Source organism: Vulpes lagopus, chromosome X (genome assembly GCF_018345385.1).
Source record: "Vulpes lagopus strain Blue_001 chromosome X, ASM1834538v1, whole genome shotgun sequence".
NCBI lineage: Eukaryota > Metazoa > Chordata > Mammalia > Carnivora > Canidae > Vulpes > Vulpes lagopus.
In genome coordinates, this window is record NC_054848.1 from 92,813,327 (window position 1) to 92,885,415 (window position 72,089).

A 72,089-nucleotide genomic window follows, 5' to 3' on the forward strand; every position below is an offset into this window, starting at 1 on the left:
TTCAACATATTTCTGTCTTTAGTTCTAAAGTGAGTCTGTTGTAGATAAGATATAGATGAATCATTTTTAAAATACATACTGCCAATCTGTCTTTTAAGAGGTGAGTTTAACTCATTTACATTTAATCTGTGTATTGATAAGGAAAAACTTAATTCTAAAAAAATAAATAAAAATTGGGCACCAGGGGTGCTCAGTGGTTGAGCCTATGCTTTTGGCTCAGGTTGTGATCTCAGGGTCCTGGGATCGAGTCCCACATTGTGCGCCCTGCAGGGAGCCTGCTTCTCCCTCTGCCTATGTCTCTGTCTCTCTCTCTGTGTCTCTCATGAATAATTAAATAAAATCTTAAAAAAATAATAAGAAAGAAAGGAAAAACTACATAAATAAATGTGTATTTTAAGATTTTTTTAAAGGAAAGACTTAATTTTGCCATTTTGCTATTTTCTATATTGCTTATATTATTTTTGTTCCTCATTTTCTTCAGTATTGCCTTTTGTGGGTTTTTTGGGTACCATTTTGATTTCCTTCTCATTTTATTTTCTCTATATATTTTAGTTATTTTTTATTGGTTACCCTGAGAATTGCAATGAAGTAGACAGTTGAGTATATAAATCTGGAGGGGGATCCCTGGGTGGCGCAGCGGTTTGGCGCCTGCCTTTGGCCCAGGGCGCGATCCTGGAGACCCGGGATCGAATCCCACGTCAGGCTCCCGGTGCATGGAGCCTGCTTCTCCCTCCGCCTGTGTCTCTGCCTCTCTCTCTCTCTCTGTGACTATCATAAATAAATAAAAAATTAAAAAAAAAATTTAAAAAAAAAATAAAATAAATCTGGAGGAAGTCAGGGCTGGAGAAATAAATTTGAGAATAATTGGTGTATAGATGGTGTTTAAAGCCTGGGACTAGATAAGGTCTTTTAGGAAGGAAATATAGCCAGAGTAGAACAGAAAATGCAGGACCAACCCTTGAAAAGTTGAAAGCCTATTTTCCCTATTGGTGGATATATTTGTTTTCATCCTTTAAGTCCCATGAATAGGTGGCATAACTGTTGTTTGTATATCTCAGTGGGTCTCATTTCTGAAGACATTAAGATAAGAGGTGCTTTCCTGTGTTGGCTGAATATTATAACAAGATGAATCCTATTTTTGCAGTTCTAAGGTTCTCTTTCAATTTCTCCTTTTTCTGTCACATTTCAATGTATTCTTTATGAATTAATTTCAGAATCATTTTGAAAGTCATGCAAAATCACTCAAGCTAATTTTCTTTTCAGAGCTACCATTGACCTTAATGTTCTCTTTGGATATCATCCCCACCTAGAACTACATATGTTTTGTTCTTCAGCCACAGCTTGCACTCCTGACTTGACCTGACCATCACTCTCTCAAAAGCATTTTTTTTTAAGATTTTATTTTTTTAAAGTAATCTCCATACTCAACGCGGGGGCTTGAACGTACAACCCCAAGATCAAGAGTCACATATTTTACTGACTGAGCCAGCCAGGCATACCTCAAAAGCATATCTTTAATCACAAGGGTTGAAGGACTAGGAATGATTCTTAAGGAGGAGAAACTCTGCATTCACATTTTCTTGGGGAAGGCCAGGATTGTTATCTTTATATCTGAATGATACTGTGTTCCGACCCTTAAAACATAGCTCTCTGTAGGAGGGAGATGGGTTAAGAATAACCATGCCATGCCTACACTGAAAGTTTAAAAAATATGTAATAATAGAAGTTAATTGAACGTAGTTTACCACTTTCTTTTTGTCTGATGTCTGATTCTTGTTATTTGCTGTATGCAGCCTATTTTATCTTTGCCTCCCCCAGCGTTTGTCACCTGGAAAACAGATCTCTCACTGTTTGACTCTTGATATCTGAGAATCAGAGCGTGGACAGGTTGCTATTCTGAAATCCCCATTAGCAAAAAGCAGAACTAGGAAGGTGGGGAGCAGTTCTTGACAATGGAGTAGAAGCATTTTCCAGTATACTTGTCATATTGCAAGCAATGTGGAGAAAATGACCCCTAAACTTTGAATGAGACCCTTCAAGAAAACTTCATTTTCTTTGAACTCTTCTCCCCAACCTGTGTTCCATTTGGCCTGATTTACAGAAGCTGGAAAACATATTGGCTAAACTACAAAACTGAGTTCCTAATCACCTCACCATGGCAACCCCATCATTGCCTAGACATATGCTGCATGTAGTCATTGTGAGAACCTAAGTGTCTGTTAAAGGAGCCCACACAAGTCTTCTATGGGGTTTTAACAGCCTTCCAGGTTGCTCTTAGGGTTAGGAAGGGCTTAGGCTCCTACTTTACTAGGGAAAGTATGGTAAGTGAGTGATGGTGCACATACTAGGGCTTCTTAGCCTGGGTTTTATCGATGGTCTGTGGGGATTCTGTAAACCTCCATCATCTGAATGAATAATTTAGTGTGTATGTGTATTTTTCTCCAGAGATGAAAGGATTTGAGCATTTATTAGGTTTTTAAAAAAATATTTATTTATTTATTTATTTATTTATTTATTTATTTATGATAGTCACAGAGAGGGGGGGGGGCAGAGACACAGGCAGAGGGAGAAGCAGGCTCCATGCACCGGGAGCCCGAAGTGGGATTCGATCCCGGGTCTCCAGGATCGCACCCTGGGCCAAAGGCAGGCGCCAAACTGCTGCACCACCCAGGGATCCCCATTTATTAGGTTTTCAGAAAAACTGCATGGCCTCTCTTGTACCACTGAGAGCCTTTGCTTTAATTGATCTGTTAAGTAAATCCAAGTTTTGTTTTATCTAATTTTTGAACATGATTTAAAACATGTGAAAATAGGTGGGTTAAAATTTTTAAGAAAAAGAAAAGTATCCTCAGCATTAAAACCCATAACTTGCTTGCTACTCTGGCACTCTATACTGGTAACTGATGATTACAATGCAACTCTTCCTAACTGCCAGCCCATAAAGTCGGCCTTATTAAATGGCATACAGTGTCCATTGGAAAGGGTGTTGCTCTGAGCTAAACAGTGGCTATAGAAGCTCACTGCCCTTGAGAGATTGGTATAGCAATGACTTCAAACCAAATTATGAGGAAGGAATCAAAAATGAATGTTGCAGCAGTTTACTGCCAAGTACTCTGCTATATATTATCATAAATGAAACTTAATTTTCACAACCATCCTGTGAGGTAAATATTGTCATCATAATTATATAAGCTTAGACCAGTAAAATGATTTGCTCAAGGTCTTATAGTCAATAAAGTGTCAGAGCTGCAACTGAATTCTCATATTTCTTTCATTACCTTGGATCTTATAAGAGCCTAAGACCAGGGGTAGGGAGAGCATCCCAAGAAGTGTTTGTGCCAGATTCTGGTCTTTGAACCCACAAAGTAATTCACTTACCACCCTTTTAAGAGAGATGAACATGACTCAATGGCTCTATTGCTTGGGAGGCCACTGTTCTGTCCCCTTGAGCAGCGCTAAGTCTTGATTCTGTTTGCATGTTCTCTAAATAACACTGGCATTAGCCCACACTGCAACCACCTCCTCAGGATTTTGAAGTGCTGTACAAACAGTTAAGAGAGAGCATTGTCTAAAGCCATATGAAAGGACTGGAATTTGTCTGGTGAACAAAAATTTTGCAATCATAACACCTTTTACTCCCACGGCAAGCAGAACTTTTTCTTTGTGAAGGAAGGAAGCAAACATTTCATTTTCAGAATAATGATGATCTTTAAAGGGACAGTACCAGCAGTTTAGCTCTTGATTTCCTTCTTTTTTGCATTTAATGCGATCAGAGGAGAAAAACAGACTTCTAGATGCATATTCTTCAAAGCACTGAAAGTAGAATTTGCGTTCCTATTATGTGAGTGGATCCATGTGGGCTTTATTGAAAACTAGTAAGTATAGTATTTCAAAGTGTGGACCACAGCACCTCTGACATCAGAATGACCTGTGTGCTTATATATACTACAGATTTCTGGACTCCATCCTAGACCCACTGACTTAAAATCTTTTGGGAAGGGGATTAGACCTGGGAAAATGCAGTTTAGCGACCCCTCCAGAGATTCTTATACATACTCAAGTCTGAAAACCACTGCAATGGAAGTACAAACACCATAATAATCCAAGTTAGAATATTTTTGCTATAATGACACTTGGCTAAACTGAATCCAGTAACTATATTCCTTGAAAGAAAGCCAAGTTAAATGTAGCTTTTCTGTAGTGAATTCATGTATAAAAAAGAGCCGAAAAAAAATCTGTGGATAGGAGCTGTTGGGGAAGAAGATTTTTTCCTCTATCCTTCTTGGATTTTTCACTAATATAAAAATCAAATTAACATAGGGCAATTTTGGGGCAAGGCACCTCAGTGTCTCAGTTGGTTAAGCATCCAACTCTTGGTTTTGGCTCAGGTCATAATTTTGGGGTCATGAGACTGGACCCTGTGCCGGGCTCTGTGCTCAACAAGGAGTCTGCTTGAGATTCTCTCTCTCCCTCTCCCTTTGCCCCTCCCCCTGATCATGCTCACTCTCTCTCATAAATAAATAAATCTTTGAAAAAATTAACATAGAGCAGTTTAACAAGAGAAAAACAAATTTATTTATGTATGAGGACCCCAGGAAGACAGTGAGGCCCAAGGACAAGCTGCGTAATTGAGGCTTATGTACCATCTTGAGCTAAGGAATGGGACAGGGGCCTGGGGCTTCAAAGAGGAGGAGGATGATTCACAGGTTGATAAGAAGAGCAGATATTTGGTAATTAGATGTTTGTCCTGTCCGACCGATAGGTCATTCAGATACAAAAGTTATCTCTTAAAAATAAGCTCTCTTCCTGAGCCAGTCCCCTTATATAAATTCATTTAGGTAGTTTGAGGAGAAGCAAAAATTTTTCTTGGGTCTTCTGGGTCTTGATTACCTTCAGCTCAAATAGTGCCATAAAGTAGCACATTTTGGAGAGTCTTGTTCTGAACCCCATTCAGAGCTTTACTGTGTTTAAGAGCTTGAAAAGCTGGTGGCCAGACTCAGTGATGCCCCAGAGCTCAGAACTAGTGTCACATCTTAAAACAAGAAGGGGTTGACTTGGGACGCCTGGGAGGCTTAGTGGTGGAGCGTTTGCCTTTGGCGAAGGTCGTGATCCTGGATTCCTGGGATCGAGTCCTGCATCAGGTTCCCCGCAGGAAGCCTGCTTCTCCCTCTACCTATGTCTCTGCCTCTCTCTCTCTGTGTCTCTCATGAATAAATAAATAAAATCTTAAAAAAAAAAAAAAGAAGGGATTGACTTGGAAAGACTGACGTGTGCAAGTAGACTCTGGTGTAACTGGGGTGAGGCAGGCACACACTCACATGCAGAGTCAACACAGTGCAACAGGCAGGCTAGGTTACCCCCAAATATGGAAACAGACAGCATGTGAGAGTCTAGGCCTGTAATTTACTGTGAGTGAAACCCAGAACTAAGCCTGCAGCTCCAAGGCCAATTAATCTTTGACGAAGCAGGAAAAAATATCCAATTGGTAAAGGACAGTCTCTTCAACAAGTGGTGTTTGGGAAATAGGATGACAACATGCAAGAGAAAGAAACTGGACCACTTTCTTACTCTATATACAAAAATAAATTCAAAATGGATTAAAGACCTAAGTGTGAGACCTGAAACCATAGAAATCCTGGAAGAAAACATAGGCAGTAACCTCTTTGACATCAGCCATAGCAACTTTTTTCTAGATATGTCTCCTGAGGCAAGGCAAACAGAAGCAAAAATAAATTATTGGAACTACGTCCGATAAATAACTTCTGCACAGTGAAGGAAACAATCAACAAAATGAAAAGGCAGCCTATGGAATGGGAGAAGATATTTGCAAATGACACATCTGATAAAGGGTTTGTATCCAAAATATATAAAGAACTGATACAACTCAACACCCAAAAAACAAATAATCCAATTAACAAATGGGCAGAAGACATGAACAGACATTTCTCTAAATAAAACATCCAGATGACCAACAGACAAATGAAAAGATGTTCATCATCCCTTATCATCATGGCAATGCAAATCAAAACTACAATGAGATATGACCTCATACCTTTCCGAATGGCTAAAATCAACAATACAAGAAACAACAGGTGTTAGCACGGATATGGAGAAAAAGGAATGTTTGTGTGCTGTTGGTGAATGCAATCTGGTGCAGCCTCTGTGGAAAACAGTATGGAGGTTCCTCAAAAAGTTAAAACTACTCTATGTTTAAGCAATTGCACTATTGGGTATTTACCCAAAGGACACAGAAACATTAATTCAAAGGGATACATGCACCCTTATGTTTATAGCTGCATTATTTATAATAGTCAAGATGATATTGGAGCAGCCCAAGTGTCCACTGACTGATGAATGGATAAAGAAGAAGTGGTATATATATAATGGAATATTATTCAGCCATAAAAAAGAATGGAATCTTACCATTTGCAATGATATGGATGGAGCTAGATAGTATTATGCTAAGCAAAATAAGTCAGAGAGAGACAAATACTGTATGATTTCACTCATATGTGGAATTTAAGAAACCAAAGAGAAAAAAACAGAGAGAGAGAAATCAAGAAACAGACAATTATAGAGAGCAGATGGATGGCCACCATAGGGGAGGGAGGTGTGGGGATGGGTAATTAGGTGATGGGGATTAAGGAGTACACTTGTGATGAGTACCAGGTGTTGTATAGAAGTACTGAATCACTATATTGTATACCTGAAACTAATATAACGCTGTATGTTAACCAACTGGAATTGAATTAAAAACCTTGAGACACCTGGGTGGCTCAGTGGTTGAGCATCTGCCTTTGACCCAGGATCAAGTCCCACATCAGGCTTCCTGCATGGAGCCTGCTTCTCCCTCTGCCTATGTCTCTGTCTGTGTCTCTCATGAATAAATAAAATCTTTAAAATTAAAATAAAAACCTTAAAAAAATAAAATTAAGGGAATTTAATTAGGAAACCACCAAATGTTACTCATTTTCCCTTAACAAAGATATGTAAGTCTATGAGCAGAGCTCAGTGACCTTGGCCTACCTTGTCAAAAACAATAGTTATAATTTATTAGTAGCCTCTCTTTTTGGGAAAAGAACATTTGGATTTTTCATAATACAGGATTTGAACTCATATCTTTGTTGATGTCAGAACCCAGTGAGTCTGGATTGAAGATCTAGCATTGGAAGGAATTAAAAAGGCATGAATGTTGTGAGTAGATAACTGAGTAATAATTCAGTCTAGGTATATTAAATCTCATCTCTTTCCTTCTTTTTTTTTCTTTCCTTCTTCTTTTTTTTTTAATTTTTATTTATTTATGATAGTCACAGATTGAGAGAGAGAGGCAGAGACACAGGCAGAGGGAGAAGCAGGCTCCATGCACCGGGAGCCCGATGTGGGATTCGATCCCGGGTTTCCAGGATCGCGCCCTGGGCCAAAGGCAGGCGCCAAACCGCTGCGCCACCCAGGGATCCCTTCTTTCCTTCTTCTAATCATGCTTTGACCTTTCTATTTTTGAGGTATTGCATTTAAGGCAAAATTAGAAATAGTGCCAGGAAGATATTATTTTTCTAATTTACATTTTTTTCAAAGTATTGTGTACTCACAGTTTATTTTATTTTTTTAAAGATTTTATTTATTTATTCATGAGAGGTACAGAGAAAGAGGAAGAGACATAGGCAGAGGGAGAAGCAGGCTCCACATAGGGAACAAGATGTGGGACTCAATCCGGGGACTGGGATCATGCCCTGAGCCAAAGGCAGATGCTCAACCACTAGGCACCCAGGCGTCCCGTGTACTCACAGTTTAAAAGGTCACCTTATGCTATTAGGCACATATATAAAAGCGGTAGTCTTCCTACCTGCCCTCATTACTTTTGATTCCTGTTCCACTGAGTTGTTTCTTCTGTTATTATCTTTATGTTTTAAAAATAACATGTTTTATTGTGTTTAAACTTTATAACTTTTAGCATTATCTGTTGATTTTATACTATTGAGTATGAAGACTTAGTTACAAAAATCTCCCTCTCCTCACTGACACATTTTTTCCTTCTATTCTCCCAATATATGGATAAATCATTATTTACTATTTACAGCTATATAAAAATGGTGGACAGCCAACTGAACTATGTAGTAAGATTTTCTTTCTGTCATGGTCTGAATGTCTGTGTCCCCCTAAAATTCGTATGTTGAAATCTTAATCCCCCCAAAATGATGATATTTGGAGGTGGAACCTTTGGGAGGTGATAAGAGCATGAGAGTGGACCCTTCATGAATGGGCTAGTGTTCTCATATCTCACAAGGTTTCCTCATCCCTTTTGTCATATGAGGTTATAATGAGAATCTGCAATACAGAAGACTCTCACCTGACCTTGCTGGCAGTCTGATCTTAGACTTCTAGCCTCCAGAAATGTGTTAAATAAATTTCTATGGTTTAAAAGCTATCCAGGGGCAGCCCAGGTAGCTCAGCGGTTTAGCCCCGCCTTCGGCCCAGGGCATGATCCTGGAGACCCAGGATCGAGTCCCACATCGGGCTCCCTGCATGGGGCCTGCTTCTCCCTCTGCCTGTGTCTCTGCCTCTCTTTCTCTCTGTGTCTCTCATGAATAAATAAATAAAATTTAAAAAAAAAAAAGTTAAAAGCTATCCAGGGATCCCTGGGTGGCGCAGCGGTTTGGCGCCTGCCTTTGGCCCAGGGCGCGATCCTGGAGACCCAGGATCGAATCCCACATCGGGCTCCCAGTGCATGGAGCCTGCTTCTCCCTCTGCCTGTGTCTCTGCCTCTCTCTCTCTCTCTCTCTCTGTGACTATCATAAATAAATAAAAAGTTTTAAAAAATTTATAAAAAAAAATAAAATAAAAGCTATCCAGTCTGTGGTATTTTCTTATAGCATCTTGAATGGACTAAGACAGTTTCTTACAAATTCTATTTTTCTTTGGAATTGAAAATGGACTCATGTTTTCTAAATAACTATCATAATCTAAGTAGAATTTTAAACTCAAGAAGGCACAGGAGTTAATTTGTCAATTCTATTTTTTTTTCCTTGGGGACCACTCTCCTAAAGTTCCCCATCATGCCGTTTCAGTCTGGACTGGTTGCTTGCTTTTTAGTTTAGCTGTACAGCTGTCATCCTAGAGTTTCCCTCACGATTATAAAAAAACAACAACTTGATTTCTGTACTGGGTCTGTTTTCTGGATTATACAGTGCCATCTTTCTTGGTTTACTCCTTTCTGCTGGAGCTCATCCTTTATTTTTTTTTTTTAGATGTTACATGTCTCAAATACCTTTGGTCTTTCTTTATATTTGATTGATATGAGCTATGGCATTTGAGGTAAAAAAAATCACTTTCCCTAGAATTTTGAAGGTGTTTGTCTTCTTTTACATCTAGTGTTGCTGTTGAGAAGCTCCATGTTATTCTCTTTTGTAATCCATTGTATAGTTCATGATCTCTCTGACAGGGTTTATTTTTTATTTTATTTTTTTAAAGATTTTATTTATTTATTCATGAGAGACACACAGAGAAAGAGGCAGAGGCAGATAAATAGGCAGAGGGAGAAGCAGGGAGCCTGATGCAGGACTCCATCCGATGACCCCAGGATCACAACCTGAGCCAAAGGCAGACACGCTCAATTACTGAGCCACCCAGGCATCCCATCTGACAGGTTTTAGAATCTTCTCTTCATTCTAGGTATTCCAAAGTTTCATGATGATGTGCTTTGTTGTATTAATCTGTGTCTCTCCCATGAATAAATAAACTCTTTAAAAAAAAAAATCTATGAAGACCCTTACATGTAGAAATTTTCTTGATTTAATATCCTTTTTATTTCCTATCTTCCCTGAAAGTACTATTACTTTAATGTCTTTTTAAAAAATATTTTATTTATTTATTCATGAGAGACAGAGGGAGAGAGGCAGAGACACAGGCAGAGGGAGAAGCAGGCTCCATGCAGGGAACCCGCTGTAGGACTCGATCCCGGGACTCCAGGATCACACCCTGAGCTAAAGGCAGGTGCCAAACTGCTGAGCCACCCAGGGATCCTCTAATTTAATGTCTTGTACTGGTCCATATTTTATTATTTCTCTCCTACTGTATCTTTGTCCATTTGTTCTACTTTTTAGGAAAAATTTCCAACTTTCTATCAGCCTATACTTCTTATGTCATATATATGTATACATACACACATGTACATATTTACATACACATATTTATATATTTACTTCTAAAACTTCTTATTGTCTGAATTTTCCTTTTATTACACCATCCTTTTTCTTGTTTTATAGATGCAATATCTTAAGTCTCTAAAAATATTATAGTTCTAAAATATCTGTATTATCTGCTTCTTACAAAGTTCTTCTTTACAAAAGATGTATTTATTTATTTATTTATTTATTTATTTATTTATTTAGGGAGTGAGCACGAGCAGGAGGAGCAGAGGGAGAAGGGAAGAGACTCTCAAGCAGACTCCCCACTGAGGGTGGAGCCCGATATGGGGCTTGATCTCATTACCCTGAGATCACAACCTGAGCCAAAACCAAGATGTGACACCCAGGTGTCCCCTTACAAGGTGCCTCCTTTTGTTTATTTTGATCTGTGTTTCATTAGAGGCTGTCCTCAAATATATGGTGGTTCATGACTATTCATATTTAAGAATGAAGCATTTAAAGCTGATTGGGAAGTACTTCTGACCATGATGGAATAACTGATACAGACTCCTTCCTATAGACAACTAGAAAATTGTACAAAATATATGAAATGACTGTTCTTCAGACTTTGGACTAGAAGCAATACAGGTCTGTGATCTTTGACAGAAGGGAAACAAAGTAATCTTGATGATCATCTCAGCTTTCTGTCTAGAGGGACTTTCCTAACCTCAGCACACGGAGAGGGTACCCAAGCAAAACATGGAAGTCTCACTGAGTTGAGGAGCTAAAGACTATAGTTTGAGGAGTCTGAGGCAGCTGGAATTTACAGTGCAGGGTACTTTGAAATTGACCATGGTTGGAAAATGTATGTGCTGGCCATCAGCATATGCTACAAATCAACGTGGTTTTTGTTGTTTATACCCATGCCTCCAAAGTGCCTAGTGGTGAATGTCACCAGCATGCCACTGGCAATATCCCTTGTCCATAAATATACTTTGACTTAGTGAAATGGGACAGAATAGAGTCCAGAAATAGACCTACATATATTTTTTCAATATTTTTTTTTCTCTTTTTTAAGTAAGCTCTGCACTCAGTGTGGGGCTTGAACTCACAACCCTAGGATCCAGAGTCATATGCTCTACCAATTGAGCCAGCCATGTGCCCCATGTTCAATCAATTTTTGATAAGGTAATTATCAAAATTACCTTTGCCAAGGTAATTAACTGAAGAAAGGATAGTTATTGCAGTAAATGGTATCAGAACAACTGGATAACCATATGGAAAAAAAAGAAAGAATGTTGGCCATTACCTCATATCACACACAAAACCTACTTTAAATTGATTATGGAACTAAACATAAAATAACTAAAACTGTAACATTTCTAAAAGAATCTGTGGGAGGAAATTTTTGCAGCTTCGCACTAAATATAAAAGAAAAAAACTTTTCCTCAAGAAGAAAATTGGAAGGCAAGTCACAGGCAGAGAGAAAATATGTGCAATACGTACATCTGATAAAGGACTTTTATCCATAACATACGAAAGACTCTTACATCTCTCTTTTTTTTTTAAAGATTTTATTTATTTATTCATGAGAGACATAGAAAGAGGCAGAGACATAGGCAGAGGGAGAAGAAGCAGGCTCCATGCAGGAGCCCAATGTGGGACTTGATCCCAGAACTCCGGGATCACAGCTTGAGCCGAAGGCAGACGCTCAACAGCTGAGCCACCCAGGCGTCCCAACTCTTACATCTCAATAATTAAGACAAGTGATACAATATAAATGGGAAAAAAGGATTTAAACATACACTTTACAAAGGCATATATGAGTAGCTGGTAAGTACATTAAAAGATGTTTAACATCATTAGTCAACAGAAAGATATAAACAAAAAATATAATGAGATACCACTCTACACATACTAGAATGGCTGAAATTCAAAAAGCTGACAATCCCAAGTTTTAGGGGAGGATGTGGAACCACTGCTATTTTACACATTGCTGAGGGTTCTATAAAATGGTAAAGCTACCTTCAAAACTAGTTGGGCACTTTTTTATAAAAGTCAACATACTCTATGGTACCTGGCTGGTTCAGTTGGTGGCGTGTATGACTCTTGATCTCAGGGTTTTAAGTTTGAGCCCCACATTGGGCATAGAGTTTACTTGAAAAAAATTAATAAAACCCAGAATTTAAAAAAGTCAACATACTTTTACCATGTTAACCAGCATTTTGGACCTGTACATACTTGTATATTCTAAATAAAACCAAACCTATGTCCACCAAATAACTTACACATGAATGTTTGTAGTAGTTTTATTTATTAAAGTCCCATACTAATTCATTCTATTCTGTTGTGTTTTTTTTGTAAAGGCAATTAACTAGTCCCAGGAAGGATCCTTCAGTTATATAAAAGTTTGTTTTATGAAAAGTCATGGCTCCATTCATAATTCTGTCTTGTTCTTCCAAATGGTATATACAACTTTCAGAGCTCTCGTATTTGGAAGGCTGGAAGGGCCCAGACTTTGAAATAGTGTCTTGTTTTCACTGTTTTTGTCTTTTTGGGTTTTTTTGTTTGTTAGTTTGTTTTTAAACTAAAGTTATATAAAGCTTGTGGATTAAACAGAATAAATTTCTAAATTAAAAAAAATAAAATAAAATAAAGTCCCATACTGGAAATCAACCAAAATGTATATCAACATTTAAATGGAAAAAAATTGTGGTATATTAATAAAATGGAACTCTCATAATAAAAGGAACAAACTGATACATGCAACAGCATGAGTTAAGTTCAAAACATTACATTGAACAAAGGAAACCAGACACCAAAGAATACATATGATAAGTACAAGTGGTATACAACAGATTCAGGAACTAAAGTAGTTGACTCTTCAGCATATGATTCAACTAGTAGAAACTCAATGTATGAGTGAATACTGCAGCAAATCTAGGCAGCCATGGAGCAGTCTACAATAGAGGAGTCCTAGAGATCAGTTTTGCAAGGTGTTTGCCCCTGGGCTAGAGATTCAAGGAAGGACTTTGGTCCCAAGATAGGTGACTCATGTTGAGGAAATATAATTAAACATAAAATCTCCTGCCAATGCAGTGAAATCTCTCCACAAAATGTAGAAATAATGAAACAGTGTTATTATTAAATAAGGATTAAAAAGACTGTGATGCATCACAGGTAATCTCCTAAAGAGATTACAGAGACAAAAAAGAAATCTTACCTTGTTTACATAACCAAGGCAGATACAATCCCTTATATACATGTTAATTGTCTTTAACCAAAATAAAAATAAAATTTCTCATATCTTTTGACATGCAGGAAGTTACATCTTGGAGTTGAATTGCCACAGAGAAACAGGGCACTGCCCTTCTTGAAGTTCATTTTTCAAAAAGATGGCTCCTTGGCCCCCAAGAATCGTATTTCTGGGATACATAACTGGCAGGAAGCTTATTTACTATTTAAATTGATTTACATATATCTCAAAGAGGCAGAGATGGCATTTATAATTTCGAGTTTTTTGAAGGAAATGCTTAAAGAAGAGGGAGAAAAGTTCTTTTTTTACATTAGGAAAAATTTTAAATTTTTTACATGTGTATTTAATCTTATAATTTCCTCTTTCTGTTACTATTTTTTAGTAAATCTACAGTTTTGTAATTATTTACATAGCTATTTCTACCTTTCTCTAACAACAGTCTAAATATCTAGCCAGTCCATAGTAAAATGCAGAACAAAGCAGTTATCAGAATTACAGTAGGATGAGTTTTAAAAATTAGTATAGTATTTGCCTTGGGAAAAACGTTTCAGTATATTATACCATTGGTGAATGATTAAAGCAGATTCTTGGTTAATACAAAAGTGCACAAATGTTCTCCTTTGTCATTAATTTTTACAAACTGTTGTGACGTCTTGTTTGTACTTTCAAATAATTAACTACTTGAAAAAAACTAACTAAAGTCTTAATTTGTGATTTTTTACGATATCACATCCAATCCAAGCCTAATGAGTAGTTTAACTCTGGAGCTTGATAATCTAAGTTTTTAACTAAATTTTTTGTTAAAATAAATTTCTCCTGCCTTTTCATCAGTCATAGAAGTAACATTACAATTAAAGGATAAACTAGACCCTTCAGTAACAATTCCTTCTGCCCAAATAATTCTCCCAGATGTAAAACAAAGACATTCATGGCCGTTATCTAGTATCAGAGTCCTACTATAAGGCACTCATTGCAGGGGTACAGATTGAAGTGTGTATAGAAGGAAAAAATACTTTTTCCTTTACCTTTATAGGTTCTTGGCTAAGACCTTCCTGTAATAAAAGACAGATTAACAAGAGAAAAACAAACAGAAGTTTAATAATACATATACCTCCTATACACATGAGAGATACCCAGAACTGAGTAACTCTGAAATGGCCCACGCCATCATCTTATATACTATCTCCAGCTAAAGGCAAAAGAAAATGCTGTGGGGTGAGGGGGGAGGAACCAGTTGCGAGAGGTTATCACGGAAAAGCACAGTAAATGAGAGTATGGTTGTTATGCAGATTTCAGTCACTACCTTCTCCCCTGATACAAGGTTTTTAGAGATTTAGTCATCATCTTCCTCCTGGTACGAAGAGGCAGACAGCCTTACAAATGGAGATTTCCCTTATATATTTAAGCGTTTTGTACAAAACAGTAACTTCTGGTTTTTAGAGCTTCTCCTATGTCTGTTATTTCTTAAAACTAACTAGTTAAAGACAATCCTTCTATGAAAGAGGCATATTTTGGGTTAGCAGATTCTGCTCCCCTTCAGCTTCCAGAATTTAGTGTACATGGCTCTCATCATTTTAAGTCTGAGGACAAATCCAATCTATGGGCCATTTTTCTTTTTCTTTTCTTTTTTTTTTTTTATGGGCCATTTTTCACCTCCATCCAAATCTGTAGTCATCTCTGAATATTTAAGTAATTATTGTAATCCAACAGGCAAGTTTATCTTTCTAGGACTGGAAAAAACTTGTATCCCAAAGTGGTTAACAGTGACATTAGACCTATCTTCTGTGTGGGACCCAGGAAATCTAACAAAAATCCTCTACCCCTGGACAAGCAGAGCAGGACTAACTCCATTTTGTGCTACACCCGCCATCTCATGTAAAACCCCCCACACGACCTGCCTATTGTTTAAGGCACTCCCTCACCCTAGTTTAGCTATTAAGCACACCCTTATCAGAAACTAGCGCACACAGGAATGCAGGACCTCTGACCTTTAACCGCCAAGGAATGAAAACCCCTCTTTTGCCCACCAAACCTGCGCGCCAATTCTAACCAGAATAATAGGCTAGTTTAAATGGTCACTATAGGGTGAATCGTAATTCAATTGGCCACCTGTGTGTGGACCGACATGACTGTGCAACTTTCTATGTATGTTACAGTCTCATTGGCCATGGACCCCTATAACACTACTATGCTTCTTAGTCTCGGGGTCCAAGTCTCTGCTCCGCTGTGTCGGGTATACTTGGACCCAAGCTCGAGCTTGTGATTAAACCCTCGTGTGATTACATCGGTGTCGGCTCCTTGGTGGTTTCTTGGATTTGCAATCTTGGGCACAACATTCTGTAGTTTCTATCCATGAATGCCAGATTTCTGTTTTTCTATTAATCAGATCCTTTTCTATACCACCCTTCTAATCAAACAAGTCAACAAAACATTTTGTTGTGTCAAATTTGGGGCCCGAGTATGATGCATATTAGTTTAATTTAATATTATAAAAACAACTTAGTAATAAAGATGGTCTTTTTTTTATTCTGCCAACAATCGGATTGTTGGATTTACAAGCCCAGGTTGTATCCATACTGGGAGTAAAATTTAGAGCTTTAGGAACCATCATTGGGAGTACAGAAAGAAAAAGTAATGTAACAAATAACATGTTTGTTTTCTAGTAAAATGTATTTCTTATAGTAACTGAAATACCTACTACTGTGAATAAAACAACAAGGCAGTCTGAGAATTGTATTAAGTTCACTAGAATTCCTCCTTTCAGCTGAGTTCAGTACCAATATCAGTCACTCAGGAAAATTTAAGTTTCAAAGCTTTTGTGGCAGCCAGTCTAGTCCTCCTGAGGAGCTGGCTTCACATGGGAAGCATGAATCTATCTGGGTTATCTTTTACTTTGACAGCCATATGGGTGATCAACAGTGCTTCAAGTTGTCCCTCTATGTGGGGACTCCTTATCCTCTCTCTAGAACACTTCTGTATAAGATAAATTGCTTAGTTTGATGGGGGTGGAGGGGAGACTTCTTCCAGCAGGTCCCTCTAGGCACTTCTGACTTTATGTCTCAGGGTTTCTAAGGAAAGAGAGAAACACCATTTTTAAGTATTGAACATGGGGCAGCCCAGGTTGTTCAGCGGTTTAGCACCACCTCCAGCCCAGGGCGTGATCCTGGAGACCCTGGATCGAGTCCCATGTCAGGCTCCCTGCATGGAGCCTGCTTCTCCCTCTGCCTGTGCCTCTGCCTCTCTCTCTGTCTCTCATGAATGAATAAACAAAATCTTAAAAAAAAAAAAAAGTATTGAACATGATGATCAGAGGATTCAGTTAAACGGGCAGAGGAAGTAATTTCAGACACGAATTCACAGTTCCAATGTAGCAGAGGAAAATTTACTTCTACCTTCGATATTCTTCCAACTGGTCTAAGAATTAAACTGACATGAGACAGATTAACAGGAGAAAAGGAGAAAAAAATCAAAGTTTAGTTACATGTGCATGGAGACCCAATAATGAAATTGAGACCCAAAGAAATCACCAAGGAGTGAAGTTTTTATACTTTTTAGGTAAAAAGACAAAAAAATCTGTGAGGAATTGACAGGACAAAGAAAGCTTAACTTTGGAAGCTTCGATTAGTAAGAAATTCAAAGCAGAATTTGGGCTGTGGTAGTAAATTAGCAAAAAGTACCAAGGGTTGTTTATATAGACTTCTTGGCTCTAGATTTCTTATCTGTGGTAATATTGATGTCTCTTTACCTCCTGGTACAGAGAGGGTAACTTTCACATTTATTTCTTGTTTTGTGGAAACAAAGGAGGGATCAGAGAGTTCTTTCTGCATTGGCTGTCTCTTAAGTAACTTTTATTTAAAATGATCACTGTGACGAAGTGGCATATTTTAGGGCAGCCTGCCCTTTGCCCCTGTACTGCCAAACATAAATTCAAAGAAAGAAAAAAAAATTCAAAGAAAGAGATAAGGCTACTGTTTGCAAGAATGGCTCTAATTTTTAGGTGGTAACTCTCTATGCCACTTTAACCCAGTAGATTGCTGAATCTTAGCCAGTGAGTTTGAGTTTGAGTCATCCATTCTACTTGGAGTATGACAGCTTTTAGGAATTTATAAACATTTGCATAATTCTTGGATAACAATGGACATAAAATGATTTCCTCTGATTTCTCTGGGGCCCCAAAAGTGGGGATTATGTGCATTAAGAGAGCCTTTATCCCTGCCTGAGCATCTGCTTTTGAAGATGGAAAGACGAGGCCATTCAGACATCATACACATCACAACTACACAAAAATCTCTGACCTTCCATAGGCACTAATTCTTTGTAAAGCTAATTGATATCAGGTTCCTGGTAAACTTTCTTGCACCTACCTTGGAAGTGGTCTGTAAAGAATTCTGACAAATAATAAAACTCTTTAATATGTTTTGAATAATTTCCTCTATTTGATAGGTGTAGTAAGAGTTTACTGCCTTTAAAAATCCCTCTTAGATGATGTTGACAGCATAACAATAAACTAATCAAGGAAATAAAGACTAAGGTATAGGAATTATTTTGTTAGGTAATTTTTATAGTCCAGTTGAATTTCTTTTAGCCCTCCTTTCAGTCCATTTGTTCATTTCTCTTTGTGAAACTTAGTTTTGAAAATGAACAAAGGTTTCTAGTATTAAAAGTGAAGCTTCTAAGTTTGGAGTCTGTCATGTTTAACAGCAGCTTTTGTAGCTCTTTCAGCAAAATCACTGCCTTTAGAAATTTTGTCATATTGCCCTGTGTGAGTTCTATAACGAATACTGATAATCTGAGTAGGCAGTTGTAAAGCCTCTAACAAATCAGCCTTTAATTCTTCATGAGATGTTTTAGTCTTCACTGAAGCCAACAATTCCCTATTTTTCTAAATTTTTCCTGTTGCATGACAGACACCAAACACATATTTATCATCAGTATATATATTTGCTTTCTGTCCAGAGCCAAGAATCTCAACTCTAGTAACTGCTACTAACTCATCTGCTTTACCCAACTTAATTTCAGACAAAATACAAGCTTCCAAGATTTATAAGTCACCACAATATAAAAAGCCTTGAGTTGGTCACCTTTGTCCCAAGTATATGACCCACCAGGAAACATTATGGGATCTGCATTTTGAAAAGGATTATCACATAAATCAGATTGGGGCTTAATGTTTTCTTCTATTACAGTTATACAATCATTTTTTAAAAGCTTTTATTTATTTATTCATAAAAGAGAGAGAGAGACGCAGAGACACAGGCAGAGAGAGAAGCAGGCTCCCTGCGGGAGCCCAATGTGGGACTCAATCCTGGGACTCCAGGATCACTTCCTGTGCCGAAGGCAGACGCTCAACTGCTGAGCCACCCAGGCGTCCCTACAATTGTACAATCATGATCATTTATTTGATTTCCTAATCTGGCAAAAAAACTACCAGGTTTAGAAAGTTGCAGCTTCCAATCACAGTGTTAGGATTGCATAATAATGCTTGTTCCTAGCCAGTCTCAACAGTGTACCAACAAATGTAGGGTCTTACATACTTCTGAGATTAGTATCAGCACATACGGGATAAAACCCGTAAATCAAGTAATCCAATGGAAGGGCTTGAGCCTTTTCAGTAAATGTGGTGGCTGCCACTACAGCTCAGAAACATTTAGGCATTTTCAGAGTGCCACGGCATCCAGATTATATCCATGGTCTATAATCCAATCCCAACTTTAGAGTCAAAATTCTAGTATACCTTTATTTTTAGTACAAAACAAATGGAAGGGTTTTTCAAAATTTGGAATCCCTAAAGCTGGGAGAGAGATTATAGCCAATTTTAATTGTTCAAATTCCTGTTTAGATTCTAGGGATCAAACCAGAAGAGCTGGAGCAAATATTATGCAAGTCTATCATCAGAGATTTTCCTTGATCTGCAAAAGCTGGAATTCATTGTTGACACTATCCTATTACACCCCAAAATTGTCTAAGCTTTTTTTTTTAAATTTATTTATGATAGTCACACAGAGAGAGAGAGAGAGAGAGAGAGGCAGAGACACAGGCAGAGGGAGAAGCAGGCTCCATGCACCGGGAGCCCGATGTGGGATTCGATCCTGGGTCTCCAGGATCGCGCCCTGGGCCAAAGGCAGGCACCAAACCGCTGCGCCACCCAGGGATCCCTAAGTTTTTTTTTGTAGTAAGTCATTTCATTTGCATAATTTGCTGACTCCTATATTATAACACTTTGTAGACTTTAGGTAACAACAGATGCCTGAAATATTTCTTTCAGTTTGGTAATATTGCATTTTGTTTAGTGTGGCCTTAAGCCCCTTTGAAGACAAAGTATCAGTTTTACATTACTGAAATTACCAGAAAGGTATCTACATATTGAATAATTATAGATCTTCCTGCTGGGACAGATTTCTCTGTTTTCTTATCAATGGCTAGAGAAAATAGTAAGGGAATCCCCAAACTCTTCTGGAATTCTCTAACTTCATAAGACTTACTTATGACTTTTTCATAAGTAAAAGCAAACAAGAATAGAGTCATCCACTAAAATAAAAGCAAAAAGCAAGAGAAAAAGATAATACAAATAAGTTACAGTAGAAAAACTTTGCAGACAATGGTACTGAAGTCAGAATAGTTGCAGGGTTAGGAACTACATAGGTTAGGGGATCCCTGGGTGGCGCAGCGGTTTGGCGCCTGCCTTTGGCCCAGGGCACAATCCTGGAGACCCGGGATCGAGTCCCACATCGGGCTCCTGGTGCATGGAGCCTGCTTCTCCCTCTGCCTGTGTCTCTGCCTCTCTGTCTCTCTCTGTGACTATCATAAGTAAATAAAAATTAAAAAAAAAAAAAAAAAAAAAGGAACTACATAGGTTAAAGAATAGAAAATTTATTTACTTGTTTAAGATACTGTACAAATCTACACAGCAGTCAACCATCTGTATCAAATTTATCTTCCTTCTTTACTAGAAGTATGGGACTATTACAAGATGAATGCCCTTTCAAAATTATGCCTCCTTTTTCACCCTAATTTTACTTACTTATTTATTTATTTATTTTTTACTTATTTATTTTTAAAATATATTTTATTTTTCCCCCTATTTTAAAATATAACAAGTTTTATTCCTTCAAATTGAGCTCTAAACAAAGGTATTGTTTTATATGTGGCCATGGCTTATCCTTTTGATAATATATTTTTACTGGTTTTCTATCTCAAATTAAACTAGTATGATTATTGCTAAATAATGGCCTAAAGTGACGCATCAATTTGTTTCAGCCCTGACACATAGTGACCAAATCAGGTGACTTTTTCCAAGGGAGCTCAGCAAACACTTCATCTGGCGTATATATTATGGTAGGCCTTTATTTGCACAGCACAAGTCGCTCCCTGATAGGTTTATAAGAGAATTAGGAGAAAGTAAGAAAATGTTCCTGAGTCACATGAAAAATCTGAATGGGAACCACCGAGGGAAAAGAAGAGTGGGAGAAGGCTGACATGAAATACCAATAACCAATATTGCTGTATCACCCAGATACAAAATGAGAAATTTCCAAGTTAACTGCACACTAAGTAGCACGCATATCTACCAGAAAAGGGAAGGATAGGTTAACCTCAGAGAAAGGTATTGAAGCATATCATTCTCCAGTTCTTACCCCTAAGATTCCCTCAATCTATCAATTTTTGAGCATTTTGCCAATTATTTTCTAGCTGAATATTTTTTTCTGGGTTTTCTTGATTCTCTTGTTATAATTTTTGCACCCTCTTGGGTCACTTCTTACAATCTCTTTTCCAGGGACACCTGCGTAGCTCAGTGGTTGGGCGTCTGCCTTTGGCTCAGGGCATGATCCCGGATTCCCCGGATAGAGTCCTGCATCGGGCTCCCTGCATGGATCCTGCTGCTTCTCCCTCTGCCTATGTCTCTGCCTCTCTCTCTCTCTGTGTCTCTCATGAATAAATAAAATCTTTAAAAAAAAAATCTCTTTTCCAATGTCTTAGCTCTTTGCAATAATGATATACAATTTTCCCTTCTTCCTTTGCTCCCTTCCTAGGTTGACCAGAGTAGGGTTATTCCCTTTAATAAAGTGTTTAGTAGCTACTACTGTGGTTTTTCATTTTTTCTCTTCTTTTTTTTTTTCCTTCTCATTTTTTCTCTTCTTTGTCTTTCTGTAGATGGCCACAAAATTGAGTAGCTGCTGCTAAGCTTTGAGTAACAGTGTGTCCTTTTGCCTTTTCAGTCTATCTGACTGCCTTTCCCTAACTTGAGTTTGGATAGTTGGCAAGATAGTCAAGACAAAGGTGAATAGTAGTAGAGGGTGATTTTAATCTGCCCCTGCTTCCATACCAGTGAGTGTTGAAAAGCAACAGATTGCTAATGAAAATCAATTGGGAATTCACTTACTTCTGGGTACTCCTTGGTAGTGTCTCCTAGCCCATCATTAGCAGAAAGGCATTAAGTAACCCTTCTCAATGGGTTTCTTTTTTTAAAGATTTTATTTATTTATTAGAGAAAGACACAGAGAGAGAGGCAGAGACACAGGCAGAGGGAGCCTGATGTGGGACTCAATCCTAGGACCTCAGGATCACGCCCTGAGCCGAAGGCACATGCTCAACTGCTGAGCCACCCAGGAGTCCCTCCCAGGCGCCATTCTCGATGGGTTTCTAAAGTCCTTAGTTATTCTACAGTTGTAAAGCGTGGCTAATAGCTTCCCTTGGCCATGATACTCACTGTGTCATGTCATTTTCTAGTCTCCTATATGTTTGGTCCATGACCTCAGTGAAGTTTGTTGGTTCCAGAATTCCCTGTAGCAGGCAGTGCACATCCCGATATGTGGGGCTACAAACTGAAAATGCTGTGGAGCACTTCTGCGAGTCTTTCTGGGCACAGAAAAAGAAGTCTTTAAATGACTAATAGTGGGGTGCCTGGCTGGCTCAGTTGCTGAAGCATGTGACTCCTGATCTTGGGGTTGTGAGTTTGAGCCCCATGTTGGGTGTAGAAATTACTTAAAAATAAAATCTTTTTTTTTTTTGAGAGAGAGAGTGAGACAGAGCTTGCTGGGGTTGGGTGGTGTGCAGAGGGAGAGAGAGAGAGAGAGAATCTTAAGCAGCCTACATGCCCAGTGTGGAGCCTGGAGTGGGCCTCAATCTCATGACCCTGAGATAATGGACCTTAGCCAAAATCAAGAGTTGGATGCTTAACCAACTGAGCCACCTAAGTGCCCCAAAAGTAAAATCTTAAAAAAAAAAAAAAAAAAAAAAAAAAAAGACTAATATCATCTAGTGAGAAAGGCAAGTGGATTACCTGGGAGGCCTGAATAGCTTCTCTATGGCATCAGCTTCACAGATGATCTGAATAGGAAGAGCAGGTTTTCTTTATACAGAATACCTTGGCTATATCATGGGTTTGGTTCAGACCACTGCATAAAATAAATATCACAAGAAAGTGAGTCAAATAAGTTTTTTGATTTCCGTGCATATAAAAGTTATGTTTATAATATACTGTGGTCTATTAAGCGCACAATAGCAGTGCATTTAAAAAACAATGTACATATCTTAATTTTAAAATACTTTATTGCTAAAAAAAGCTCACTGAGCTTTCAGTTGAGTTGAAATCTCTGATCACAGATCACCATAAAAATATAGTATTTAAAATTTTTCATTATTATGAGAATTACCAAAATGTGACACAGACAAACAAAGTAAGCAAATGCTCTGGAAAAATGGTGCCAATAGACTTGTTCAATGCAGGGTTGCCACAAACCTTCAATTTGTAAAATATGCAGTATCTGTGAAACACAAAGTATCTGTAAAGCACAAAAACAGCAGGTATGCCCATTGAGACAAAAATGTATGATTATATAAAGCACTTTGATTTTTAAAAAAATATATTTATTTATTTATTCATGAGAGACACAGAAAGAGGCAGAAACATAGAAAGACAGAGAAGCAGGCTCCTCACAGGGAGCCTGATGTGGGACTCAATCCCCTGACCTGGGATCAGGACCTGAGCTGAAGGCAGACGCTCAACCGATGAGCCACTCAGGCATCCCTGCACTTTGGTTTCTTTTCTCATGTTGATATTTATCAGGCCTAACATTATTTTTGTCTTTTTCAACGTGACCAATGCAGACCCTCTATCCTGTTGCCTTTATACAAAGACATGATCTTTTATCCAAACTCCCAATTTTTTCTTTCTTTTTGTTAAAGATTTTATTTATTTATTCATGAGACATGCAGAAAGAGAGAGGCAGAGAATAGGCAGAGGGAAAAGCAGGCTCCACGCAGAAGCCCGATGTGGGACGTGATCTAAGGATCACTCCTGAGTCGAAAGCAGACGCTGAGCCACCCGGGCTGCCCTGCAGGGCTTTTTCTTAAATTGTTAATATCTCTCTGTCCCATCTGGAATGGGCATACACATAGGAATCCAGTCTTATGGTAGTAACGCCTGTTTCTTTGATTTGGACAAACGAACATATTTGCGGAGGTTCTTAGAAGTACCTCATTTCGGGACACCTGGGTGGCTAGGCAGTTTGGCGCCTGCCTTCGGCCCAGGGTGTGATCCTGGAGTCCCCGGATCGAGTCCCATATCGGGCTCCCTGCATGGAGCCTGCTTCTCCCTCTGCCTGTGTCTCTGCCTCTCTGTGTGTCTCTCATGGATAAATAAATAAAATCCTTAAAAAAAAAAAAAAAAAAAAAAAAGAAGTACCTCATTTGAAGCATATGAATTAGTGGTATTTCCTGGATAACTATCATTCTTTTCTTTTTCCCCCATGTTTCTTTTTTTAATTTTAATTTTAACTTTTTTTATTGGAGTTCAATTTGCCAACATATAGCATAATACCCAGTGCTCATCCCATTAAGTGCCCCCCTCAATGCCTGTCACCCAGTCACTCTACCCCCCCCCCCCGCCCACCTCCCTTTCCACCACCCCTTGTTCGTTTCCCAGAGTTAGGAGTCTCTCATGTTCTGTCTCCCTCTCTGATATTTCCCACTCATTTTGGATGACTATCATTCTAAGGAGAATGTAAAAAGTTATTTGGTACAGAAAGACTGAGAAATAATGGAAGAGCAAATGGAAAAATTAAAGCACTTTCTCTTTCATAGAAGCACCCTCTTTTCTTCGCTATACCAGTTCTCTCTGCATCTCTTAATCTTTCCCTACATCAAATTGACTCCTGAAAAGAAGGAAGCAACAATCTTTTAGATGGTGGTTCCCTTTCATAGTAGATTTCCCTGCAAGAAAAGACAAGGGCACAACTTCTCCAGCTGATAACTAATTACCCGCCCTGTTTGAGGGCACATGCTTGTATGCCTGGTGTCCTAACCCGATTTCACTTCATGTCTCAGCCCTAAAATCCACTTCTCAAAAAACAAAAAAAATCCACTTCTCAGAGTTCCTTATGAAACAACATGGGGATACCTGGGCGGCTCAGTGGTTGAGCGTCTGCCTTCAATTCAGGTCGTGATTCAGTGATCCGGGGTATCAAGTCCCGCATTAGGCTCCCCATAGGGGGCCTGCTCCTCCCTCTGCCTATGTCTCAGTCTCTCTCATGAATAAATAAATAAAATATTTAAAAAAAAAAAAAAAGCCCTGCAGACATTTCTGGCTTTCTACAACTTTTCTACCATCAAAGCCAATAGTGATCCTGATGGGGATTTTAGAGCTGGTATCACCTATGCTTACTCAATAATAAAATCTTGAATTCGGAGAGGGTAGTTCATCTGGCTAGCATTCCAAAATAGTGGAGAGCAAGAAAGGTGACTTTTCTTAATTCAGGATTTCTTACCTGACTGTTGTGTGTCCACAAGACTTTCAGCTGATCACCCAATCCAGGAATTGCCATGTAAATCCTTATTGCCAAATCGTTGGGAAAATGTAATTAAATATTTCCTGCCAGGCCAATAAAACTTCTTCATGAAATGTAGATAAGAATGAAATAGTTTTATTATTGAATAAGCATTAAATGGGACTGCAATGTGCATCACAGGCAATCTGCTAAAGAGACTGTATAGACCAAAAAAACCTCTTACCCTTTTGTATACATGTTAACCCATGTTGGTGTTCATATTCAAAGAGATGGCTCCTTGGCCCCCAGCAATGACATATCTGGTATGCAAAACCGTAAGAGGCTTATTTAGCTTTGAAAAACATTTACATGAATTTTAAAGAGGCTGAGCTAGCAATTATAATCTCATTTTCTGAAGGAAATTTAAAAAGAAAAGTAGAGCTATGGGAGGAAAGTTCTCTATTTTTTGCACTAGGGAAATTTTTAAAGTAATATTTTTAGATTTAACCTTATGCTGGCAAAGAATAATCAAGGTCACAGTCCAGAGAGTCTATGATACCTAATAAATTACCCAGGTAGGGTCTCATACACAGGAAGAAGAAAAGGCCTTAGTAGCTGGATCTAGAGTATGAGGTGATCTCTGGCTTTCAGGTGTTAAAAACAAGACAACAAAATGGAGTCACGTATGTTAAAACCCATATCACTAAACCAAGACATAACTTAATTACGGTTTCAGTTCTTCCAGAAGTGCAATCTTAAACCAGTCAATCAGGAATCACCTAACCAGCACTAATTAAGTAATCTGTTTAATAGAGCCCTGCCATCCCCTCAAAAAAGTAACCTTGCAATAACGAGTCTGCTTTTTTGCCTAATTTCCTTGTTCCTTTTCCTTTCTACCTATTTAAGTCTTTCATTTTATAACTCATCAGAGCAATTTCTAACTGCAAAATTGGATACTGTGTGATTCAAATTGATTTTTGCTCAAAAAAACTCTTAAAATGTTTAATATGGCTGTTTATAATTTTTTAAGTCTATTTTTTGTTTTAGTAATCTCTGTATCCAATGTGGGGTTCAAAATCATGACCCCAAGATCAAGAGTCACATGCTCTTCCCACTGAGCCAGTATGACACACCTCCTCAGTTTATCTTTTAATGCAGCAAAGGGGAAATTCCCCATTAAAAATAGTACATAAGGTCAGGGTTGGAGTAGGAAGAGGGATCTGATGCTGATTTGAAAGATTAGGGCTAGAGCTGTTACATACTTTTGGTTTGTATGGCTTCTAGAATCCAGGGCAGGGCTCAGCCTGTAGATAGTTTGGGTCATAGAGCCTCAGCTGCATTAAAGAGAAAGCAATTTGGGGGGCCCCTGGGACGGCTCAGTTGGTTGAGTGTCGGACTTTTGATCTCAGCTCAGGTCTTGATATCAGGGTCAAGAATTCACACTCCAGGTTGGGTGGAGGCTTCTTTAAAAAAAAAAAAAAAGACGAAGAAGAAGAAGAAGAAGAAAGAAAGCATAATTTGGGCCTAGAAACAAGATTAGAAGTTATAGAGAAATAGATTTGTGTACAAAGGAATTATTTTTTATAGCCATATTGAAATTTACTACCTTTACTCCAGTTAACAAAATATATTGCAAGAAAAACTAAGCATGTTTGGGGCACCTGGGTGGCTCAGTCGGTTAAGCATTTCCCTTTGGCTCAGGTCATGAGATGGAGCCCCACATCGGGCTTTCTGCTTAGCAAGGGAGTCTGCTTCTCTCTCTGCTCCTGCTGGTGTTCCTCTCTCTCTCACTCACTGTCTCTGAAATAAATAAATGAATAAAATATTTAAAAACGACTAAGCATGTTTAACAAAAACGACACTTTTAGTTGAACACAATTTTCTTTTCAGGAAATAATACTGCAAATGGTTACCTCTGGGTCAATTTACTGCAGTAGAGGAGCAAAGTTGTAAAGCATAGCTATGCTCACCTGAGGCACTTTTCTGCACAATTGTAAAGTACTTGAAATCATTCCTAAGATCAAAATTTAAAACCATTTTAAGAGACAAGACTTTAAGAGTTTCAGAGCCACCTCTGTAAGAGGTACTTACCTGCCCCAAATGGTCAAAGCTTAATTAGAAGGTGGGCAATACTAAAGTTTTTTCCTCATCATATCTTCTGTTCAAAATGCTATTATCATTGTTAATATGGTTTGTATCTTGTCTGATCTGGATGATACAGTCCAAAAAGTAGGGTTCGAGAAAATAGATCCTACACTCATGGAGGAAGGAGTGACTGTGGCTTTCACTTCCCCTAGTTTTATAAACAGAGGACTCCAAGTTCCTTGATTATATGTGAATTGGGGTAAAAATTGTGAATTACAGTGGTGAGAAGGGTGTGTACTTACAAGTGAACTACACTGTTGAGGTTGTACAGGTCCTGGAGGAAAATACTTCATATAAGGTAGCATCTGAGCAATAATACGTCTATGGAGAAGGCGAGAGAGCAGTTGTTTATAGACCTGAAGCTTGGCTGTGAATCAAGAGAGAAGTACCTGCAACCTGGGAAGGATGTGCCTTTTGATGCGTTGACTTCTTGGTGGTGGAGGTGAGATTATGGTACAGAATGTTGCTCTGGAGGTATATGACGAGAGTTCAATATCACTAGTTGACTCTGACATGCAGGATGATGCTGAGCTCAGCTGTGGAGACTGTGGGTAGTGGTTCTCAAGCACCTAAATTTGAATCATTCTGAATAGGGACAGTTAGTAGGTTGCTTTGTTTTCTTGTTTACAAAGGTTCCCTGAGTCACTGAAGGAGGTTGAGGTGAAGCTGTATACAATGAATTCCGTTGGAGGAGCACAAAAATCTTCTTATGGCTGATTGTATGGCTTGTACAGTACACATTGGAAAAGGAGGTGGTGGTATAGGATGCTGCCTTGTTGGAATATGGTTCATATGATGCTTGTCTTGCAGCCTTATAAAACAATCAGAGATTTCGTTTGTTGCTGGGGCAATATGTCAGATGAACATTTTCAAATTAAGGCCGGGCCACAGGGTTTCCAGCTCTCATATGGCAGAGGTTGGTATGAGCCTCTAAATGTCTTTGAGACAAAAATGTTGTCTTGCATCCTTGAACACCGCTGCAAATGAATAAAGAACCTTGTTTATGCTCCTCAATTCGCTCCACCAGTTGACTGCAGCCTGGACACATCTTATCACCTTCTTTTCCATGTAAAATTGCACAGGCATAGCAAAAAGCATGCTTACATGGAATCATCCGCCCATAGATTTTAATAGGTAATTCGCATTTTTCACACAAATGAACTGAGGTGTTATCCTTTTGTCCTAAGATGTTTATCTGAAAGTCCCAGACAATCTCTTCATTAGAACTTTGCTCATTTCTAAACGATTCGCCCCCACTACAGTCATACCGTTCTTCCTCACTAAGACCTCCTCCGCCAGCCCGCTCCATGATTCCGCTTGCGGGGCACAACGGAAACGGAAGTCACGCTCCCTGAGCCTGGCGGCGCTTGCGCCCTGCCCTCTCGCGCCAGTGGGGGGGAAGTGCAACGGGCTCCCAGCTTTGACCCCTTCTCACCCACTTCCCGTTCCGGTGATGGAGTTGAGGAGGAAAGAGAGCAAGTGTTTCAGAGCTGAGTTAGGTTAGACTGCTTTTTTTATGCTTTAAGAAAAAGTAGCCTTGGGAGGCCTGGGTGGCCCAGCAGTTTAGTGGCGCCTTTTGGGCCCGGGGCGCAATCCTAGAGTTCCGGGTTCAAGTCCCACGTCGGGCTCCCTGTGGGGGGCCTGCTTCTCCCTCAGCCTGTGTCTCTGGCTCTCTATCTCTCTGTGTCTCTCATGAATAAATAAATAAAATCAGAAAAAATTCAAATTATTAAAAAAAAAAAAAAGAAAAAGAAAAAGTAGCCTTTACCTGGAAAAAGAGACTAACCTGGAATGGGGTGGGGGGAGGGGCGGAGAAGCGAGCACACAGGCACAGTAATACCTGAAGGCAGACTTGAGGCAAATGAGCCAGCCAGCTCACCCTTAAAGGTAATTTTTTTTTAAATATTTTATTTATTTATTCATGAGAGACACAGACAGAGAGAGGCAGAGGCACAGGCAGAGGGAGAAGCAGGCTCCATGCAGGGAGCCCGACGTGGGACTCGATCCCGTGACTCCAGATCATGCCCTCAGCCGAAGGTAGGCGCTAAACCGCTGAGCCACCCAGGGATCCCCTTAAAGGTATTTTGAATGATTGTTAAGTGCTTTCCTTTTTTTGGGTGAAAGCCCATGCATTATATAAAGTGTTCAAATAGAGACTGGCTAGCTTCTTGTCAAGATGCTATAGCTCTGGCTTCTTGAACTTCTCTGCCAAAGTACCCTTAATTGTAGAGAAAAGTAAATTTAACTGTGAGGGTGAGGGAGCAAAGTTTTGAGTACCTCTGAAATCAAATTATTTCTTTGAATAGTTGTACTTTACCTTAAAATTATATGAAGATAATTCATTTTAGAATGTTGGTTTATTTTATTTTAGAATGTTGGTTCATTTTAATAAAAAAATATCGCTTTTAATTGCTTTGTTAAATTGCTTGAATTTCTCCCTGCCCCCTAAAGACTTTGAGTAATAGTGATACCCCAGGAAGCTGTGCCAAATGCCATATGTAGCACATTGGTATATTTTCCCCTCAGTGTTGGTACACTAGTTTGTGATGCACTGCACAGAAAAGCTTCTTTACTGAGTACAAGATCATCCAGTAGGAGTTAGAAATCTTTTTTTTTCCCCAGATTTTATTTATTTATTCATGAGAGACACACAGAGACAGAGACATAGGCAGAGAGAGAGGCAGGCTCGCTGTAGGGAGCCCAGTGTGGGACTTGATCCCAGGACCCCAGGATCACTCCCTGAGCCAAAGGCAGAAAGAAGCTCAACCACTGAGCCACCCAGGCATCCCTAGAAATCCTTTTTATGCAGAATCCTATATAATAGAATTAGTATATAAGAGTATTTATCTGTGAGTAAAAGTTCAAAGTTCAAAGCCCAACAAATTTTGAAGATGATTAGTCATATTTTAAAATATCTTCCTATATCTTCAAATTTCTAATTTTGGTCCTTTAAATTTTACATCCTCCTGCCATATTCGATGTACATTTACATAACATTAACAACTTGGAGGAGGGGTGCCTGGGTGGCTCAGTGATTGAGCCTGCTTCTGTGGCCCCCCACCTAGCTCTGCCTAGCCCAGTTTGTCCCAAAAATGTTGAGGTGTAAGGAAACCAGAGATAAAGCAACAAGCCAGACCACCCCATGCTAATGTATGGGTGGGGAGGGTATCTTGTTATAGCAGTTTCTTGTGACCAACGAAGAATAACCAGACCCCAAAGAAGATTTAAGCCATTAAAGATGTTATCAATAGTCCTTACTCCGTTTGGGCGGCTTAGCAGTTGAGCATCTGCCTTCAGCTCAGGGCGTGATCCTGGAGACCCGGGATGAGTCCTGCATCGGGCTCCCTGCATGGAGCCTGCTTCTCCCTCTGCCTGTGTCTCTGCCTCTCTCTCTCTCTCTCTCTCTCTCTCTCCCCCTCTCTCTGTGTCTCTCATGAATAAATAAATAAAATCTTAAAAAAAAAAACAACAGTCCTTACTCAATGGTATATCAATGGAGATGTTAAAAGGATTTAGGTTCCCTGATTTGGCTTCCAATAAAAGACCAACCCTAAGCCTTCAGTGGCAACCCTGTCGGGACCCCTCTCACTTCTGAGAGCTTTCTCTGTATCTTTACTTAATAAACTTCTATCCCTTTACTCATTCTCCTATGTCTGTGAGATTCATTCTTTGATTCCATGAGACAGGAACCTAGCTTTACCGTATTAGAGTCAGCAGGGATGTTGCACCAGGTTGAAAATGCTATAGAGAAAAGGAAAATAAAAGCCATAAGAACATTTTTTGATGGTCTCCATTTAGATACTGGAATTGGGGAAACATAGCTAGATCAGAATATTTTATGCAATTATACTCCATGGTTATGGAGATTATGCTGGGGATTTGGAGAAGATCTGAAATAACAGGGAGTTGACAAATTTTCAAATTTGCTGACACACTTTATAAAAGAAAAAATATATAGCCATGCGGGGCATTTTATCAGAGAGGGTGAGCAAAAGAGTGAATGAGCAACAGAGGTAGGGTTAAAAAGATCAAGTGATAAGCCCTCCTTTTAATGTTAGAAATTTTTATGAAGCTTACAGGTGGTTGAAAGAAGGATCCCTCTTTATCCATTTCATTATTGATGAATTCCTGAAAAGTTGCATGAAAGTAGGTACTAGTTTTCTTCTCTTGACGTATGATATCATTTCATGACTCTTTTGTCTTTATTTTGAATTTGTCACCTGTGGGCAATGTTATTGATACTTAAGCTTTTTATTTCTTTGGCCTTCTGCTAAATAGCTAATGACATACAAATACATAAGTGTACAAGGGGACCTTGTGACTCAGGATGCACCCTTCTTTCTGCAAAATAACCCTGCTTGAAATGAAGTGGTTTTCAAACCTCTGTCATCAGAAGGGTACAGCTGCTCTGAGAGAAGTCAGAGTTGGGGAGCTCAGAGTCTTACCTCCTTAACACTGTCCAGCTCTGGTATCCCTTTTCAACAACTCAATGGAACACATTTTGAATACTATGCCTCAAACATATATTTTCTAAGCTGATATATAATATAGATGAACATTCATATATTTACCACCTAGATTAAGATGTAGAGCACTATCAGTGCATTTGAAAACCTGCTGTACTCCTTACTACTCACCCTCACAGGAGGAAAGCTATACTGAATTGTGTATTCATTGTTCTCTTGCTATTTTCACTTAAAAAATCATACATGTATATATCTTTATACAAAATATTAGTTTTGGGATCCCTGGGTGGCGCAGCGGTTTAGCGCCTGCCTTTGGCCCAGGGCGTGATCCTGGAGACCCGGGATCTAATCCCATGTCAGGCTCCCGGTGCATGGAGCCTGCTTCTCCCTCTGCCTGTGTCTCTGCCTCTCTGTCTCTCTCTCTCTGGGACTATCATAAATTAAAAATATATATATATTAATTTTGCGCGTGTTACACTTTGTAGGTATGGAATAACACAATGACTTTCTTTATTCTCTTAACATTATATTTCTGAGATACTTTCATGGTAATGCATATATTTTATTAATTATCAGTCTGTATTTCATTGTACGACTGTATTATAATTTAAATATTCCCCTATTGATGAATATTCACTTTGTTCTTTTTTTTTATTTTTATTTATTTATGATAGTCACAGAGAGAGAGAGAGAGGCAGAGACACAGGCAGAGGGAGAAGCAGGCTCCATGCACTGGGAGCCCGACGTGGGATTCGATCCCTGGTCTCCAGGATCGCGCCCTGGGCCAAAGGCAGGCGCCAAACCGCTGCGCCACCCAGGGATCCCATTCACTTTGTTCTTATGTTTTGTAACTTTAAGTGCTACTTTGAAATATTCTTGTAGGGATGCCTGGGTGGCTCAGTGGTTGAGTGTCTGCCTTTGGCTCAGGGCATGATCCTGGCATCCGGGATTCAGTCCCACATTGGGCTCCCTGTGGGGAGCCTGCTTCTCTCTCTGCTATGTCTCTGCCTCTCTCTGTGTCTCTCATGAATAAATAAATAAATCTTTAAAAAAAAGAAATATTCTTGTACGTGCCTCATGTATATGTTCGAGAATTTCTCTAGGGGATGTGTATAGGACTGAAGTACTGGATCATAAGAGAGTGAGCATATTCAACTCTTCCAAAGTGTTTATACTAATTTGTCAGTGGTTTATAACTTTTTTTGTTGTTGCTCTTCACCAATACTTGTTATTAACAGACTTAATTTACTACAAATTTGGTGGTTGTTAAGATTTATGGTTTTTTTTAAAGAATTTAAATTATTTATTTATTTATTTTAAAGATTTTATTTTATTTTATTAAATTTTATTATTTATTCATGAGAGACACAGAGAGAGAGAGAGGCAGAGACACAGGCAGAAGGAGAAGCAGGCTCCACACAGGGAGCCCGATGTGGAACTCGATCCCAGGATTCCAGGATCACGCCCCTGGGCTGAAGGCAGGTGCTCAACCGCTGAGCCACCCAGGGATCCGTAAAGATTTTATTTTTTAAAAAATAAAGATTTTATTTTTTTAGTGATCTCTACATCCAATATGGGGCTTGAACTCACAACCCCAAGATCAAAGTTGCATGCTCCACCAACTGAGCCAGCCAGGTGACCCCTAATTTATGTTTGTATGTTGTGTTTCTCTAATTACAAGTAAGGTTGAACAGGTTTTCATGTTTTTTTTTTTTAACACTTATAATTCTTCTTTTGTCAAATATCTGTTTATATCATTAGGCCATTATTGAACAATTTATATTTTTCTTTAGTGATTTCTGGAATTCTGAATCTTTGCCAGTTATATGACTTGTAATTGTCTTCTCTAGCTTTCTAAGCCTTTTAATTTCTTTTTTTTTTAAGATTTTATTTACTTATTTGAGCAAGAGAGCAGCAGAGGGAGAGGGAGAAGCAGGCTCCCTGCTGAGCAGAGAATCAACACGGGGCTCCATCCCAGGACCCTGGGATCATGACCTGAGCTGAAGGCAGATGCTTAACTGACTGTGCCACCTAGGCACCCCACCCTTTTCATTTCTTTATGTCTTGTGGTAAATAAAAGTTCTCAATTTTTTAAAAAGTTTTTATTGGGACGCCTGGGTGGCTCAGTGGTCCAATGGCTCCAATGAACTTGGAGTGATCTTTAATTGAATTGCAATTGATTTTGTATATTGTAATGTCACCACCAGAACCACCAGAAGCTAGGGAGAGGCAAGGAAAAATCCTTCTCTAGAACCTTCAGAAGGAGCATGGACCTGATTTTGAATGTCCAGCCTCTCAAACTGTGAGAGAATGTATTTCTGTTGTTTTAAGCCACCGAGTTTGTAGTATTTTGTTATGGCAGCTTAAGAAACTAATTCAGCAGCTTACCATGTTTTCCTAAATTGTTTTTTATTTGAAGTAGCATATTAAACATGGTCTTGTTTATTTTCAGCATATAAGACATCTAAATTCGGGATGCCTGGGTGGCTCAACGGTTGAGTGTCTGCCTTTGGCTCAGGGAGTGATTCTGGAGTCCCAGGATCAAGTCCCACATTGGACTCCCTGCGTGGAGCCTGCTTCTCCCTCTGCCTGTGTCTCTGCCTCTCTTTCTGTGTGTCTCTCATGAATAAATAAATAAAATCTTAAAAAAAAAAAGACACCTACTTTCAAATATATGTCCCAAGATACCAGCAGTACCCTAAGACTCATTTGGTGTAGCCCTTAATAGAACTAAGATCATTTAGTAAAAGTTATAAGGAAACTGATTTTTAGTTCAATATATAAAATAGAGCCTTTTTTTTTTTTTTTTTTTAATGTAGGCTCCATGCCCCGCACAGAGCCAACCCAGGGCTTAAACTCACGACCCTGAGATCAAGACCTGAGCTGAAATCAAGTCAAATGACTAACCAACAGAGCTACCTAGGTGTCCCTAAAATAGAGCTTTGAATGATTACAATAGTGCATGGCAGGGATCCCTGGGTGGCTCAGCGGTTTAGCGTCTGCCTTTGGCCGGGGGTGTGATCCTGGAGTCCCAGGATCAGGTCCTGCATCTGGTTCCTTGCATGGAGCCTGCTTCTCCCTCTACCTATATCTGCCTCTCTCGCTCTCTCTGTGTCTCTCATGAATAAATAAATAAAATCTTAAAAAAAAAAAAATAGTGCATGGCAGTGAGAGCTGTCCTAGACCTTTGGTTGAAGTAGAACAATTTTTTAATGAATGTTTAAGATAAAAATTCATTTTAAAGCGAGTTAGGAGGCACCGGGGTGACTTCTTTTAAGGGTCTGCCTTCTGCTCAGGTCATGACCCCAGGGTCCTAGGATCCAGTTCCACTTAAGGCTCCTTGCTCCATTGAGCAAGGAGCCTCTCCCTCTGCCTGATGCTCTGCCTGCTTGTGTGCTCTCTCTCTCTCTCATTCTCTGCCAAATTTTTAAATAAAATCCTTAAAAAAAAATTAAAGAGAGTTAGATATTGTCATGGTAAGCCAGGAAGAATAATTTTTAACATTGTAACAGAAAAGTCTAACTGGTTCCTTGCTTACTTAGATGTATATAAGACATACATCTAAGGGGTGCCTGGGTGATGTAGTCAGTTAAACGTCTGCCTTCAGCTCAGGTCATGATCCCAGGGTTCTGGGAGCCCCACATCAGGCCTTTTGCTCAGGGGGAAGCCTGCTTCTCCCTTTCCCCACACATTCCCTGCTCGTGTGTGCTCTTTCTCTCTCCTAAATAAATAAATAAAATCTTAAAAAAAGAAGAAGGCTCGGGATCCCTGGGTGGCGCAGCGGTTTGGCGCCTGCCTTTGGCCCAGGGCGCGATCCTGGAGACCTGGGATCGAATCCCACATCGGGCTCCCGGTGCATGGAGCCTGCTTCTCCTCCCTCTGCCTGTGTCTCTGCCTCTCTCTCTCTCTCTGTGACTATCATAAATAAAATAAAATAAAATTCTTTAAAAAAAAAAAAAAAAGAAGAAGGCTCTTACCAGTGTTTTCTGCATGAAGTTGGTTGATCAGGAACAAAATTTAGTCAAGTGACTATCTAGTCTATAAGACTATATTTAAATCATTTGATAGAAGTTTGTTTTTTAAAGGCACCGAGTCCTCCAGTGTTTATCGAGTGCTCCACGTATGATATGAGATGTAGATGATGCCATCACTGCCCTGGTTGATTTTATACTCATGCTGGGTTGTGTAGCAGACACTTGCTGGGTGCCTTCTGGGATCCATTCTCTTCCTAACCATATTCTCATCTGCCTACTGGTAGCCATCCTTCCCTGTCACAGGTCACTAGCTTCAGGCTGCCTAATCAGGGTCAATTTTTGTGCTCTTCTTTGGAATGCTGGTAGGAAGTTCTGTGTATCCCTCTGGATATTAGTCAGAAAAATCTGGTCTTGATTGTAGCTGGCAGCTATATTATTGCTAGGATAAAATCCAGTTTTAGGATAAAGTTGACGCGGAAGATGGTAAAGGAGAAAGATATGAGGGAATTGAGTCCTTGAAGGGATTCACTGAATTACCGGATCAACTATACATCTGGACGATTTAGTTAAGTGAGAAAATAAATCCTCTTTTTTTTTTTGAAGCCAGTTTGCATTGGGTTTTCTGGATTTTTTTCCAGCATAAAGTCTTACCTAACATGTTCATAAATCAATGGAAAAACAATAAATAACCATGTGTAATCAAGTACTAGGTATACTGAAGACAAACCACCAGCAGCATTAGTGTTACTGGAGAACTTAACAGAAATGCACATTTTTAGCCCCTTGCCCAAGATTTACTGGCTGGGTATGTCTGTGGGTGGCACCAAGTAACGTTTGTTTTAACGTGCCCTGCAGGAGACTCTTTTGCTGGCTAAAGTTTGAAAAACTCCCCTCGAAGTTTAGAACAGAAAGGACGACTTTACAGGGAAGATGAGATGAACTATATATGGGAACCAGGTGGACTTTTGAAAAGAAGACTTATGAACCAGAATGAATGAAGGCACAGAGGCAGGAATAGATGTTATTTATGAGTCATTGGGTAATTGTGACTCACAAAATAGTAAAGGATCATAATTGCATGGGTCTTAGGGTAGGAGAGAGTCAGTGGCTGAGACTGAGTTTTTATTTTTTGTCCGGTTGTTCTCATTTCTCCTTAACTCGTTGAAAACCTGAACAATAGAATGCAATATTGGTATTCTTCATTGTAGGCAATATACTTTGGGATCAACCTGTGTGTAGTATAGCCATAGAATATTAAGTGCATCAAGTCATGAGAGGAGAATAGTCTGGTCCTTCTTATATTTGTGTCAAGTAGACAAAGAAGCCTCCTTCCTGGACTTCAAAAATTTGAAGGGAGTTACTTTTATCTTGTCAAAATCTGACACTAGCAGGGCCACATCAGCAGTGAGAATTTAACCTGTCCTGGCTTTCTGAGATACTGAGTGGAATTCCTTATCTTCTTTCTCCCTTCTTCCCATATTTTGTAGGAGAAGTTTCCACCTTAAATACTGATGTCACGGACAAGGTTGTACATCACCCGCCCACACTGCCTGCTCTGTTTGATAATGTGTGCTTGGATGGAACTGTTTACATTCCACCCTTTCCCCTAAAGCGTTATAAGCCATGCATAATGATGCAGCCTGTGGAATTATGGAATGGGAGCTGACTTTGGCTCGGAGAGAGTGCTGGAAAATGAGAGGCATTTTAAAGCTCACATGCTAATGACTACAAAAAACCAAACGCTAGACCTTCAAGTCTAACTCTTTTCCAGGCTCGTCTAGACCTGAGTTTATGGTACTAGTGGGTGGTGTGTAAGTGACAGTGGAGTTAAGGGAGGAGAGGAAGGGTTTTATTTTAACCTAAAGATACAAATAACTTTTCCTTATTGATAGCCAGCTTTTTGCTAAGGAGCGCCAGAACAGTGAATAAGCACTTCTGAAGCGGAGGCTCTGCTCAGTGCATTTAGTCATTATTTAATTAGTCTTGATAATGGGGCTTCATTTTAGAGAGAATTTAATTTAATGGTCTTGATATTGAATGACCTTGGTATGGCAAAGACACTTGTCTCTGTGCATGTGTGTGTGTGTAAAATGCAAATAATGGAAGTGGCTTTGGAATTGGGCCCAAAACTCTTGAGTACCAGGCTAAGGTTACTTTAAATCTGCTTGCTTTGCAGGTCAGTTTGAAGGATGCCTGAGACAAGCAATAAATTCAGCCCCTCTGCCACTTTGAGGGGACAAATCAGCCAATGAATCATCTCTTGTTTGTTCAGTTAGACCGACCCATTGTTTGATTTGCTTTGAGGGTCCAGAGTTTAATTTTTTTTCTCTTCTTGGGGGATAAGGGAGTGATGGCGGGAAGCAGATGGTCAAATTAAGGGCCACTAGTGAGTCGCAGGGCTAGAGGTCTGTCATTCTGACCTCACACTGCTTGGAGGTGCAACTGGGAGCTGTGCTAACTCATTCTCTGGCAGGGACAATTTCTGCAGGCAGAATGGTTTCCATGGGCACAGATTGGTGGATATGTGGATTTCCACAGCTTACTTGGGGAAAGGTGGTGCTTTCATTACCTTAACACAGGACTGATAGTTGTTGCCGTTTTATCCCATTTCTTCTAAGGTTTGGGCTGTGAGGCTTTGTCTGGTATGGAGATGAATATGTATATTTCTTCCCTTCCTTACTCTGGAGGTTTCAAGCTCTGCTGTGTTTCTAATGGACCTTTTAAATGCTGCACTTCTAGGTTCATTTTCAATCATGAAATGCATTGCTGGCCTTCAGCGTGAGTTGTTCGAAGCCAAAGGAAGATAGATAGTCTGACAAAGCCTGCCGTGTCTTTGGTTGAAGTAGTTCACAAGAGATAAGGCCCTGCTGCAGTCAACGTACTCATGAGACAACTGACAGGTATGTATTGCACGTCCAAGTGTTAGACATGGTGGGGTAAAAGCCAAGATACCAAGATGCTGAACATCTAGATCAGGTCTGTATACAACTGGTTTACTGACTTTGTTATGTTGGGGAAGAAAAATTTCCTCTATTCTCTCAAGAGTCTACTGGCTGGTCTAAGAATCAAGTTGACATGAGACAGATTAACAGAAGCAAATCGGATGTAATTTTGTAACAGGTGATTCTTAAGGCAGTTAGTAGGGGTAGGGGCCTGAGCTTCAAAGGGAAGGAAAGCAAAAAATATTTGGTAAACAAACACGTGTCGGACCACGCAGAAAAAATGGGACATGAGGGAAGAATTTTTTTTTTAATTAATTTTTATTGGTGTTCAATTTACCAACATACAGAAAAACACCCAGTGCTCATCCCGTCAAGTGTCCACCCCAGTGCCCGTCACCCATTCCCCTCCAACACCCGCCCTCCTCCCCTTCCACCACCCTTAGTTCGTTTCCCCGAGTTAGGAGTCTTTATGTTCTGTCTCATAAGGGAAGAATTTTAACAAACAGGATTTGTTAGGTGCTTCCCTCTCTCCAGGCCCTGGTTCATGTTATAATTTATGGTGATTGCTGTCTTCCTGGAGCAGGTCCTCCATCCGGAGTCTGTTAGGGGAGGTCTGTTAGTCTGAGGGGAGGTCACAGTTTCTCCCTGAGTCTTTTAGGCCTTGATTGTTTTCAGCTCAAAATAATCTGCGTGCCAGAGTGGCACATCTGAAGGTGACTCTTTCTGTTACTCTACATTATTGTTTCTTCCATGAAATTTACTGTTGTATTTGTCATCATCGTTGTTGGTTTCTCTATTGGTGAGTACGAAGTACTTAGACTGTGGTTCTGCCTCTGTATTTGACAGTGTGCCTTTGGGTAAGTCTCACCCTTTCAGTTTCAGTTAACTCAAGTGTAAAATGTAGATACCACTTGACCTTCCCTATTCACAGAGTTATTCTAAGTGTCCCTAATGACCCCAGGTTGAGTGTAAGGTCATATTACCTGACTAATTGGGTATGTCTGGGCACATCTGGAAGGACTATGAGATTTGCCGGGAGTCAGTTGCTATAAAGGACCACAGGGTCTCTCGGAAGGCAACTAAGCCAAAAAAGATTTAGGCACATGAACTTCCCACGGGAGTAGTGCTAGGAAGCCACGGTAGAAGAAATAGCAGTGTCTTGATAATCAGATCCAAAGCAAAATGATAGTTGGATCACTTGAGTCTAAGGAGCAGATCAGAACAGTGTATATTGGAAGTTTATGGAAGTGAAGGGAATGAACATTACTTTTAGGAAGAATGAGCAAAGAGCCATGACAAGAGAAAATGACAGGCGCTAGATCACTGAGCTCCAGGTTCCTTCTAATGATCAGGAATGAGGCAGGGTCTGTAACCTGTTCCTGAACTATGAGGTTTAGTCCTAGTTATGGATGGTACCCTGGTTTCCCATTTATTTTTCAATATATTGATGGTAATTCAGATATCTTGATACACATAAGATTTAGTCAAAAGAAACTGAGATGTGTACAAGTTCCTAAGGTAAATGGGTTTCTCAGGATGCCTGGGTGGCTCAACGGTTGAGCGCCTGCCTTTGGCCCAGGGCGTGATCCTAGAGTCCCGGGATCCAGTCCCGCATTGGGCTCCCTGCATGGAGCCTGCTTCTCCCTCTGCCTGTGTCTCTGCCTCTCTCTCTCTGTCTCTCATGAATAAGTAAATAAAATCTTTAAAAATAAATAAATGGGTTTCTGTTAGTTCACTCTTTTCTCAGAGGTTGTGTTCAGAGTGTAGGGACAGAATGGTGGGGACTGGCCAGTCGGGCCTCACTGGTTATGGAGTAGGAAGAAATGGAGCTAACAGGGATTCCACTTGTATTTTGCTCTCCTCTACACTGTGTTCATTTTATTTTTATCTATTTTTTATTTTTATTTTATTTTATTTTTTTTTGTATATTTTTTATTTTTAAATTTATTTTTATTTTTTTAAAGATTTTACTTATTTTTCTAAAGACTTTTTAAAAAATTTATTTATTCAGAGAGAGAGAGAGAGAGGGAAGGAGGCAGAGACACAGGCAGAAGGAAAAGCAGGCTCCATGCAGGAAGCCCGACGTGGGACTCGATTCCAGGTCTCCAGGATCACACCCCGGGCTGCAGGCGGTGCTAAACTGCTGTGCCACCGGGGCTGCCCCTTTTTTTTTTTTAAGATTTTTTTTTAATTTATTTATTCAGAGAGAGAGAGAGAGAGATTTTATTTATTTATTTGACAGAGAGAGAGAAAGCACAAGCAGGGGGAGCTGGAGAGGGAAAAGCAGGCTCCCCACCAAGTGGGAAGCTCAACATGGGGATTGATCCCAGGACCCCAGGATCATGACCTGAGCCAGAGGCAGGCACTCAAAGAACTGAGCCACCCAGGTGCCCTATTTAGTTTCTTAGAGCATCTTTTTAAAAAAATGTTTTTTATTTATTTTTAATAATTTCTACACCCAACTTGGGGCTCAAACCTATAACCCTGAGATTAAGAGTCCCACACTCTTGTGACTATGCCAGCCAGGTGCCCCTTGTGTTCTCCACCCCCCCCCCCCATTTCCAACCCTTTATTGGGGCTCTGTCAGCCTCCCCACCCCACACTGTGTTCTTTGTAGAAGCACACATGTGAGCAAGGAACTCACTGGATTGGTCCACAGGCTGAGAGCTGAGGGCCTCGAATCAGAATGACCTAGGAGAATGTGGTGGTGAGGTCTGGCAATTTTACTTTAGTCTTGTTATGTGGTAGAGCTGGGAACTTGACCTAATCAGCACGGGCAGGAGATTCCTTGTGGCAAAGAAGTTGGCTATTGCTCTTAGGATAACTGAAGTAGGTGAGGACGGGCCTCTGCTTCAGAGAGTAGCATGAGTATGAGGAGGCAAGTAGGTGTTAACCTGATCAGAGAGGTGCGTATAGAAAGGTTGACCATACATTACAGTCTGCTAGGGATAAACTCAATATGCACCTGTAGTTCTGGGATAATTATTAAGAACACTTTCTTTTGTAACTCCCCAAGTTCTTCCAGTTTTTGTTTTTGTTTTTTTTTTTTTGTTTTGTTTTATGATAGTCACACAGAGAGAGAGAGAGAGAGGCAGAGACATAGGCAGAGGGAGAAGCAGGCTCCATGCACCGGGAGCCCGACGTGGGATTCGATCCCGGGTCTCCAGGATCGCGCCCTAGGCCAAAGGCAGGCGCTAAACCGCTGCGCCACCCAGGGATCCCAGTTCTTCCAGTTTGAATGGTAAATTATATGGCAAGAAGCTGGGGCAAAGTTGTTTTGTCCTTTTGAATTCCTGTCCTGCTCTCCTGACTGGCCCAGCAACTGACAATTGCCCTTCAACTGGCAATTACTGGCAATTTTCCTGGGGCCTCCAGAAATCTCTTCTCTCCTTCTGTTAGGTCTTTCTTCTTCTTCCTCCATCTGCTCCTTTATCCTCCTCCCTTTTCTCATCCTGGGCTCTTGGGAAATTCTTTCTGCTTGTGGTTCTTTATTGATCTTGGGGACTACATAGCCTGAGTCTGTCTTTGTATCAAGCTGCGGTGGCCCTAGTGCTTGGTCCGTTTTTGTCCTCTTGCCATTTTTGAATTTGATGACAAATGTACAGACATGAGGAATCACCTCTCTGTTCCCTTGGGGAGTTAGTCTTGCACATCAGTTACATGATGTTTCTCAAATCAAGGCTTTGTGAAATTTAGTACTGCCCACCCTCCACCATGGTCCTGGCCTGACAGGTGGTTAACCTTCAGTATGGCAAATACTGATAGCAATTTTTCTCAAAAAAATGTGTTCCCTGAAGGAAATGGAGAAAAACAAAAACAAAAACAAAAAATTATTGGAGAACATTAGGAAGGCCTAATCATCCTACCTGAACTGCTCTTGATAAAGCTCAGCTAGCTAATGTCAGGCTTTGGCCTGCTCATACTCTTCAAGTGAAATCAATAGTATTATGAAATCTATAGATTTCCTATTCTCCTTCATATCACTCAGGTTTTATATCTCTAGGGTGTAAAGACAGTTAAACACAAGAGCAGGGATCCCTGGGTGGCGCAGCGGTTTGGCGCCTGCCTTTGGCCCAGGGCGCAATCCTGGAGACCCGGGATCGAATCCCACGTCGGGCTCCCGGTGCATGGAGCCTGCTTCTCCCTCTGCCTGTGTCTCTGCCTCTCTCTCTATCTCTCTGTGACTATCATAAATAAATAAAAATTAAAAAAAAATAAACACAAGAGCAATCTTATAGGTTTATTAGGGCACCGATGTCATCTGGGGATAACGTCCTTCGCTTATGCATCATGTATGAAAAACAGAATCAGACACAAATCACAGAGAAATGCAGTTAATGTTTTATGAGTTCATAAATCCAGAGCTGTGACTAACACTGGGACCTCCAATGGAAACCTCCAGCCTTATAATTCAGCAGCTCCAAGGATTAATTTTATCACACAGAGCTTGGTCTGGGAGCTAAAATACATCCACATACAAATCCAGACCATGGAGGATACCTGAACGCATTTCTGCATGAAGATTTGTGAATGTGCACTGGAGAAATAACCTCATAAGCCTTTTGAGTTGTCACTTGCTTAGTTGCACATATAGTGTGCAGTATCCAGGGCAGTAAACTTTCTTTTTAAATCAATCAGTGTTTAATTATAGGAGGACTAGACCTGTCAAATTTGATTGTGATTGAGCCACTATCTCATGTGATTGTGTAAACTTGTGTCCCGATTTTATAGATGAGAAAATTGAGGTCAAACCATGTTAAATTGCTTAAGGTCATGAAGCCATGAAGTTGTAGAATTAGGCTTTCTGATTCCATGGCCAATGCTTCTCCTATAACATCATGCTATGTATAACAAGAACTCAGAAAAACTTATTCATCTTTATTTGCTTCTGTATGCAAATAGGCTTCATGGATAGTGACAGACATACGTACCAAGACAGGGGATTAAAAAAAAAAAAAGACAGGGGATTGATGATGGTTGTTGTAGATGTCCCTATGTATATTTTGTGCTCACTAGGAAAGAATTTGGTTAAAGTTGGAGCTTCCTGTCATCTACACATCAATACCAGGGGAAAATTTTAGGCCCCTGTTTTCTATTGAATGTTCTATTGTATACAACCATAGTGGATTCCTGGCAGCTAAGGCTGACCTTTTACGGAAGCAGAGTTGACCACTCTTGTGATGTGTGTGAGTTTAAGGAGATTAGGGAGGCTGGCTTCTCATCAACAGCAGTAGAGGCTTATTCTTGATTTAATTTTATTTCTACTGAGATTTTTTTTTAACCTTTTATTTATTTTTTTTTAAAGATTTTATTTATTTATTCATGAGAGACACACAAAGAGAAGCAGAGACACAGGCAGAGGGAGAAGCAGGCTCCATGCAGGGAGTCCGACGCAGGGCTCGATCCGGGACTCTAGAACTATGCCCTAAACAGTTGAGCCACCCAGGGATCCCCAGCCTCTTATTTTTATTTTATTTTATTTTATTTTATTTTATTTTATTTTATTTTATTTTATTTTATTTTATTTATTTTAATTTTATTAATTTTATTTTATTTTTCTCCCAACCTCTTATTTTTAAATAAAACTCTAGACCACAGGAAACTATAAAAGTCATAGAGTTGGGGCACTTGGGTGGTTCAATGGTTGAGCATCTGCCTTTGGCTCAGGGCATGATCCCGGGGTCCTGGGTGGTGGAGCCTGCTTCTCCCTCTGCCTATGTCTCTGCTTCTCTCTGTGTGTCTGATGAAAAAATTTTTAAAAAGTTGTAAAATCCCATGTACCCTTCACTCTTTCTCTGCAGTTAATAGCTTACATAAATTATAGTACAACATCAAAACCAGGAACTTGGCATTGGTACAATAGTGCTAACCAGACTAAGCCTTATTCAAATTTTGCTAATTTTTACATACGTGTGTGTGTGTGTGTGTGTGTGTGTGTGTAGTTCTATGTCATTTAATCTCTAGATTGTTTTTTTTAATTTATGGCTTTCATCCCTATTGCAATACAAACTTTACTGCTTTGGAGAGGTGGTACATTGTGACAGAAAGAACATGGGCTTTGGAACCAGACAAGCTTAAGTATAAATCCCAATTCTGCATTTTTTTTTTTTTAACCGTGTGAATGTGATTTTGGACAAATCATTTCATCTCTCTGGGCCTCAGTTCTCCTCTCTGTAAAATGGTGATAATGGTTCCTAATTCACATGGCTTTTCTGAGGATTAAATGGGATAATATACACACACACACAAAAAAGGAGGATAATACAGGTAAAGTGCCTGACCCAGCAAATGTTTTCCTTCCTCATTTCTCCTTCTGTGCATGAGGTAACACTTTTAAGCTGTTCTTAGTTCTGTATACCTCTGATTTTTTCCTAATAAGAACAGGTTTTAATGGGAGGAGGTGAGAAATGCATGAAAGTACTGTGAGTAGTGGCACTCATGAAAGATTTTGCCAATTTTATAATTTTGCCTGGTGTTAATCCTGTTCCAGGTGGTCTGTGGGTTGTTCCTGTATAACGTGAATGTTTGTAATATTCCTACCCCTATACTTCTGCATCTGTCATAGATAAATAATCTAAAATATTTATGGGGCACCTCAGTAGCTCAGTTGGTTAAGCTTCCGACTCTTGATCTCAGCTCAGGTCTTAATCTCAAGGTCTTGAATTCAAGCCCCGCTTTGGCCCGCATACTGGATATGGAGCCTACTTAAAAAAAAAGACACTAAAAAATTAAAATATTTATTTATTTATTTTTTAAAAAGATTTTATTTATTCATGAGAGAGAGAGAGAATGAGAGAGAGAGAGAGAGGCAGAGACACAGGCAGAGGGAGAAGCAGGCTCCATGCAGGGAACCTGACGTGGAACTCAATCCCAGGTCCCCAGGACCAGGCCCCAGGCTGAAGGCAGCGCCAAACCAGTGAGCCACCGGGCTGCCCAAAAATTTAAAATATTTAATAAACATCATAGTCATCACTTATTTATGTCTTATCCAGAAATTCTAATTTTAACCATTCTTACCATGAATTCAGAGTCGCTGTGCTAAGGGAAAGTGTTGAGGGATTAATAGTGTAAAAGTCATACTTTTCTATAGATTTGACTATTAAATAAGTATCCACTAAAGGATGTGAAGGCTAGTCTGGATATACAATAGGGTATTTCTATTACTTTCTTTTCTTGGGTAGAGGGAGTGATCACAAAGATGGAGAGACCTCTACGACTGGGAACCTGATTTTTTTTAAATTCTTTTTTTATATGAAAATTGAGGAAGGATGCTAGTGATGATTTTTTTGATACTTAAGGTTTTGTTTCCTTTCATTTATGGTTCTTTTTTTTTTTTTTAATTTTTATTTATTTATGATAGTCACAGAGAGAGAGAGAGGCAGAGACACAGGCAGAGGGAGAAACAGGCTCCATGCACCGGAAGCCTGACGTGGGATTCGATCCCGGGTCTCCAGGATCGCGCCCTGGGCCAAAGGCAGGCGCCAAACCGCTGCGCCACCCAGGGATCCCTATGGTTCTTTTTTTAGATTTTATTTATTTACTTGAAAGAGAGAGCAAGCATGAGCTGGGGGAGGAACAGAGGGAGAGGGAGAAGCAGACTCCCCACTAAGCAGGGAGCCTGATGTGGGGCTCCATCCCAGGATCCCAGGATTACAACCCAAGTTGAAGGCAGATGCCCAACTGACTGAGCCACCCAGCTGCCCTTCATTTATGTTTTTTTTTTTTTAAGATTTTAATTATTTATTCATGAAAGACAGAGAGAGAAAGGCAGAGACATAGGCAGAGGGAGAAGCAAGCTTCATGCAGGGAGCCTGATGTGGGACTTGATCCTGAGACTGTGGGATCACGCTCTGAGCCAGGGGCAGGTGCTCAACTGCTGAGCCACCCAGGCGTCCCTCATTTATGTTTTTAAAAGTCAGGATTATTGACCTTTTCAAAGAACTGGTTTTTGGTTGATTCTTTTTATTATTTTTCTGTTTCCCTTGACATTTGTGTGTTCTTCATTTTCTTTCCTCTGCTTGCATTTGTCTTTTTCTTGTTTTAGGTGAAATATACATTGTTGGTTTAAGACTTTTCTTCTAATTATAGTCAATCAGTGCTATAAATTTCATTCCAAACACTGCTTTAGCTGCATCCCACAAATTTTGATTTTTGTTTTATGTTTTTGTTTTATGAGTTTTCAAGTGTTTGAGGATTTTCCTTTTTTTTTTTTTTGTTATTCTACTTTAGTAACTTTTCAGTCAGAAACTATAGATTTCAGTTTTAAAAAGTGGAGGATTATTTTTTGAACCAGATTATAGCTTATTTTGATGAATGTTTCATGTACAGTGTTGTGTTTGTTGAGTGGAGTGTTTAAGGGTAAGCAAATTTTCGATTTTTTTAAAAGATTCTATTTTTAAGCAATTTTTATACCCAGTGTGGGACTCCAACTCACAACCCCCAGATCAAGAGCCACATGCTCTACTGACTAAGCCTGGCAGGCATCCCACAGATTTTCAGTTTTAAAAGATAATTCTAGGCAGCCCAGGTTGGCTCAGCGGTTTAGCGTCACCTTCAGCCCAGGTGTGATCCTGAAGACCCGGGACCAAGTCCCACATCAGGCTCCCTGCATGGAGCCTGCTTCTCCCTCTGTGTGTGTCTCTGCCTCTCTCTCTCTCTGTCTCTCATGGATAAATAAATAAAATATTTTTTTAAAAAAAAAGATAATTCCAAGTTGGGGGTGCCTGGCTGGCTCAGTAGGAAGAGCACGTGACTCTTGATCTAGGATTATGAGTTTGAGCCCCATGTTGGATGTAAAGCTTAAATAAATATAAACTTAAATAATGATAATACCAGGGACACCTGTGATAAAATTAGGAAAAAAGTGGTAATCATAAAAGAAAGTCTCATAAATTGGATATTAAAATTAAATTAGGGAATCCCTGGGTGGCTCAGTGGTTTGGTGCCAGCCTTCAGCCCAGGGCGTGATCCTGGAGTCCTGGGATTGAGTCCCACATTGGGCTCCCTGCATGGAGCCTGCTTCTCCCTCTGCCTGTGTCTCTGCCTCTCTCTCTCTGTGTCTTTCATGAATAAATAAATAAAATCTTTAAAAATAAATAAAATAAAATTAAGAATTTCTATTCATTAAAAAACACTATAAGGAAATGGAAGAATATGTGTGCATCTTATATTACATAAAGATATATAGTATACATAAAATGTATACAACTCCTACAAATCAATATGAAAGCTCATGAACAAGCATTTCAGAGAAGAGGAAACATAAGTTTTTAGTAAACAGAAAAGGTTCTTAACTCCATTAGGAAGCAAGGAAATGTAAATTAAAACCACAATGAGATTCTATTTTAAACACTCAAAATAAGCAAAAATTTAGAAGTCTGACAGCTCCACATGTTGGCAAAGATGCAGCTGAATAGGAAATTTCATCTACTGCAATGGAAATGAAAAATTAAAAATCTGCTTTAGAAAACAATTTAGTATTATCATTTTTAAAAAGATTTTATTTATTTATTCACAAGAGACACACAGAGAGAGGCAGAGACACAGGCAGAGGGAGAAGCAGGCTCTCTGCAGGGAGCCGGATGTGGGACTCCATCCTAGGACTCCAGGATCACACCACCGAGCCACCCAGGCATCCCTTATCACAAGTTTTTAATTGGCCTCTCAATATAATTCTAAGTTTAATGACATTTTGGTGCTTGAGTTAGGCCAATGATTTTTTTTTTAAGCCTAAGAGGTGTACAGCATGATGGTTTGATTTACATATATTGTGAAATGATTACCACAGTAGGTTTAGTTAACATCCATCAGCTCATGTAGATACAATAAAAAGAAAAGAATTTTTTTGTGTGTGTAATGAGAAGTCTTAGGACCTACTTTCTCAGCATCTCTTTCATATATCATACAGCAGCGTGTTAACTATAGTCATCACATTGAACATGATACCCCTACTATTTATCTTAAGACTACAGCCGTTTGTCCACCTTCCTCCAATTTCGTTCCACTGCCCCCAAATTTATGATTAAGTACTTTTTGTGTTGTAAGGTATCTTTTCTTAACTTGAACATAAAAATATTATATAATTGAACTGATTTCTCTATCTGGTATGCATTAGATTCAATGTTGTCATTTTTTTCCCCCTAGGGACATTCATTTGTTCCAGCACCATTTATGGAGGAGATCCTCTTTTCCTTATTTCTCCTCTGCTATTCTTCCTTTATAAAATAGCAAGTGTCTGGATTTGCCTGGTCCTTATTTCTGGGGTCTCTAGTGTGTTCCATTGACCTATTAATCTTTCTCTTCATCTTTATTTTATTTTTTTTCCTCTCTTTATCTTTAATATGTTAATCTTACTTATTAACATTATCTAATCATATACTAATGTTATATACTATTGATATACAAATATATCACATCAGTATTTATTGTAAATACCAATATGTGAATAAGTTATTAACATAATTATATGCCACGATTATATATTATAATAATTATAATATTAATACAATATTATTATATAATATTGATTGTTATATTAATAAATACATTCCAGGGAATCCCTGGGTGGCTCAGTGGTTTAGCACCTGCCTTTGGCCCAGGGCGTGATTCTGGAGTCCCAGGATCGAGTCCCGCATCGGGCTTCCTGCATGGAGCCTGCTTCTCCCTCTGCCTGTATCTCCGCCTCTCTCTGTGTCTCTCATGATAAATAAATAAAAATAAAAGCTTTAAAAAAATAAATACATTCTAGAAGCAGAATTTTATTTATTTATTTTTAAGTAATTTCTATACCCAACTTGGGGCTGGAACTCATGTCTCCAAGATTAAGAGTTGTATGCTTTCCCGACTGATCCAGCAGGTGCCCCTGGAATTAGAATTTTAAATTCTATAGACACATACTCTCACACTCCCACTCAACAAACAGTTGGGTTTTGTACTGAAACTGCATCGACGCTATAGATCAGTTTGAGGAAAATTGATCTATATGACATTAAGTATTGGTTTTGATCTTTAAAATTTCCTAAGTACGTGAAAAATTATACCTCTGGTCAGGATATAAAAGAACACAAGACCTCTGTCTACAGAGATCTGAATCTTAGTTCTCTGGTGATAACTTTTTCTTTCTTTTCATATTGTTTCTTCTCTTTCATTTTGACTTTCCGAAATTTCAAGAGGCTGTCTCTATTTTTCCCACTTTACATAGTACATGGTGACATCTTTCTTTTTTTTTTTTTTTAATTTTTATTTATTTATGATAGTCAAAGAGAGAGAGAGAGAGGCAGAGACATAGGCAGAGGGAGAAGCAGGCTTCATGCACCGGAAGCCCAATGTGGGATTCGATCCCGGGTCTCCAGGATCGCGCCCTGGGCCAAAGGCAGGCGCCAAACCGCTGCGCCACCCAGGGATCCCGGTGACATCTTTCAAGATAAAGTGTTTTTTTTTTAAAAAGTTGAGGGAAGTTTCCTTCTATTATCTTTGTCTCATTGCCTCTATTCTTTTATTCTGGAACTCATTTTATTTATTTCCTTTTTAAAATTTTTATTTAGTTAAATAATTTCTCCACCCAGCTTGAACTTACAACCCCAAGATCAAGAGTCACGTGTTCCACCAACTGAGCCTGCCAGGTGCCCCCTGGAACTCATCGTATTATATTTTATTTAATTTTTTAATTTTTTAATTTTTTGAAAAGATTTTATTTATTAATGAGAGACACAGAGAGAGAGGCAGAGGCATAGGCAGAGGGAGAAGCAGGCTCCCTGCGGGGACCTGATCCCAGGACCCTGGGACCATGCCCTGAGTTAAAGGCAGCGGCTCAACCACTGTACCACCCAGGTGCCCCTGGAACTCATTTTAAATACATGTTGGATATCTCCAATCTTAATTCTCTTAGCTCATTCCTCATAATTTCCATCTATTTTTTTTCCTCTATATTCTTGGAGATTTCCTCAACTTCATTTGGTAGATTGATCGTTTCAACCATGACCTTATTATTCATCATATGCATAGATTTTTAAAAATATTTCTGGGGCCATGATAGTTTTTATATACAAATACTCATTTTTGTATCTTTTTATATATTAGAATGTGCTTTTTAATGGATGCCATATTTTAAAAAATGCTATGAGGATATTAAATATTTTTTTCTGGCTTGTCCTGGGTCCATGACCACTGCTTGCTGAGTGCAAGGTCTGGTGGTCTGTTTTCAGGGTCTGAGCACTCCCGGTTCCTAAAAGGCTTCCCAGAGCGGCTGCCTTCCTTGGTAGGCTCTGTGTGAACAGACTTGCCTGGCTGCCTCTGCATTCTGTGTTTTGTTGTTGTTGTTGTTGTTTATGTTTCTTGGAAACCATATGGGGAAGGAGAGGATATTAATTTTTAAAAATTTGTCTTTATCACTGAATTACTTCTTTGTCCCAGTTTTCCTCTCTCCTATTTCTTTCCCTTTTTGTTGTTTGCACCTTTTTGTTGATCTTGATTCTTTTCTTTGATACTATTTTCCTCAGATGTCAGGCTGTCAGTTGTCCTTTCAGATCTGTGGGTAAAGGATTGTATGATTAGTATAGGTAAGTTTTTTCCCCTTTGTTATATAGATTTGTTTTATCAATAAACATTTTGAAAGGGATGGCTAACTTGATTCTGTGTAAGTGTGCATGGTGTATTGACAGGCAGATCTTTCTATAGTATATGGGATCAGAGACCAGGTAGGTATATTCACAATGACTACCCACATTTGCTAAAGTAAGAGGAGACTTATTGGAAGTGTGGTTGAAGTGATTTAATGTATCTTATTCTTGAGTGGAAAGTTTTCCTTTATTCACCTTTCCTTCATCAACTGTATTACTACAAGCTCTGAGGTGTTTTGCTGATAGGTTCTAACACCCATATTAGAAGTGATCCCTACCTTGATTACTTTTTTTTTTTTTAAGATTTTATTTATTTATACATGAGAGACACAGAGGGAGAGAGGCAGAGACATAGGTAGAGGGAGAAGCAGGTTCCCTCTGGGGAGTCCAATGCGGGACTCCATCCCAGGACCCCAGGATCGTGCCCTGGGCCAAAGGCAGATGCTCAACCACTGAGCCACCCAGGTGCCCCATTGACTACTTTTTAAAAGATAAGATCTTTAGGCTTTTTTCTGAGACACTGGTTCTCATAGTGTGGTCCCCAGACCAGTATCTTCAGCATCACATGAAAAGTTGGTGGAAATACAGATTCTCAGGCCCCATCCTAGACATACTGAATAATGAATTTGGGGAGATGAATCCCAGAAACTTTTGTTTTAACAACTTTAACAGGTGATTCTGATGAGCACACAAGTTTGAGAACCATCGTCCTGACAAGGAGCAAAAGCTGTTGTAGTCAGTTGTTCTTTTTATGTCGGGGGGGGGGGGGGGGGGGGGGGGAGGGCGGGGGGGGGTGGAATCTCCCTGGTCTAGGTGTTTTGAATGCAATTTATTAAATAAAATAAAGTGATGAATGCTCCTTGGCCCAATCTCTGCTTTTGGTTTCATTTGCTCCTGTTTAAATTCTCACTTGTGGCTCTTTTTAGAGGAATTGGATTTACTTTTGCTGTCCTGGGATGGGGTTTCATCTCTGGTTATTCACTACTTCCTTCCATTTGCAAGCCCAGCATGGAGCCCAAATGCAGGGTTTGAACTCACAGCTCTGAGATAAAGACAGGAGACCAAGAGTCTGGCTTGACTGACTAAGCTACCCAGGCAGCCCCCCATCTGCTTTCGCTTTACAGGAATTCTTTAAAGATTGTCACTGGTGCCTTTTCTTGGTTTACAGTCTTTTTTTTAAAATTTTTTTTTTTAATTTTTATTTATTTATGATAGTCACAGAGAGAGAGAGAGAGAGGCAGAGACACAGGCGGAGGGAGAAGCAGGCTCCATGCACCGGGAGCCTGATGTGGGATTCGATCCCGGGTCTCCAGGATCACGCCCTGGGCCAAAGGCAGGTGCCAAACCGCTGCGCCACCCAGGGATCCCTTGGTTTACAGTCTTGATAAAAGTTTATTCCTTTAAAAAATTCTTTCAGACTGACAGTGGGAGAGGGGGAATATTTGTTTCTATTAAAATATCATTTAAATTCTTTCTAACTAGAGGTCCATTAGGAAATAAAACTGGCAGTTTGACTCTTTTTGATTTATTATGAAGAATTGTGTAAATTAATAGCCCTAGGGATGCCTGGGTGGCTCAGTGGTTGAGAGTTTGTTTTCAGCTCAGGGCATAATCCCTGGATCCCCGTGGGGAGCCTGCTTCTCCCTCTGCCTATGTCTCTGCCTCTCTCTATGTGTCTTTCATAAATAAATACAATCCTTTTTAAATTTTTTATTTTATTTTATTTATTTTTTAGGATTTTATTTATTTTTTTTCATGAGAGACACACAGAGAGAGAGAGAGGCAGAGACACAGGCAGAGGGAGAAGCAGGCTCCCCGCAAGGAGCCTGATGTGGGACTCGATCCCAGGTCTCCAGGATCAGGCCCTGGACTGAAGGCAGCGCTAAACCGCTGAGCCACCCTGGCTGCCCAAATAAATACAATCTTTAAAAAAAAATCTTGCGAAGCCTGGGTGGCTTAGTGGTTGAGCGCCTGCCTTTGGCCCAGGACATGATCCTGGAGGTCCTAGGATCAAGTCCCACATCGGGCTCCCTGTGTGGAGCCTGCTTCTCCCTCGGTCTCTCTCTCTCTCTGTTCTCATGAAAGTCTTTAAAAAAATCTTAAAAACAATTCATAACTCTAGGTAATTATTAAACATTAGAACTGTGGAACAAATAAGGCAGCATCAGGTTGAACTTTAGAAATCATCTTGTCCTGTGGACCCACTTTACACAGGAGGAATCATGAGTTAGAAAGGGGAAGTAGCTTGCCCTAGTTCAGACAGCAAGTTATTTTAGAGCTGAGGCTAAAACCTAGAGTGCATTGGCGATTCTGTGTTTCTAGAGGGATTGCAGAAGGAACAGAAGCAGAAGGACAGGATTCTGGCCTGAGCAGATTTAACCTAGGGAGAACTCCATTTTTGAACTTTATTTCTTGGAATAAAGTATCTCCTACGTTTACACTGTCCAACTTTCAGAAAATTGGGCTGTTAGAAGTCACAGAGGGAATTAGCAGCTGTTATAAGACAAAGCAAAAGGATGGTTGCCAGGCTTCCTAAATCTTCACATGTTTGAGAAAATGTCCCAATATGTTACATATGCTTATTCATGTGTGTAAACCTTTGGTTATAGTGCCTTGTCAATATAAATATGTTTTGCATTATAAGTTGGTCTGGATACGGATTGCAGGTTTATGAGTCCCTGAGAACCCCTGTTCTGCTAGTTCTTTTTGCTTCGTTTCTCCTGCTGTTTTGCTCTTTTATTTCCTCTTTGCATAAAGTGGCAAAGGGGGTAGGGAACTCGGGCAGAGCTGTCCAGAATTTCATTCTCCTCCTTCCAAACCCTGCCATCCCTTCTCTCCTTAGTGACAATTACTTTTTGATCTCCACCTTGTTCCTAGTTTTGAGATCAAACCACATAAGCCATGCTTCAGCAGAGTGGAAAAGTAAGTCCTATTTTAAGCACCCGGAAAGTACCAAAAAGTGAGTAGAGGACCCAGTGAGGAAGTGCCCTACCACTCTCAAAGCTGGACAGGCACAGACTCTTGTCCTGTAGAAACAATCAGTAAATGGAAGCACAGGTGCTGAAAAAGCAATGTATGAATAAAGACTTCAGTCAGATTGATTTCTTTACTCCTATTTTTAATTTTTATTATTATTTTAAAAGATTTTATGTATTTATTCATGAGAGACACAGAGAGAGAGGCAGAGGCAGAGGCAGAGAGATAAGCAGGCTCCCTGCAGAAGCCTGATGTCATATTTGATCCCAGGACCCTGGGATCAGGACCTGAACCAAAGGCAGATGCTCAACCACTGAGCCACCCAGGCGCCCCTCTTTAGTCCTATTTTAGCACAACCAACTTCTCTGAGAAATTGTGAGAGGCAAACAGAAGCCATGCTTACATTGTAAATGGGCACCTCATAAGGTTTTTTCTTCTGGGTCATAGTCTTACCCCTAACTCCTAAGGTGAGCCAAGGGGCATGCTGACGCAGCAGAAACAAGCCAATGGGAAAAGGGAGAAAAAGCTAGGATTTAATGGTCATAGAAAGAGTGAAATATTTGCTCTGTGGGCCTCTGAGCAATAAATAAATTGGTGGATAAAATACCAGTTTTTAATTGTTCCTTTGCTTTGGGCAGTAGTTTCCAAACCTGTTTTAAAGTAGATAAACTGATTTGTCACATGATAACTTATATGAAATCCTAATATAAAATTTAGAGGCTAGATGAAAGCAAAGCTAGTCTGGTCGAAGCATCTCCACAAGGCACAATTTGGAAAAACGCTGGGTTAAGGCATTCCAGATTCCTTTGAAATGTAGTAATATTATCTGGGAGGTATAACCTATGAAACTATTGTGCAATAGCAGTTTTGGAAAAAATTAAATAAATCACTTCTGGAATACTGTATTAACTTCTGGGAGTTATACTTTAAGAGAGAGAAAGAAAACCTGAGATCCATCGAGTACGATTTCCAGCATTTGGCGTTTCATGGTAGAACTGGGTTTTGGAATCAGAGATCTTGAAGTCAAGTTTTGCCTCTGCTATTTAGTACCTGTGTGACCTTAGGCCACTCATCTCTCTGAGGCATCATTTCCGTATCTGTGAGGGGGGGGAACAGGCTATGTCACCTCCAAATATGCGTCTTTGGCACGAGGATGACTTTGACCTGATTATTTTTTTACATTTTTGTGTAAAGTAAACTCTATCCCCAACATGGGGTTCAAACTCACAACCCTTGAGATCAAGAGTCCTGTCCTGCACTCTACCAACTGAGCTAGCCAGGAGCCGTCCTGAGCTGCTTATTTTTTTTAAAAAGAATTGTCACTGGAGAATCTCTTCAAACTAAGTAGAAGTTACCTTTTAGGTGCATTTACATCTACAAGGGAAATCACCATTTGTAAGGGTATCTCCCTCTCTAGAAACTCTTATTAATGGTGGAGGCAAGGACTCAAATCTGCATAACAACCATACCCTGAGGTTTACTGTGATTTGCCTGGTGGCCTAGCCTCACCGGCTCCCCACCCCCTACACATCTTCTTTCCTCTTTAACTGGAGATGGTACTTAATTTAAGGTGGCTAATGGCTTGGGCCACTTTGGGGTGTTATTCGGTTTTCCTGGGCCTTTCCACTGTGTTCGAGAAGTTTATTTGCTATTAAACCTCTGTTTCTTTTTCTCCTCTTACTTTGTCTTTTATTACAGAGAGTTGAGGGCGTTTTAGCCTGAAACCTAGAAGGGTAAAGGGAAAATTATTTTTCCTCCTCTTCACCTGCTTCATGCCCTTGAGGCAGGTCTTTGTGGACTGTATTAACGGGCTCCTCTTCCCTTTGGCTTCTGATTGGTTTTAGCCAATGGGTGGTACCAACAGATAGGCGGAGAGTGGGAGAAAAGAGAATGGGATTCCTCTTCCTGCCTGACCTTCTGCCCATTGTGGTTTGGAACTGGCTTTTTTCTTCTACTGAATACGGCAGCTCCTGTCTGGGAGCTTTCCCCTGAAAGTCTCCGCAGGTTCTGGTTACTCCTTCCTTCCCCCCCTTCAGGTAAGTGTGCTGTTAAATTAGGCTCCTGGTCTCTCTTCCTGGCCCTGGGATGCTTCACTTTCCTTTGTTGATTTTCCTTAATTTTTCCTACAACATTAGAAATAGTCCTTTTATTAAATTGCCCTTTGAGTGTGCCATCTCTTTCCTGAAGGAGAGACCCTGATAAGTATTAAAAACACTACCCCCCCCCCCCCCCCCGCAAAAAAAAAAAATTACGCCATTATTGAAATGTGTTTCTGTCTTTGGAAAATAGTTCCTGGAAGAAGTATGAGTATGTTGTTTTCCTCAGGCATGTTTGTTATGTGAATGAGACTGTGGCATTGGTATTTAACTATCTATTGCCTCTTAAATTTTTATCTCTGAAGTTTTCTTACCTGTTACTGTCTGTGGGCTCCTAAGAATTATGGAGTTGGCTGTGTGCTATATACACCCAAGATTCACTGCTTCAGAAGGCCATGCAACTCAGTGGTTTGCTCAGCCTGGGGGAAGGAAGCCATGGCCAAAATTTTGTTTTGTTGGGGACAGTTAACTTGTCTTCGAAAGCTTTAGATGGTACTTAACAACCTTGGTCCAATGAGTATTTTGAGGGTCAGTTAAGGTAAGATGGCTGGCTCTGATCAAGCAGCAAACTAGTTCAATCTACTGATCTTGGGTCAATTGTGTCCTCTTTTTTAGGAAGGGCAGTAATACTGTTTATAAAGAGGACAAAGGGATCCCTGGGTGGCGCAGCGGTTTGGCGCCTGCCTTTGGCCCAGGGCGCGATCCTGGAGTCCCGGGATCGAATCCCACGTCGGGGCGCTCCAGTGGCGCAACCGGTTAGCGCGCGGTACTTATACGAATCCCACGTCGGGCTCCCGGTGCATGGAGCCTGCTTCTCCCTATGCCTGTGTTTCTGCCTCTCTCTCTCTCTCTCTCTCTCTCTCTCTCTGTGACTATCATGAATAAATAAATAAAATCTTTTTTTTTTAAAAAAAAGAATATTCCATGCCAAAACAGCAGGATGAACATTCTTTAAAAAAAAAAAAAATAAAGAGGACAAAAAGCCAACTCAAGTAATTACTAAGATGGCTTCAAGACCAGAATTAGTGATATATTGTATTGATATATCTAAATAAAGACCATATCAATTAGGAGGGTCTATTCAATTCAGTAAGCTTAGAAAAAGGACTCAGGGAGGCACATGTTAGCTGTGTCCAGTCAAGCGTGTTCAAGGCAAGAAAGCCTGAGCTAATTTACTTCTAGTACTTTGAGCTATTGAGAACATATGAATGAGATGGATACATCAAGATACCCTGGGATTTCAAGAATTTGATCAATTTGATAATTAATCCTTTTTATAATATCAAGGTCCTCAGATAACATTCTGAGTATGAATGAATTTCCGTGTACCATAACTACAGGGAGAAAAATACACTGCTCGTATAAATGGAATAATCCGGTGTCTGTAATGGTTATTGTCAGTATAAAGTTAAAAAAAAAAAAAAAGGACCTTTTTATTAGGATTTGGCCTTCCATGTAGTGTGTCTACAGGGAGACTATTCACTCGTCATGCTGACTTTGATTATTCCAATCCACGGGAGGATCATATTTTGCATTGTCAATAAATGAATTGGCATTTTGCTGTTTGTCTTAGTCTGGGAAGCTTAATTGGTGCGCATGCATTACTGAGAGGTAGATTTGCCCTTGGTGAGCTTGCCATATTTGACTTCAGAGCTTGCAAGGTAGAGGGCCAAACTCGGGACCATGGTTAATTCACAGAAGTAATAATTGCCCTCCTGTGAGGCCTCTTGGGAGCCAGCCTGTAGGCTTTGTTTGAAAAATGACAAGCTAAGTAGCTGAAAGTGAGCACGTTTTTCTTTTATAAAATAATAGGGCTTCTAAATAGTCTCTCAGCCAAGGTTTGTCTAACTAGAATGTGTTTAGGCTTTATCACAAGCTTGTGGTAAAATGTGATCACATTATCTTTTCTCAATTTTTTTTTCTATGAAGTATATAATTCACACAAAAGAATATATGTAAGACACAGGCATGTTATTAAAATATTTTTTTTTAATTTTTATTCATTTATGATAGTCACACACAGAGAGAGAGAGAGAGAGGCAGAGACACAGGCAGAGGGAGAAGCAGGCTCCATGCACCGGGAGCCCGACGTGGGATTCGATCCCGGGTCTCCAGGATCGCGCCCTGGGCCAAAGACAGGCGCTAAACCGCTGCGCCACCCAGGGATCCCACAGGCATGTTATTAATCATCATAATAAAACAACCCTAAACCACCACCTTACCACGGAACTATCAAGTCAGAAATACTGTTGAAATTCCTGTGTGTTCTTCCCTGATAGCTTATCACTGTTCATGTCTCAGAAGGAACTACTATCCTGAATTCTGTATTTAGTATTTCCCTTAAATTTCTTTTTTTTTTTTTTAAATATTTTATTTATTTATTCATGAGAGACAGAGAGAGGCAGAGGGAGAAGCAGGCTCCATGCACGGAGCCCATGGGACTCTATCCGATCCTGCGTCTCCAGGATCACGCCCTGGGCCGAAGTCAGCGCTAAACCACTGAGCCACCCGGGCTTCCCTCCCTTAAATTTCTTTAGAGCTTTACCATACATGTAGATATCTATAAAAATGTATTGCTTATTTCTTGCTAAGTTTTGAGCTTCATAAAAATTGTGTCAGGCTGATGTAGTTTTGGAGTGTTGGGGTTCATAGCTGGTGGCCAAGAAAGAATTCTTTTTTCTTTCTTAGGATTTTTTATTTATTTATGAGAAACACAGAGAAGGGCAGAGACCTACACAGAGAGAGAAGCAGGCTCCATGCAGGGAACCTGATGCGGGACTTGATCCCAGGACTCTGGGATCATGCCCTTAGCTGAAGGCAGATGCTCAACTGCTGAGCCAACCAGGCGTCCCAAGAAAGAATTCTTGAGATGTCTTTGGTGCAAAAAGGTGATATTAAAGCACAGGGACAGGACCCGTGGGCAGAAAGGGCTGCACTGGGGTTATGAAGAGTGGCTTATAATATAAGATTTTCTATTCAGTGGAGGGGAAGCGTATGGTAGGGCTCCAGGAAGTTGAGTCTAGATTTCTGGAAATTGCTTTTTACTTTACTTCTTTTTGTTTTTTTCAAAAAGATTTTAATTTATTTATTTGAGAGAGAGTGAGCGAGAGAGCATGAGAGCATGGGGGAGTGCGGAGAGGGAGAGGGAGAATCAGACTCCGACTCAGACTCCACGCTGAGCAGGGAGCCCTATGCGGGGCTCCATCCCAGGACTCCAGAATCATGATCTGAGCCAAAGGCAGATGCTCAACCGCTGAGCCACCCAGGTGTTCCTAAAAATTTTTTGTATTCCAAAATTATTTAACATATTTATATTTCCAGGAATGTATGAAAGTTTTGGTTTTACTGCATTCTTGTTAACACTTGATATTGTAAAACTCTTATTTTTCCTTTGATTTGGTAAGTATATCACATTAACTCATTGTGATTCTACTTTTCAGTTCTTTGGTTACTAACAAATTCAAGCACTTTTTCATATGTTTATTGGCCATTCAGGTTTCACCTTTTTATATTGGATATTGCTTTTTAGTTTATTTTTAGGAGTTCTAAATATAGTCTTGTACTAATTCTTTGTTGATTATCTATGTTACAGACATCTTTTTCCAGTTTGTAGCTTGTTGTTTTACTTACTTTATGGTGATCTTTGATCATCAGGATTTAATGTGTTCATATTTGTCAATCTTCTTTATGGTTTAAGCTTTTCGAGTCTTGTTTTACAAATCTGGGACACCTGGCTGGTTCAGTCAGTAGAGTGTATGACTCTTGATCTTGCGGTTGTGAGTTTGAGCCCCATGTTGGAGGTAGAGTTTACTTAAAAAAAAAGAGGGGTACCTGGGTGGCTCAGTTGGTTAAGCATCTGCCTTTGGCTCAGGTCATGATCCTAGGATCCTGGGATCCAGCCCTGAGTCCAGCTCCCTGCTCAGCAGGGACTCTGTTTCTCTCCTTCTCCCTCTGTGCATTCTCTTTCTGTCTAATAAATAAATGCAATCTTAAGAAAAAAAAAAAGAATGAAAGAAAAAAAAATCCTTTCCTGGCACTAACATGCAATGCTCAAATTACCATTTTTTCAGCTGCCATTGGCCTATCTTGACCTTAGCAACCCTTCCCCTCCTTACATATCTGGGAGTTCTTGACAGTCAGCAGTGAATGTTTTCAAAGATCTGTCTGCCCTTTACAGTTATCACATTGCAACTGCCATGATATTTTTTCTTCTTTACCACCCATCTCCCCTCTATAGCCAATAGCCATGGCCCTTCGGGCAATTTAGTAGCACCTCACTATAGCTTATATTGGAGTCATCCTTCAGAAGATTAGAAGATTATCAGCATCTGTGTCTAAGGGTCTGTCTTCTTTTCTTCTTCTTTTTTTTTAAGGGTCCCGTCTTCTAAAAGTACCTTTCCTTGGAGTGTCAGAGAGATGCTGGGCTCTTTGTGGAAATAGGGAGAATGTGTTGTCTTCCCAGCCATATATAGCACACTTAGTTCCCTGGGCACCAAAGACGTATTGCTGCACAAGAAGTCTCATAACCTCTCAATAAAAAAACAAAACTAAAACAAAAATCAAAGTCCATGTTCATTTCTATATTCATAATTATTCAGGTATAATGTGAATGCTGTCATACATAGTCTAGCAGCATTTTCTAGTCAAACTTAGGTTGCATAAAACGTCAGAAACCGGGGATCCCTGGGTGGCGCAGCGGTTTGGCGCCTGCCTTTGGCCCAGGGCGCGATCCTGGAGACCCGGGATCGAGTCCCACGTCGGGCTCCCGGTGCATGGAGCCTGCTTCTCCCTCTGCCTGTGTTTCTGCCTCTCTCTCTCTCTCTCTCTCTCTCTCTGACTATCAAAAATAAATTTAAAAAAAAAAAAAAAAAAACGTCAGAAACCAAGTCCTTGTTCAACCAAGACAACAATTTATACTTCAAAACCAAAATACTTAATGTGTACATTTGCTTTTTATAGCCTTTACTCTAGTATGAGGTGAAGAAATGATCAGATCTACATACTCTTCTTGGCATCGTTTTGTTCTCCCAATTGTCTGGATAAAAATATTTGGACAAAAATACCTACTTAGAATCCAAAGATAATTTTTGGAGAGAATCCAATATAAATTTATATTAAAATATTTTAAATTCTGCGTCGTCCAGCTAAAGATACACCCAATTTATTAAGCAGTGTAGTTGAAATTTTAGTCTGTAGTCTCTGTATGCAAGTTAATAATGACTACACATTTTCCCCCAGGAATAAAATGATGGAAATAGTCTGTCTAAAGGTTGAACCGAAATCTTTATCTCTAGAGAGAACTTCTTGGAACCCTTGGAAGTGACTGAAACTTCCATCCACCTCTTTTATTCATCAAAGATTTCAAAAAATATCTTAACGCTTGAGTTTTAGGCCATGCGTTTGATGTCCATTAGTAACACAGGTCCTAGAGTATAAAAGAAGCACCCCAGGGGCAAGATTGAATGTGGAATGCGCTGTGGGAAAGGAGATGATGTGAATTGGAATAGATCACCCCTTAGCCATTTTGGTTAAGTGTTTATAGAGGATTATAGATGGCTTTCAAATTTTTGGCCATTTCTCCAGCAAGGGTTGGTGTCTATTTCCCCTCCACTTGAATCTGGGCTGGATAGTCCTTGTTCTGGCTAATGAAGTGTGGTGCAAGTAATGCTATGCCAGTTCTGGGTCTAGCCAGTAAGTCCTGGCAGTGTCCACTTTGATTTTATGGAGGACTGAGACACCATGTAAGACATTTCAGTACCCTGGTGAGACAGTATGTAGAGTAGCCTTGAGACTTCTTTATACAGAGAGCATGGTGTCCCATTGAGACCAGTCCTTGACCAGCCACCAGGAATGTGAGTAAAGCTACCAATTGCATACCACTAAGTGACACCAGTTCATGTCACATGGTTTAGAAGAACCACCCTGTCAAGATTTCCTGGAATTCCTAATGCATAAAGTCATGAGATACAATGAACCTATTGTTTTAAGTCCCAAAGTTTGAGAGTAGTTTGTTATGAAGCAAACTGATAGCCACACATGGTTGTTACCATGTGAGAAAGAATGACAACAGGAATCCGAATCATTTATATTTGTAGTTCAGTATCTAGGGGTGAGTGGTAAGGGTATAATCTCATAATATTTGGTATATTCCTAACATATTCTATTCATTTTATAATTTCTTTTTCTTTTTTAAAGAAATCTTTTATTTATTTATTCATGAGACACACACACACACACACACACACACACACACACACACACACACACAGAGAGAGAGAGAGAGACAGGCAGAGGGAGAAGCAGGCTCCATGCAGGGAGCCTGACATGGGACTCCATACCCGGGTCTCCAGGATCACGCCCTGGGCCAAAGGAGGCGCTAAACCACTGAGCCACCCAGGCTGCCTCATTTTATAATTTCTGAGTTAAGCAACTTTTCTAGGCATTGTTTAATGTAATTGGGATATGGCTAGTCTACCCTCTAAGAAAAGCTTTGGCAGTATTATTTTTAATAATTTTTTGAAAAAGGATGAAAATCATAATCCAGAGTGAAACCTCTTTAAATTCTCATTTCCTATTCTCTTTCAGAATCTCACACTGTATGGCTCATGGATTGTTGCTACCTTTTGACTGTTGTGAATAATGATGCTATGAACAATGGTGTACAAGTATCTGAGGTCCTCTTTTTGGTTCTTTTGGTTGTATACCTAGCAGTGGAATTCCTGAGGCATATGAAAATTCTGTGTTTAACTTTTTGAGGAACCACTAAAATGTTTTCCACAGTGGCTTCACCATTTTACATTCTCGCCAGAATGAAGGTTCCAATTTCTCTGTATCTTCACCAATGCTTGTTAATTTTCCTTTACTTAAAAACTATAGCCATCCCAGTGAATGAAGTAAACGCCAGTGAAATGGTTTTGATTTGTATTTCTCTACTGACTAATGATATATGCTTTTTGATCATGTATATCTTCTTTGGATATATGTTTCTTAAAGTTCTTTGTCCATTAAGTTTTTTTGGTCTTTTTGTTGTTGAGTTTTAAGGGTTATTTATATATTCTGGGTATTAAACTATTGTCAGCTATATGACTTGCAAATACATTCTCCCATTTTGTGGATTGTTTTTTTTTTTCACTCTCTTGATACTGTCCTTTGCACAAGAATTTTAATTTTAAGGAAGTCTAGTTTTTCTTTTTTTTTTAAAAAGATTTATTTATTTATTTATTCATAGAGACACACACACACAGAGAGAGAGAGAGAGGCAGAGACACAGGCAGAGGGAGAAGCAGGCTCCATGCACCGGGAGCCCGATGTGGGATTCGATCCCGGGTCTCCAGGATCGCGCCCTGGGCCAAAGGCAGGCGCCAAACCGCTGCGCCACCCAGGGATCCCTCTTTTATTCATTTGAATTAATTTTTGTATACAGTGTTAAGATAAAGGTCCAGCTTCATTCTTTGGCATGTGCATAAGTAGTTTCCCCAGCAGTGTTTGTTGAAGATACTATTCTTTCTCAGCACCCTTGTTGAAAATCAACACTTGCGTTGAGCACTGGGTATTGTATGTAAGTGATGACTCACTGAATTCTACTCCAGAAACCAATAACGCACTGTATGTTAACTAACAAAATGTAAATTAAAAAAGAAAAAAAAAAGAAAATCAAATATACATGTGAGGGTTTATTTCCAGGCTGTCAGTTCAATTTCATTGGTCCATATATCTATCCTTATGCTGATATCACACGTTTTGAGTACTGTAGTTTTGTGATAAGTTTTGAAATCAGGAAGTGTGAGTCTTCCATGTGGTGCTTCTTTTTCAAAATCATTTCGGCTATTGTTGATCCCTTGAAATTCCGTATTAATTTTAGCATGGGTTTTTCCACTTCTGCAAAAAAGGCATTGAGATGTTCAGAGATTGCATTCAATTTGTAGGTCACTTTGGGTAGAATTGTTATAACTATATTAAATCTTCAGTCCATTAACACAGGAGGAATTTTCTAGTTCTTTGTTTGCTTTATTTCTTCAGCAACGTTTTGTAGTTTTCAGTGTATAAATTTTTTGCCACCTATGTTAAATTTATTCCTAAGTGTTTTATTCTTTTTGATGCCATTTTAAATGGAGTTGATTCCTTAATTTCCTTTTCTGATGTTTCATTGATAATGTATAGATATGCAACTGAATTTTGCATATAGATTTTGTATTGATCTACTTTGGTGAATTTATTAGCCTTAAGAGAGTTTTGTGGAGTAGTTTTTTTTTTTTTTTTAAGATTTTATTTATTTATTCATGAGAGACACAGAGAGAGAGAGGCAGAGACACAAAGCAGAGGGAGAAGCAGGCTCCATGCAGGGAGCCAGACGCAGGACCCACCCTGGGTCTCCAGGATCACACCCAGGGCTGAAGGCGGTGCTAAACGCGTGAGCCACTCAGGCTGCCCACCCCCCTTTTTAAAAGATTTTATTTATTTATTCATGAGAGGCAGAGACAAAGGCAGAGGGAGAAGCAGGTTCCCTGTGGGAAGCCTGATGCAGGACTCAATCCCAGGGCCCTGGGATCATGACCTGAGCTGAAGGGAGAGGCTTTCTTAACCTCTGAGCCACCCAGGCACCCTAGTTAAGGTTTTCTACACATAAGATAATGGCATCTGTGAAGAGGGATAATTTGAGTTAAGATGATTATGTTCTTTTCCCTTAATTCTGTTAATATGGTATATTATTGGTTAAGTTTTTTTAAGTAGGCTCCATGCCCATCGTGGTGCTTGAACTCAAAACCCTGAGATCAAGAGGTGCATGGTCTACTGACTGAGCCAGCAGGGTGTTCCTGATTAATATTTTATGTTGAACCATTCTTGCATTCCTGAGATAAATCCCACTTGGTCATTGTATATAATGATAAGTTTTTATTTTATTTATTTTTTTATTATTATTTTTATTTATGATAGTCACAGAGAGAGAGAGAGAGAGAGAGAGAGAGAGAGAGAGACAGAGACACAGGCAGAGGGAGAAGCAGGCTCCATGCAGGGAGCCCGACATGGGACTCAATCCTGGGTCTCCAAGATCATGCCCTGGGATGAGGGCAGCGCTAAACTTCTGGGCCACCGGGGCTGCCCAGCATAGAGATTAAGATTACTTAAGGAAAAATAAATATATCTTACTTGGAGTTTATTGAGCTTCTTGGATGTGTAAATTCACATATTTCATTAAATTTTGGAAGTTTTCAGAGACATTTTTTTTTTAAAATATTCTTTCTGCCCCTTTCTCCTTTCCTCTGAGCCTTTTAATATGCATATTGGTATACTTGATGGTGTTTCACAGGTATCTTTGGTCCTCTTAATTTTTCTTCATTCTGCTTTTTGCTCTTCAGACTGGATGAATTTAATTATCCCACCTTCAAGTTCACTGATGATTTCTTCTGACTAATGAAGTCTTCTGTTAAACCTTTCTTATGAATATTTTGACTCAATTATTGTACTTTTCAACTCCAGCATTTTTTTTGGTTCCTTTTTATAATTTTTATTTTTTATTGATGTGCTCTATTTGGTAAGACAAAGTTCTTCTGGGTTTCTGTAGTTCTTTTCCATTGTTTCCTTTCTTTTTTTAAATTTAGTTTTATTATTATTTTTTTTAAATTTTTTTTTATTATTATTTATTTATGATAGTCACAGAGAGAGAGAGAGAGAGAGAGGCAGAGACACAGGCAGAGGGAGAAGCAGGCTGCTTGCCCGAGAGCCCGATGTGGGACTCGATCCCGGGTCTCCAGGATCGCGCCCTGGGCAAAGGCAGGCGCCGAACCGCTGCACCACCCAGGGATCCCCTAGTTTTATTATTTTTAAAAGATTTTATTTATTTATTCAGGAGAGACACACAGAGAGAGAGAGAGAGAGAGAGGCAGAGACACAGGCAGAGGGAGAAGCAGGCTCCACGCAGGGAGCCTGACTTGGGACTCGATCCCGGGTCTCCAGGATCAGGCCCTGGGCTGAAGGCGGCGCTAAACCGCTGAGCCACCAGGACTGCCCTATTTATTTATTTTTAAAGAGACTTATTTATTTTAAAAAGAGTGCACATGCACATGGTGGGGGAGGGGGAGAGGAAGAGGGAGGAAATCCTCAAAGAGATTCCTTGCTGAGCTTAGACCATGTGGGGCTTCAGATCATGAGCTGAAGCTGAGTTGGACACTACTCAACTAAGCCACCCAGGTGCTTCTATTCCTCTATTTTTATTTTAATATTTATTTATTTATTTATTTATGAGATTTTATTTATTTATTTATAAGATTTTATTTATTTATTCATGAGAGACACACACACACACACAGAGGCAGAGACAACACAGGCAAAGGGAGAAGCAGGCTCTATGCAGAGAGCCCGATGCGGTACCGATCCCAGGTCTCCAGGATCATGTCCTGGGTCGAAGGCGGCGCTAAACCGCTGAGCCACCCAGGCTGCTCCTATTTTTATTTTTAGAAATACTTTATTTTTAAGTAATCTCTAGACACAGCATGGGGCTCGAACTCACAACCTCAAGATCAAGAGTCACATGCTCTGCTGAATGAGCCAACCAGGCTCCCCAAGACAGTTGATTTAAAGGTTTTGTCTAGTGGGGCGCCTGGGTGGCTCCATTGGTTAGGTGTCTGACTGGTTCAGGTCATTGTCTCTAGGTCCTGGGATTGAGCCCCATATTGGGCTCCTTGTTCAGTGTGGAATCTCTTCCCTCTCCCTCTATTTCTTCCCCAACTTATGCTTTCTCTCAAAAAAAAAAAAAAAAAAAAATAAAATCTAAAGAAAAATACAATAAAGTTTTTATCTAGTAAGTCCAATGTCTGGGCTTTCTCAATGATGGTTGCTTTTAATTTCTTTTTCCTGTAAATGGGCCATATATTCTCATGTCTTTGCATGCTTCATAATTTCATCTTGTTGAGAAGAGGACATTTTGACCATTATAGTGTGGTAACACTGAGTAGCAGATTTCTTCCCTCTCCTCATAGGGTTTGATTGTTTCTCTTATGATTTGTAGTGTTTTATTTACAAAATATGTTGGAAAAATTACTAAAGACAGTATATTTGTCATGTGAGGTCACTGAGGTCTCTGTTATGTTAGCTTAGTGTTTAGCTAGTGATTTTTACAATTTTTTTTAGTATATGTGCTGCCGAAGCGAGCACGATTTTTACAATTTTTGAAGAAAGTCTGGACTCAAAAAAACCCATCTCAATCTTTGCAGCTGGACTGTGCATGCATTGGTGTAGGCCTTCTACAATTCAGACAGTTTACAGCTTTGCCTTTGCCTTCATTTTTTGCTCATGCAGAGCTTGAAAGTCAGCCAGAGGGAAGAGCTTAGGGACTTCCTAGGTTTTCCCTAAGTATGGATCTCACTTTGGGCATAAGCATCTCACCTTGGACATTTGCATGGCCTTTTAAATTGGTGGGATTTTGTGGACGCTTTCATTTCCAAAGTATATTACTCAGTCTTTCCCGCCTGGTTTTTCAGTCTGTTTGTTGTTTCCCCCAACTAGTAGCCATTATCTCAGGTGACAGTTGTCTGTTTATATGCCTTTAAAATATTTTTGACAGATGCCGCCTTCCTTGTACTACTAACTTCTCTATCCTGAGACAGTCCAGGAAAAGGCAAAATATAGGCAAGTTTTTTGGGGGCATCTGGATGGCTCTGACTCTAGGTTTTGGCTCAGGTTATGATCTCAGGGTTGTGAGATCCAGCCCCTCATCAGGTTCCGTGCTGTGCTTGGAGCCTGCTTAAGAGCTTTTCTGTCTCCCTCTGCCCCTCCTCCATCCCTCCCTCCCTGGGTAGGTAGTTTTTTAATGTGAGTCCTTCAGGAAACCACCAGCCAGGTCAAAACCAATAATCACAATTCTTTGAGAACAGGGTCCACTCTGTAGGCACCAGGAACTCATTCTTGGAGTGTAGACTGACATATTCAAGACCTCCAATAAGCTTAGAAGGTGTGGATGCAGCATCTGAAATGTAAAATTCCGTGAAGGTTTTAGTCACCTTATTCTTGTTTTTTTTTTTTTTTTTTTTACCTTATTCTTGTTGAAGCATTTGCTTGGTTGCTATAAATTTTGTTTTCTTGAGTTCTGATAAAGTTAATTCTGATAATTTTTTGTCCACTTTTTGGGTGTTATTGTAGAGGGATGGGCCCTTGGGATCCCCCTACTCCACCATTTTCACTGATGTCACTCTCACTATGTTATTATAATTAATATCTTTTTAATTGTAATGAGCAAAAAGGTCATAACCTCAAGGTTGCTGAATTCTTTTTTCTTTTTAAAATTTATTTATTTAGGGTGCCTGGGTGGCTCAGTGAGTTAAGCATCTACCTTCAGCTCAGGTCATGATCCCAGGGTCCTGGGATTGAGCCATGCATTGGGCTCCCTGCTCAGTGGGCAGTCTGCCTCTCCCTCTCCCTCCTTCTCTCTCTCTGCCCTTCCTGCCTGATTGTCTCTCTCTTACTCTCAAATAAATAAATAAATAAATAAATAAATAAATAAAATCTTTAAAAAGAAATACATTATTTTTTATTTTTTTAAAATTATTTATTTATTTATTTATTTATTTATTTATTTATTTATTTATGATAGTCACACACAGAGAGAGAGAGAGAGAGAGAGGCAGAGACATAAGCAGAGGGAGAAGCAGGCTCCATGCACCGGGAGCCCGATGTGGGATTTGATCCTGGGTCTCCAGGATCACGCCCTGAGCCAAAGGCAGGGGCTAAACGCTGCGCCACCCAGGGATCCCAGAAATACATTATTTTAGATGGAGAGTGTGAAAGCCAGAGCATGGGTGGTGGTGTTGGTGGGGTAGAGTGGGGAAGGTGATAGGTGGGGAAGGGGCAGAGAGAGAGAGGAGAGAGAATCTCAAGTAGCCTTCCCTGAGCAGAGCCTGACATGGAGCCTGACACAGGACTTGATCTCACAACTCTGAGATGATGACCTGAGCTGAAATTAAGAGTCACGACACCTAACTGACTAAGCGACACAGGCACCCCTCAAGGGTGCTGAGTTGTATCTGGGCATAGGCCATATTACACTAAGCCATAGAGTACTAGTCAATATACAGGAAGGATCAAAAATCAATTAATCTAACTGCTAGTGGAAGGCTTTTTCCACTACATTAAATTATTCTCGTGGCCAGCTAGAAAGGTTCTGTATAGGTTGGAGAAATTATCTATATTTTAATTTCAGATTATTAGTACATAAATTTCTTTGGTGCCTTATTTTCCAGAGAGCTGTCCCGAAGTAGCCCCAATCCATCCTACCACTTATCCTTATCCTAAACAATAGATATTACAAGGCTGTGAGGCCACTTTTTTTTTTTCATCATGAAGCTGGTCTATTTGGTTTCATTGGTAGCAAAATTCTTTTTGCCCCTCACTCTTTCCTTCTGGATTGTTGCTTTATAAAGAATATTATTTTTTCTCTCAGTGACTGATGAGAATGCCCAGGCAGGCATTCATTTTGGGCTTGTACACAGTTTCCTGTCCTCTCCTGAGGCATTATTCCAACTAAAGTTCTCTCCTACAGAATCTCTAGTGGTTTTTTTTTTCCCCTTTTGGTAGAAACTACATTTTGTTTACTTCCCCATAGCCCAAGTACTTCTGTACTGTGTAAAATCAGTATCCAGGGATCAATTAAAATATTTCTTAGTCTAGGGCCATTGACTTGTCCAAGGTCTAGGTAGAAAGTGAATAGATAAGAGTGGTTTTAGATATTCTACTCTTTGCCCCCATAAGTATGCTCATACTTACCAGGCTGTATGTCCTATTAATTTATAAAAATTTGATATGTATGGATCACCTCATTGAATAATTCACATGGGACTCTCTGTGTTAGTTTATTTTTTCCTCATGGACCTCTGATGAGAGCTAATGTTCAGTGTGCTCTTTCTTGTTATTTATTTCTTTGATTTATTGGGGGAATTTGGCAAAGAACTGACTTAGCCTTAATGGAAAGAGGTAAATTGGATATAGTTTCTTTTCTTTTTTTTTTTTTTAAGATTTTATTTATTTATTCATAGACACAGAGAGAGAGAGGCAGAGACACAGGCAGAGGGAGAAGCAGGCTCCATGTAGGGAGTCCAATCCCGGGTCTCCAGGATCACACCCCAGGCTGCAGGCGGCGCCAAACCTCTGCGCCACCAGGGCTGCCCCTGGATATAGTTTCTGATGACCGTGTGTGCGCGTGTGAGAGACAGAGATTTCATTTTCTTGGTGCCTTTAATGAGGAACTGATTTGAGTGTTTTTAATGAAAAAGTAATAGCAAAAAAAAAATAGGAATGAAAGCTCAGGTAGTTATTATTATTGTTATTATTGTTATTATTTTTAAAGATATTCTTTCTTTGTTTTTTAAAATTTATTTCTTAATGAGAGACACAGAGAGGGAGGCAGAGACCTAGGCAGAGGGAGACGCAGGCTCCATGCAGGGAGCCTGATGCGGGACTCGATCCTGGAACTCCAGGATTGTGCCCTGGGCTGAAGGCAGACACTCAATAACTGAGCCACCCAGGGATGCCCTGGTGTAGAAATTCTGCTAATATGTGCTATGAGGGCTGAGAAAGAATCTTATATAGGAGAATATTCTAGTTTGTTATGAATGTGGCCTGTGACACCTCCTTCTTGTAATTCATTTGAGCACCTTGTAACTCTGGATGGAGCTTCCTGGCTTCTTGTTATTCCTTCTGTCAACAAATAGGTATCAGTAGTAGTTCTCTTTTTGTACTTTCATCCAAAGGGTCAAAGAGCTAAAGAATTTTTGGAGCAATCTTCCATACTGTGGCACTTTGCTTGAGGCTAGTTCAAGGCAAATTTAATAATGGTATTAATAATAATAAAAATAATAATAGCTATTAGTTATCAGGACATACCAGGTGACAGTTACCTTTTGTATACTATTTCTAAATATTGCAACATTGGTATTTTTATTTCCACTATATATAGGAGGAAACTGAGGAATAGAGAAGAGCAATAACTTGCCTCAGGTTATACAGCAAATGGTTCAAGCCCAGGTCTCCCTGAATGCAGAGCCTTCTCTCTCCTCACTGTGCCTCAGTGCTTTTCAAGGATTCTAGTTTGTTACTGCTACCATATATGCTGGTTTTCTGTTCCTTATTTTCAAATACCTTATTGTTTGAACATCTGCCCTATGCTACACACTGTGACAGCCATATATTAAGACTCACAGTAGCTTTGTGAGGTAAATATTGATATCCTTGTTTTGTAAATGAGATGATTTTCCATTTTGCCCCTGTCTCTCCTTACTCTTTTTTTTTTTTTTTTTAAGGTTTTATTTATTCATGAGAGACTCAGAGAGAGACAGAGGCAGAGACACAGGCAGAGGGAGAAGCAGGCCCCATGTAGGGAGCCCGACATGGGACTCGATCCCAGGACTCCAGGATCATGTCCTGGACAGAAGGCGGCGCTAAACTGCTGAGCCCACCCAGGGATCCCCTCCTTACTCTTTTTTTTTTTTTTTTTAAATTTTTTTCCCTCCTTACTCTTTTTAAGAGTGACCTCTTGTCCTGGCTAGATACCTTTCAGCCATGCTCTGACCCTTCCCCATCCTCATTCTGACTTTCCAGTTGTGTGTTCCAGGTGATTCCATCATCTTGTTCCTACATGCTCCACAGGCTAATGACTTACTATGTTGCTTTTCTGGCTTGTTAGCACTCCCTGAGGGACCCACAGGCTTACTAGTCACTGAAAGAGTATGTGTTGCCCCCAC

General features: G+C 39.8%; 1 pseudogene; it reads right to left on the minus strand.

The window, feature by feature from the left end:
- Positions 1–14,407: 14,407 nt before the first annotated feature.
- LOC121482641 lies at positions 14,408–28,599 on the minus strand (annotated as a pseudogene).
- Positions 28,600–72,089: the final 43,490 nt, after the last annotated feature.